This window comes from Cynocephalus volans, chromosome 15 (assembly GCF_027409185.1).
Source record: "Cynocephalus volans isolate mCynVol1 chromosome 15, mCynVol1.pri, whole genome shotgun sequence".
Lineage (NCBI taxonomy): Eukaryota > Metazoa > Chordata > Mammalia > Dermoptera > Cynocephalidae > Cynocephalus > Cynocephalus volans.
Window position 1 is genome coordinate 96300341 of NC_084474.1, and position 67299 is coordinate 96367639.

A 67299-nucleotide genomic window follows, 5' to 3' on the forward strand; every position below is an offset into this window, starting at 1 on the left:
ATATCTACAAAATACCTTCACAGCAACGTCTAGACTAGTGTCTGACCAAACACCTGGGCACCATAGCCTAGTGAATTATTAACATGTAAAATGTAAGCATCAAGAGATGGCCTCAACCTAAGGAGAGGCCTGCAGTGGGACAAGACCATGACAAGCTTATTTGCACAGGCTGGAGGAAAATCCAGCAAAGATACTCTATAAAATTAGAGAGGAAACTGAAGAGACCTTGGCCCTGGTCTCCAGGGGCTCTGGTCCCTGGGGCCAGAGTGGCTCAGCCAAGATTACAGTCCAGGGCATGGGGGGGCAGGCCCCCCATTGTGAGGTCTGGGTAGAATGCTCAGTGCTCAACTCGGACTGATCCCAGCCCTGGCTGATCTTCCCCTCCGGCCTCACCCTGCCCTCTACCAGGAGTCTGCCCTCTGGCTGACTTCACCATCACCTACCTGGCCCATGAAGAGGATTGACAGCGGACACCCGCAAAGCCAGTGAAGCTCATAAGGACACGGCCTTGCTAGACACCTAAGGTCAAGCCCATGGAGTTCTCTGTAGATGGCTCTAAGAGAAAGAAGCACATGAGGACTGAGTCCTGAGTTCTTAGAACCAGATGGGAAATGCAGTCTTGGATTCTTAAAGGACTAAAGTCAGAAAAATTCAAGGAGCTGGAGAATAGAAATCCAGATGCACAGGAGGCACCACTGGGGGATTTGGAATTGGGGAACCTGAATCACCAGAAATGGAAACTCCAAGCTGTAGGGAGGCAGGGGCTTGGATGAGGGAATTCCTAGGCCAGCAGTCAGAGGAAGTTTCTAGTATCTGGGGTCAGAAGAAATCGTGGGCCAGTGTCCAGGTATCCAAGACAGAGTGACCCCAGGAACAGGCATGTCCAAGAGCACAAGGAAGAGGCTCCCTGGCCAGGAAGGCAGAGTGGTGGGTTTTCATTCAACAGACACTCACCGGTTACCTACTTACACTATGCCAAGCCTTTGCTGGAGGCCGGGATCCCAGGGGAGTGGCACAATCCGTGTCCTTGCTGTAAAGCAAGTGGACAGAGAAAAGGAGCTAACTGCAGTGGAATCGGGGTAAGTCCTATGACACAGGACACATCTGCTGTGGGGGCCCAAAGGCAGTGATTAGCTTTCAGTGGGGGAAAGGAGGCTTTGCAGAGGAGGCACCTTGAGAGTGAAGTTGGCTGGACAGGGAAGGGGTCAGGACATTCCTGGCTGAGGCAGGGAGGCAGGGCCTGGGCATAGGCCTGGAGGCATGGAGAGTTGAGCCTGTTAGAGCAGAGAGGGCAAGGAGGAGGGCACAGCCTCTGACCTCACAATACCCAGGGCCGCTGGGCCAGCCTTGCAGACTCTGCATGCTCCTTTATCCCGGGCAAGGCCCGGGGCCCTGGGCAACCTCCAGGTGCAGTGCCCTCCTGTGGGCCGCACTCTTCCCACTACCCCAGGGCATGTCTCTACTCACCAATTACGAGGGGCTCCGGCATCAGATAGAGAGGCTGGTGCGGGAAAATGAGGAGCTAAAGAAGCTGGTGCGGCTCATTCGGGAGAACCACGAGCTCAAGGCAGCCATCAAGACTCAGGCGGGCGACCTCGGCATCACTGCGTTCAGCAGCGGGCTCAGCGAGGTGGCGGCAGGCTCTCCCCCGCACCAGGGTAACCGTAAGAGGCCTGGGTCAAAGAAGAGCAAGAGGGAGGGATGAGGCTGCCCACAGAGGAGAGATGCCACACGCTGAGGTCTTGGAAGGTCACGGGGGCAGCGTGTAGGCAGTCTCAAACTTGCGGGACACTGGCCCACAGCGGGGAGGAGCATGAGGACACAGGGCCATGAGGATGAAAGGGCAAAGTGAAGTCCCAATCCCATTCGCCTGATGGTAGGAGCCCTGCGCACATTCCTCCCCTCGACCGAATTTCCAAGCAGCTCGGTAGACTGAGAATTTCCCAGTTCAGGAATCCAAATGTGTTGCCCTACTGGGTCCACTACGTGGACCAGCCTCCCCACCCCTGCTCCCATTCCTCATCCTCAGCCTCCCCATCCCGCACCATTAGCACCTTCCCCATATTGTCCAGTTAGAGATGGCCAGCAGGCAATTGACAACCAAGTCTAGAAGCTGAGGAGAGAGACCTGGACTGAAGCTTGAGGTTTGGGAATTGCTAGTGTGTGATGGAAGCCCTGAGGCTGGAGAAGATTTAGAGTAGGGTGAGACAGTAGAATGGCAAAGACGTGGCAGGAAATGTTGAAGTGATCATCTGTGGGTTAGGCCTGGAGCACAGGGACTGAGACTCGGAGGGCACTCGGAGGCCAGGACAGCTGAGTGCAGTGACAGGAATGGAAAGCCGCAGGCAGAGAAGGGCTGGCATTGAAGATACCAGATGGAGAGTTCCTGGGGGCAGCAAGTTCCCAGGATACGGCCTTAGGAGTCCGTGGCTGACACGGTCAGTGGGGAAGGTCAGTAAGGGCAAAGCGCCGGCGGTTATTACATCCACTTCCCCTCCTGCAACGTCCTTCCTGTCCTGGGGACGGTTGTGTTCCTTCCTGTCCACATGTGCCCACAGCCCACCCACCCCTGCAGCCGCCTGCCCTCTACGACAGACCCTGCACTTTGCTCTGCCTGCCTGGCCCTCTCCTCTCCCCATCATCACGCCCAGCTGTCCCCAAGCCACCACCTCCTTGCACAGAACTCCAGGGAATTCAAGAACTCTAAATTCCAATCTGACTTCCAGGTTGTTACAAAGGTTCGCTTGTCAGGGTAAGAAAATGGAACGTACTTTAACATTTGGCTTAGGGACTGGCCCCTGGCTCACTGGGGAAAGTGTGGTGCTGACAACACCAAGGCCACAGGTTCGGATCCCTATATAGGGATGGCCGGGGTTGGCTCACTTGGGACAGCGTGGTGCTGACAACACCATGTCAAGGGTTAAGATCCCATTACCAGTCATCTTTTTAGAAAAAACAAAACAAAACAAAACAGCTGGCTTGAGTGATAACTTTTAGGCACTCTGACATATGATCTGTGGGCCTCCATCTGTGCTCCTGCCCGCCCCCCACAAATGTTACGGGTGAGCCTGGGGAAGGGAAGTGCAGTTTTAGATGAAGAAAATGAGTTGTGTTGTGAGCAAACTGACTTTGAGACGTCCACGTGACATCCACGTGGAGTGTCGAGGAAGCAGGGGGGATGCGGGTCTGAAGCTCAGAGGAGAGGTCAGTGCTGGAGAGAAAAGATTCAAGAGTTGTTGATAACTGAAGCCGTGAGAGGGGGCGAGACCATCTGGGAAGAGAGGTACCAGAAGAAGGCACTGAGAGACAAGCCCCGAGTGGGAACTGGAAGAGAAGCTGGCAAAGCGGCATCCATAGAGGGAAGGGAAATCTCCAAAGCGTAATGTCATAGGAGCCAAGAGACAGCTTCAAAAGTGACAGAGTCTCCACAGGGTAAAAACTGCTATGAGGTCAAGCAAGAAAAGCACTAAAAACATCCACAGCCTTTAGGGAACAATGACTTGGCACCCGTTACTTGGTTAGATTGATTTCACCACCACCCAGTACAGAAATATGGAAAAGGGTTACTTTCTAGGGTTGGAGAGGCTTTCTTCCACTTTCTGGAAAGGGAGGAGGAAGGGAAGTTTGAGCGTAAATACCAGGTGGTGGGAAGCTAAGGAAACCCCAGAACCATGGCCTCGATTTCTCTGTAAAAATGTCATTCTCTGAGAACAAGGGTGATGTGGGGAAGGTGAGGAATGTCTGAAATAGAGTGAAAATGGGGGAAGAAACTGAGAGGGGAACCTGGGAGGTCTGTCTGGCTGGATAGTGGGCCAAATGGCACTGGCCATCTGTGGGGTTTACAAAGGCAGCAGCCACCAACCTCCTGCCTTCTTCAGCAGCATTTAACTGGAAACTTTTTTCTTTTTTGGTGGCTGGCCAAAAGGGGATCAGAACCCTTGAACTTGGTGTTACCACACTGTGCTCTAACCAGCTGGGTTAACTGCCCAGCCCCCTCCAGCAGCATTTGGTGGCCTGGAGGCAGGCGTGGGGGGAGAAGGCAGGCAGGCTCAGCAAGAGTTAAAACCCACGAGACGGAAGCAGAGACCAGGAAGGCTGTGGGGTGGGGCGAGACTAGAGGCCAGTGTCCCAGAGAACCGGAAGAGGATTGAAGACCAGGTGGCCAGGAGCGATCTTCCGAGCAAGCCGGAAAGCACAACTGTTGGTCGGAGTGGGTAACGTGCGTGGCAGGAAGTCAGTAAAGCCCGGCCTTTGGCCAAATTAACTTCACTGGGAAGAAACAGGCACCAAGAGGTTCAGACTTTGGCCCCATGCACAGGGCACATGGGAGTGGAGCCAGGACAGGGTCCGGGCTGCAGGGCCTCCTGCTCCTGAGGGCTCAGAGCCCTGCACTGGATGCCTCTGGGACATGGGAGATGATGGGAGGCAGGAATGCTGGACTAGCGGAGGAGAGGAAATGAGGATGCAGCCCAGGGTGCAAGACACTGAAACAGTGACTGCACTGAAAACGGGCTCCCACCCGCACTGGTTACACCTGGCTCCCGAAAGCAGAGATCGGGTGACGAGTCAGGGTGGCACAGACTGTCAGGGAGGGACAGTGGCTAGCACAGGACAGGCGGCAGGGCAGTGGCTGCTCCTGCCACCTGTGCCCCTCCCCACTCCTCCCTCAGCTCCCGGCCCGCTGCCTGCTCTCCTCACCGTCTTCTCTGGGGGGCTGCAGACTGGAAGCAGCTTCCTCCGGCAGCGGCAGCCTTCCCCTCTTTGCAGCAAGTTCCTGCTCCACCGCGGCCTCCCTCCACCTCCCCACCAGGGTTTCCGCAAACCAGAGGCCTGTCCACGGCCCCAGCCTCCTTCCCCTCCCAGGGGCCTGTTCTCCCTCTGGCCTGGTCTCTCCGCCTCAGGACCCTCCGCCTCAGGACCTGCCCACCTCAGAACCTCTCCCCCTCAGGACCCTCCCCCCTCAGGACCTCTCCCCCCTCAGGACCCTCCCCCCTCAGGACCTCTCCCCCTCAGGACCCTCCCCCCTCAGGACCCTCCCCCTCAGGACCTCTCCCCCCTCAGGACCTCTCCCCCCTCAGGACCTCTCCCCCTCAGGACCCTCCCCCCTCGGGACCCTCCCCCCTCGGGACCCTCCCCCTCAGGACCTCTCCCCCCTCAGGACCCTCCCCCTCAGGACCTCTCCCCCTCAGGACCCTCCCCCCTCGGGACCCTCCCCCCTCGGGACCCTCCCCCCTCGGGACCCTCCCCCTCGGGACCCTCCCCTCTCAGGACCCTCCCCCCTCAGGACCTCTCCCCCCTCAGGACCCTCCCCCCTCAGGACCTCTCCCCCTCAGGACCTCTCCCCCTCAGGACCTCCCCCCCCAGGACCCTCCCCCCTCAGGACCTCTCCCCCTCAGGACCTCTCCCCCCCAGGACCCTCCCCCCTCAGGATACTCCCCCCTCAGGACCTCTCCCTCAGGACCCTCCCCCTCAGGACCTCTCCCCCCCCTCAGGACCTCTCCCTCAGGACCTCTCCCCCTCAGGACCTCCCCCCCCAGGACCCTCCCCCCTCAGGACCTCTCCCCCTCAGGACCTCTCCCCCCCAGGACCCTCCCCCCTCAGGACCTCTCCCTCAGGACCCTCCCCCTCAGGACCTCTCCCTCAGGACCTCTCCCCCTCAGGACCTCCCCCCCCAGGACCCTCCCCCCTCAGGACCCTCCCCCTCAGGACCTCTCCCCCCTCAGGACCCTCCCCCTCAGGACCCTCCCCCTCAGGACCTCTCCCCCCTCAGGACCCTCCCCCCTCAGGACCTTCCTCTCAGGACCCTCCCCCTCAGGACCTCTCCCTCAGGACCCTCCCCCTCAGGACCTTCCTCTCAGGACCTCTCCCTCAGGACCCTCCCCCTCAGGACCTCTCCCCCTCAGGACCCTCCCCCTCAGGACCTCTCCCTCAGGACCCTCCCCCTCAGGACCTTCCTCTCAGGACCCTCCCCCTCAGGACCTCTCCCCCTCAGGACCCTCCCCCCTCGGGACCCTCCCCCTCGGGACCCTCCCCCTCGGGACCCTCCCCTCTCAGGACCCTCCCCCCTCAGGACCTCTCCCCCCTCAGGACCCTCCCCCCTCAGGACCTCTCCCCCTCAGGACCTCTCCCCCTCAGGACCTCCCCCCCCAGGACCCTCCCCCCCAGGACCTCTCCCCCTCAGGACCTCTCCCCCCCAGGACCCTCCCCCCTCAGGACCTCTCCCTCAGGACCCTCCCCCTCAGGACCTCTCCCCCCCTCAGGACCTCTCCCCCCCTCAGGACCCTCCCCCTCAGGACCTCTCCCCCCTCAGGACCCTCCCCCTCAGGACCCTCCCCCTCAGGACCTCTCCCCCTCAGGACCTCTCCCCCCTCAGGACCCTCCCCCCTCAGGACCTTCCTCTCAGGACCCTCCCCCTCAGGACCTTCCTCTCAGGACCTCTCCCCCTCAGGACCCTCCCCCTCAGGACCTCTCCCTCAGGACCCTCCCCCTCAGGACCTTCCTCTCAGGACCCTCCCCCTCAGGACCTCTCCCCCTCAGGACCCTCCCCCTCAGGACCTCTCCCCCTCAGGACCCATCTCCACCCTCCCCTTCTCCCCCCACCCCACCTGTTGGGACCCTCGGCCTGAGCAGCCTTTACTCCCCAGCCTCCCTCTGGGGGTCCCTAACCTCCCGCCGCTGCGCAGGCCCCGCCCCAGGGCCCGCCCCTTCCGTCAGGCTTCCGGGGCTGGGGTCCCTCTAGCCCGCCGCTGCCGCCGCGTCGTCTCCCCGAGGTGCGTCCGGCCTGGTCTCTCGGGAGGCCACGTCCTTCCCCCGAGCGCGCCCGCCCGGCCTGGGAGGGGCGCCGTGGGGCGGCCGCACTGGCGACACTGAGGACGGGTCCAAGTGGAGCTCCTGGCCAGCGGGGTGTGGGACTGAGCGACGGGAGGCTGGCTTCGGAGCCTCGTCCCGGGCGGCGGGGAGGACGGGCACCCTGGCACCGTCTGGTCCACGCACTGGCCTGTGCTGCACACTCCGCGTGGTGGCGCGAAGCCGTGCCCCGGTCAGGGTCAGGGACTTCCCGGCTTCTGGGGCTGAGTGACAGTTCGCCGCACGGACGTGCCGCATTTGTGTGTCCATTCATTAGTGACGGACACTTGGGCTGTCATGAGTAATGCCGCCGTGAACTTTCGTGCACAGTCATGCGCCGCATAACCAGGAGATTTCGGGAAACGGTCTGCGCGTGTGGCCGTGGTTCGGAAGACCACAACGGCCGTACCGTCCAGGGTTGCATGAGTACCTCTGTGACGTTCCCACGACAAGGAAACCGCCCAAGGACACGCTTCTCAGAACTCACTCTCATCGCTGAGCGACGCACGACTGTGTGAGTTTTGTGCAGACGTGCATTTTCATTTCTCTTGGGTCTATATCTAGGGGTGGAATTGCTGGGTCATCTGGTAACTCATTAAGTAGAACCGTCTGAGGAACTGCCAGACCGTTTTCCCACGCGGCTGCACCATTTCACATCCCCGCCATCAATGCACGAGGGTTCGGATTTCTCCAGATCTTTGCCAGTACTTGTTCTCGTCTGACTTCTGTTCTGTTTTTGGCGGCTGGCCAGTAGATGGATCTGAACCCTTGACCTTGACCGTGGTATTATAACACCACGTTCTAACCAGCTGGCCCCTCATCTGACGTTTTGATTACATCCCAATGGGTGTAAAGTGGTGATGTATTGGGGATTTGATTTGCATTTCCCTGGTGACTAATCCTGTGGAGCCTCTTTCATGTGCTTCATTGAGAAGAAATGTCTATGCAGATACATGGCCCATTTTTCAATTGGGCCATTTGTCTTTTTATTGTTGAGTTGTAAGAGTCCTTTATATGTACCGGGATACAGCCCCTTATAAGACAGGTGATTTGCACGCGTACCCTCCCATTCTGTGGCTGTGTTTTTGCTTTCTTGATGGTTTCGTTTGTAGCACAAAAGTTTTAATTTTGATGCAGTCAAGTTTATCTACTGTTCTCTTGTTGCTCATTCTTTTGGTGTCATATCTAAGAATCCATTGCTAAATCCAAGGTCATGAAGATTTAGCCCTATCTCTTCTTCTACGAGTTTTGTGATTTTAGCTATTACAATTACGACTTTGATTCATTTTGATTTAACTTTTGTAGACAATGTAAGGTAGGGGCCAACTTCATTCTTTTGTAAATGAATACCCAGTTGTCCCAGCACCATTTGTTGAAAAGATTATTCTTTCCCCATTGAATAGTCTTGGCACTCTTGCCAAAAATCAGTTGACTGTAGGCACATAATGCATTTCTGGACTCCCGTGGATCTCTATGTCTGTCCTTACGCCAGTGCCACACAGATTACTATAGCTCTGTAGTAAGTTCTGAAATCCAGAAATGAGTCCTCCAACTTTTCTCTTTTTCAATATTGCTTTGGCCATTCTGGGTCCCTTGTAATTAATTCCATATGAATCTTAGGACCAGCCTGTCAGTTTTTACAAAGAAGCCAGCTGGGATTCTAACAGGAATTGCATTGACTCTGTAGGTTGATTTGGGAGTATTGCTATCTTTACAATATTAAGTCTTCCAACCCATGAACATAAGGTGATTTTCCATTTAATTAGATCTTTTATCTTTCAACAGTATTTGCAGTTTACAGAGTATAAATTTTGTATTTCTTTTGTTAAACTTATTACTAAATATTTTGCTCTTTTTGATGGTACTATAAATTAAATTGCTTTCTCAATTTCATTTTTGGATTCTTCGTTGCAAGTGTATAGAAATACAATTGATTTTTGTAGACCCTGATCAGTCTTGCACTGTTTGTATTCTAAGGGTGACACATTCTTTCAGATAGTAACATGGTATCTGATTGAATTTTGGGTATCCCCTATGACTGTCTCAGTGATCAGTTTATAAGGTCATTCTATGAAAACTTTATTCTGCAGTCATATTAAGCTCACAATGCTTGGGGGCACAAACTTGAGTTCTTTTGTACAAAAGTAGGCCTCAATTTCTGTCCTGACCACTTTATTTTAGAGTCAAGTTTCATCTTTGCTCATATACACACTCATTACATTCTAATTTATTTTAATTTTTTTATTGAAACATAATTGATTGTACATATTGGTGGGGTACAACATTGAATATCAATACCTGTGTGCATTATGTGATGCTCAAATCAGGATAATTAGTATATTCAACATTACACAATGTAATAATTTTTTGTGGCCCTTTACCAATTTCTTGTTAATCCCCCTTCCCCTACCCCTTTGCCACCTCTGGTGGCCTCAGTTCTGTTCTTTCCTTTTGAAAATTCAATGAATTATTGTGATTGTTCTTTCTTTCTTTTTTAATTTATTTGTTTATTTTTTAACTCCCACTTATGGGTGAGGGCATGCAGTATTTCTCTTTCAGTGCCTGGCTTATTTCACTTAACATAATTTTCTCCAAGATCATCCATGATGCTGTGAAGGGCAGAGTTTCATTTTTTTTTTTACAGCCAAGTATTATTCCATTGTGTAAATACACCACATTTTCCTTGTCCAGTCATCCATCAGTGGACATTTAGGTTAATTCCAACTCTTGGCTGTTGTAAATAGAGCTGTGATAAACATGGGAGTGCAGATGTCCATTTGAAATAATGATTTCCATTCCTTTCGGTATATACCCAGCAGTGGGATTGCTGGATCATATGGCAGTTCTATCTGTAGTTTGAGGAAACCCCATACTGTTTTCCATAATGGCTGCACTAATTTACAGTCCCACCAACAGTGGAGGAGGATTTGCTTTTCTCCACATCCTTGCCAGCATTTGTTTTTCTCTGTCTTTTTGATAATGGCCAATCTCAGTAGGGTAAGATGATATCTCAATGTGGTTTTGATTTGCCATTTCCCTGATGCTTAATGATCTTGAACATTTTTTCATGTGTCTGTTGGCCATTTTTGTATCTTCCTTTGAGAAATGCCTGTTCAGTTCCTTTGCCCATTTTTAAAATCAGGGTTTTTTTTACTGTTGAGTTGTTAAAATTCTTTGTATATTCTGAATAGTAACCTCTTGTCAGGTACATAGTTTGCAAATATTTTCTCCCATTCTGCAGTTTGTCTTTTTGCTCTGTTAATTGTTTCTTTTCCTGTGCAGAAGCTTTTTAGCTTGATATAATCCCATTTGTTTATTTTTTTCCTTTGTTGTCTGTGTTTTTAAGGTCCTGTTCATAAAGTGTTTGCCCAGTCCTACTTCCTAAAGTGTTTCCCCTATATTTTCTTTGAAGAATTTTATAGTTTCGGGACTTATATTTAAGTCTTTAATCCCATTTTGAATTTATTTTGGTATATAGTGAGAGATAGAGGTCTAGTTTCATTCTGTTTTTTTTTTTTTTTTTTTATACCGCTAAGGGGATCTCAACCCTTGGCTTGGTGTTGTCAGCACCATGCTCAGCCAGTGAGCAAACCAGCCATCCCTATATAGGATCCGAACCCGTGGCCTTGGTGTTATCAGCACCACACTCTACCGAGTGAGCCATGGGCCGGCCTTAGTTTCATTCTTCTTCATATGGAGGGCCAGTTTTCCCAGCACCATTTATTGAAGAGGCAGTCTTTTCCCCAATATATGTTCTTGTTGCTTTTGTCAAAGATCAGTTGTCTATAAGTGTGTGGTTTGATTTATGGGTAATCTATTATGTTCCATTGGTCCAAATGTCTATTTTTATGCCAGTACCATGATGTTTTAGTTACTATAGCTTTGTAATATAATTTGAAGTCAGGTAGTGTTATGCCTCTGGCTTTATTTTTATTGCTCAGGATTGCTTTGGCTATTTGGGGTCTGTTTTAGTCTGTTTTGTGTTGCTATAACAGAAATACCTGAGACTGGGTAATTTATAAAGGAAAGAGGTTTATTTGGCTTACAACTCTGGGACAGCTGCATCTGGTACGGGCCTCAGGCTGCTTCTACTCATGGCAGAAAGTGGCAGGCAGCCAGCGGGTATGAACAGATCACATGGTGAGAGGAAGCAAGAGAGAGGAAGCAAGAGAGAGAGAGAGAAGGTGCCAGGGTCTTTTTTAAGCAACAAGCTATCATGGGAACTAATAGAGTGAGAACTCACTCATTAATCCCCCCTCCCCCAGGGAGAGCATTAATCCATTCATGAGGGATCCGCCCCCATGACTCAATCAGTTTCCAACACTGCCACATTGGAGATCAAAATTCCACATGAGTTTTAGAGGGGACAACACATCCGAACTCCGTCAGGGTCTTTTGTTGTTCCATATGAATGTTAGGATTTTTTTTCTATTTCTGTGAAGAATGTCATTGGTATTTTTGTGGGGATTGCATTGAATCTGTAGATTGCTGTAGTAGATTATGTCCCCCCCAAAAAAACTCACTGAAGCTTGAATTGTGTCTCCCAAATTTCATGTATTAGAAACTTAGCCCCTACCATTAAGAGGGTGGGAAATCTTATTATGGTAGTTGAAAGGTGGAGCCTTGAAGAGGTGATTGGATTGTAGGACGGTGCAGTAGTGAATGGATTAAAAATAGTGGCCAGGGGTGTGGTTCTGGGGGCTTTAAAAGAAGAGGAAAGTCTCTTTCTTGCTCTCTCTGATCTCTCTGCTTCCACCATCTTGCAATGTGAGACCCCTGGGTCACTGTCACCATCACCAGATGGACTTTGGACTTCCCAGCCTCAGAAACTGTAAGCAATAAATTTCATTTTCTTTATAAATCACCCAGTTTCAAGTATTTTTTTTACAAGCAATGGAAATGGACTGATGCAATCACTTTGGGTAGTATGGACATTTTCACAATGTTGAAATTTTGGAATGGGATTCTGTGTGCATAAGGTTGTCTGCTAGCTCTCTTAGATTTTCTTTATTTTTTCCTTTTCCTTTCTTTTTCCTTTTTCTTTTCTTTTCTTTTTTTTTTTTTTGTCTACCTTGATGTTTCAAAAAGACCATCTTCAAGATCAGAAATTCTTTCTCCTGCTTGCTCTAACCTGCTACTTAAGCTCTCAGTTGTGGTTTTTATTTCCTTGAATGAATCCTTCAGCTCCAGGAGTTCTGCCACATTCTTTTTTAAGGTATTAATCTCTTTGTAAATTTCTTCCTTCAGATCCTGAATAGTTTTTCTCATTTTGTTGTATCATCTGAGTCTTCTTGCATCTCATTGAATTTCCTTAGGATTGTTGCTCTGAATTCCTTTTCAGTCACTTCAAGGGCTTCTTGCTCTGTAAGGCCTGGTACTTGAGAATTACTGTATTCCTTTGGTGGTGTCATATTTTCCTGATTTTTCATATTTCTGTTATCTCTACATTGATGTTTTGTCATTTATAGAGCAGTTGCTTCTCCTATTACCCTGGAGTGGGCTTTGACTACAGACACTTCCTCCTGTAGATGAGTTTTATATTGACGGTGGGTGGTTGTTGTAGTATTGGCTCCAGGTAGACACAGCAGTGTAGTCTCTGTGTGGGTGTTTCAGGCATATTCAACGTTGGAGTTGCATGCGAGTGCCTCCATGGCCCAGGCGCTGGGGTACTCAGTGATTCCTCGCTGAGGTTAGCACTCCGTGTTGGGTCAGCAAGGATGTGGGCAAGTTCTTGGCTTCTCAGGAGAAGCACATGGGTTCCTGTTGCTCTTTGGCTAGGATGGGTGACCCTGGGAGGGCTTGTTGGCACACTGGCTAACGTCCTGTGACCTTCATGGGTGCATTGGGGTATACTGGAGCTCCTCAGTTTCAATGGGTGACCCTGAGTGGGGTTTTGCTTTCTTATTTCCTAGGCAGAGGTTCCTCCTGGGACCTCGCTTCCCCCGGTTGGGGGATGGGTTGGTGGTGATTGGGAATTTTCTTCCTTGTTCTATTTTAGTGTCTTGGGTTTCTGTACTCTCAGGGTGTGGGTTCTGCATGTGTCTCTCCTCAGATCAAGGCAGTCTCGTGGGTGGCACACGTTCCTCCCACCCCTAGGTGTGCTGCCGCATGTGGCAGTGTAATTCCCCCTGTGGGTTGGGCCACTGGGTCGCAGGTCTGCACTCGCTCACCTCTTTCCATGGGCTCCACTGGTGACTTTCTTCTGTCTATGCCAACGAGTGGTCAGCGGGACACCTATAAGGTGGTGGTGGCTGCTCTGTGGCAGTGAGCCACTCTTATGGTGGCATTTTCAGTGGCAGTGGCTGTGGTGGACCACTCACATGGCACTGGTTTCTGCAGTGAGGTACCCAGGCACACTGCTGCCATCAGTCGAGCAGGCAGGGGGGCTTCTTGCTGCTGGGAGGTCTGTTGTTTCTGCCGTAGAAGAGATGACACTGACTTACTGCATGTAGTGTCTCCTGGTATCTCCATGGCCCCATGGCACACTGGGTATTTTTCTGGGACGCTTCTCTCTGGGTCTGAAAGTTTGAGATGAGCGGGCAGGAAAAGCACTCATTCATATTTACTGAGCACTTTCTGTGGCCCAAGCACTGGTCTAGGCACTGGGAAGACAGCCGTAAACAGGAGAAACCCTGCTCTCGTGGAGTTTTTGTTCTAATGAAGAGAGGTAGGACAAACCAGTAAGGAAAGAGTATCTCAGAGAGTGATAGCGCTAAGGGGGAAACAGTCTAGGAAAAGGGGAAAGGGAGGACTCGGTGGAGGAAGCTGGTGACTTAGGTGGAAAACCTCACTGGGGAGGTCACAATTGAAGGGGTGGTGCAAGTGTTCCAGGAAGAGAGAGCAGCCAATTTAAAGACAAGGGTGTGCCTGGAGCATTTGAGGAACAGCAAAAAAACCCAAGGGGTTGGAGCAGAGGGAGGGAGGGAGAGAAAAGGTGGAAGGGGGGATAAGGTCAGAGAGGTCACGGGCCAAATCATAGGGGACCTTGTATGACCCAGCACTTGTAATGAGATGGTGAGCTGGTAAGCATTTTAACTGGAGGGCTTTGGTTGATGTTCGAGGGACAAAGTTGCATCAGGGGACCAGCCAGGAGGCTTCTGCAACAGTCCAGGTGGGGTAACGGTGGTGCAGATCACGTCGGGCAGTGCTGTTGGTCCATGTGCTCGAATTCTGATCTATTGGATGCTAAGTGTGAGTGAAAGAGAAATGTTGAGTCTGAGTTCAGCGTCTTGGGCCTGAGCTACTGAAAGAGCAGGCAGGCCTGGTGACAGGGACAGTGTGCTGGGGCTGCAGAGGGGTTGAAGGAGTGCTAAGCTGCAGTCCCCATCAGAACCTGGGGAAGAAGTGGCCGTTGAGGGTGTGAGTCTGGGGTCCAGGGGAGAGGAGGTGAGCAAGGGTTTTGGTGGCGCTTGGGCCATCCCCAGTGGCCAGGCTGCATTAGCTTGCCAAGGAGGAGCAGATCCAAGGGGTAGCCTGGGCCACCCCCAGCAAGGCAGATGAGGTGGGGCCAACAGCCTTGGATGCTGGGAGGAAGCCAGGTGACCAAGGACCTAGACACCAAACCATGACAGGGATTCAACAAGGAGGAGAGACCACCCGCAAGTACAATGAGGCCTGAGAGCCGAGCACTGGAACTGGCAACACAGGGTCACTGGTCGGTTGATGAGAGCATCTTGGTGGAGGGGAGGGTGACAGTCTCGGCGAGGGGGGTGTCTGTGCCCTGCCCCTCCCTCTGGGCTTCAAGGGGACTCTGAAGCAGCCTTTGTCTTGTTAGCTTTGTCCATTATGCTGATTTTTTTCAATGAACCAACTTTTGGTTTCATTGATTTTCTCTACTTTTTTCTGTCTTCTCTTTCATTTATCTCCGTTCTAATCTTTATTATTTCCTCCCTTTTGCTAGCTTCGAGTTTAATTTTTTCTTCTTTTTCTAGTTCCTCAAGGTGTGCGGTTATTGGTTTAAGATCTTTCTTTTCTATTAATAGGCATTTGCAGCTATAAATTTCCCTCTGAGCGCGCCTTCACTGCATCCCATAAGTTTTGATATGTTGTGTTTTCCTTTTCATTTGTCTCCAAGAATTTTCTAATTTTTCTTGTGATTTCTTTGTCCCATTCATTATTTAAGAGTGTGTTGTTTAATTTCCACATACTTGTGAGTTTTCTAGATTTTCTTTTGTTATTGATTTCTACATTTATTTCATTGTGGTCAGAGACAAAACTTTATATGATTTTAATCTTCTTAAACTTATTGAGGGTGCTGGCCAGTTAGCTCAGTTGACTAGAACTCAGCCTTGTAAACACCAAGGTCAAGGGTTCAGATTCCCCTGCTGGCTAGCCACCAAAAAACAAACAAATGAAATAAATAAATTTATTGAGACTTTTTTGTGGCCTAATATATGGTCTCTCCTGGAGGATGCTGCATGAGCACTCGAGAAGAGTGCGTACTGTGCTGTTGTTGGACGGAGTGTTCTGTATCTGTCTGCTAGGTCTAGTGGGCTTGCTGGATGGCTCGAGTTCTCTATTTTTTTATTCGTCTCCTGTCTGGTTCTATTTGTTACTAAAAGTAGGGTATTGAAATCTCCAACTGTTATTGTAGAACTGTCTATTTCTCAATTCAATTCTGTCAATTTTTGCTTCATGTATTTTGAGGGTCTAAGTGCATAGAGGTTTATAACTATTATGTCTTCTTGCCATACTGTACCTTTTATTTATATATAGTGTCTTTCTGTGCTTTTTGTAAAAATTTTTTATTCAAAATCTATTAATGTTAGTATAGCCACCCCTTTCTCTTTTAGTTACTATTTGCATGAAATATCTTTTTCCATTCTTTCACTTTTATCCTATTTGTGTCTTTGGATCTAAAACAAACCTCTTGTAGACAGTATATATTTGGATCATGGGTTTTTGGGATTGTTGTTGTTGTTGTTGTTTTAATCCGTTCTGCAAATCTCTGTCTTTTGATTGGAGATTTTAATCCATTAGGAGACATTCCTGATAAGGAATGACTTATTTCTGCCATTTTCTTGTTTGTTATCTGTATGTCGCATGTCTTTTTTGTTTCTCAATTTTTCCATTTTTCTTCTTCTGTGTTTAGTTAACTTTTTCTAGTGTAGCATTTTGATCCCTTCTCATGCCTTTTTCTGTATACTTTTTAGTTATTTTCTTAGCGGTTACTCTGGGCATTACAATTAACATCTTGAATTTATAACAATCTAGTTTAGAAATTGATAGCGACTTAGCTTCAATAGTATGCAAAATATACATACAATATACAAATACTATATAGCTCTGTCCTCCCCTTTATGTGATTACTATCACAAGTGACGTCTTTATATAGTCAGCACCCATTATCATAGATTTAAAAGCTTTGTTTTTTAGACTCATTTTCTAAATCATGTAGGAAAAAAATGGGAATGACAAACCAAAAACACAATAATGTTGGCTTTTACATTTATATGTTTCCTTCCACCAAACCCACGGCTAGAATTTCCCCAAGAGCTATGGCAGGGGAGTCCCCATGAGGGAGTGCCCCAAACTGTCCCAAGATGGAGCCAGTCGGGATTCCAAAGAAGCCCTGAATGCCAGGGTGACCAGTCCCGAGCATTGACCAGGGGAACTTACATACAGAGTCCTGCAGCATCTCCTCATGATGGAACGTGAGAGAAAGGGGTGTTCTATCTAGGTATGTCCATAGCAAGGGTCAGGGTAGGAGGGTTTGAGGAATTTGGCTCAGGGCTGGGACCAGTTTCTTTCACTGTTTTGGGCAAGGACCTAGATACCTTCACTAGTGCCTGAGAATGCTCAAAGCCCCAGTTTTGGTTCAAGCCTGTAGGGAAAAACCTGCAGCTGACTGAGTCACAGAGCAGTCAAGGCATTTTGTGATTTTTGGTCAGGACACAGAAGCAAGGGGAACTGGGGGACCCTATAGTATATATAGTAAAGAATCCCTTTACTGGTATTCTTTATTTCTTCACATGGCTTCCAGTTACTTTTATTTATTAGCCTAGTTTCCTTTTTTTTTTTTTTTTTTTTTTAAAAGATGACCGGTAAGGGGATCTTAACCCTTGACTTGGTGTGGTCAGCACCACGCTCAGCCAGTGAGCGAACCGGCCATCCGTATATGGGATCCGAACCCGGGGCCTTGGTGTTATCAGCACCGCACTCTCCCGAGTGAGCCACGGGCCGGCCCCTAGTTTCCTTTTATTTCAGCCTGAAGGACTCCCTTCAGCATTTCTTGCCAGCCAGTCTACTAGCAATGAATCTCCTCAGCTTTTATTTATCTGGAAGTGTCCTAATTTTTCCTTCATCCTTGAAGGACAGTTTCATGGGATATAGAATTCTTGTTTGATAGGTTTTTCAGTGCTTTTTGTTTGTTTGTTTGTTTGTTTTCTTAAAGCACTTCAAATATGTCATGCCACTGCCTTCTGGCCTTCATAGTTTCTGATCAAAAATTTGCTTTTAGTCTTATAAAGGATTCCTTATACATGATGAGTCACTTCTTTCTTGCTGCTTTCAAGATTCTGTTTTTCAACAATTTGATTATAATGTGTCTCACTGTGGATCTCTTTGAGTTTATCCTACTTGGAGTTCATTGAGTTTCTTTGATATGTAGATTTATATCTCTCACTAGATTTGGAAGGTTTTCAGACATTATTTCTTCAAATTTTTTTGCTCCTTGCTATCTCTCCTGTCCTTCCAGGACTCACGTTATGTGTATACTGGAGTGTGATGGTGTCCCACAGTTCCCTTAGGCTCTGTTTATTTTTCCTTCTATTCCTCAGACTAGATCATCTCCATGGGCCTAGTTTCAAGTTTGCTGATTCTTTCTACTGCCTGTTCAAATCTGCTGTTGAATCTCTTTAATAAAATTTTCATTTCAGTTCTGGTATTTTTTAGCTCCAGAATTTCTATTTGAGTCCTTTTTATAATTTCTGTCTCTTAATTGCTATTCTCTATTTGGTGAGACATTGTTCTCCTAGTTTACTTTAGTTCTTTATCCCTGTTTCCTTTGGTTCAATGAGCATATTTAAGACAGTTGATTCAAAGTCTTCATCTAGTAACCCCAGTATATGTGCTTCCTCAGGGATAGTATCTATTAAATTTTTTTTTTTTTTTCTGTAAATGAGCCATATTTTCTTCTTTCTTTGAATGCTTTCTAATTTTTTGAAAACTGGACATTTAAAATATTATAATGTAGTGACTCTGAAAATAAAATTCTACAAATGAGATTACAAAACTGCTTTATAAAAGATTGCATTTTTGTCCATACTGCTCCCTCTGGCACCAGCAAGCCATACCAGGAGTGCAGACCACTGTCCTTATAGCCGTCTGAGCAGTGGGAGATGATAGGTGTCCACAGGGATGGGAACTTCCATGTTTCATGTGTGTGAACAGACACTTCCACAAGCACACACAATAAAGAATACAGTCTTTAGAAAAGTCACTAAGCAACAACTACAACTCATGACAAGCAGCAACAAATCCAAGGGAGGAGGAAGAATCTGATTTCCAGAGTTACCAAACTATAATATTTTAAATGTCTAGTTGTCAAAAAATCATCAAAACATTACAAGGCATGCCAGGATTTTTAAAAAGTTCAATTGCCACAATGTTTTCTTACCAAAATTTACTTGCAGGTTCTTTCTTCATGAAGCACTCCCCTGGCTATTGTAAGTTTCTTTTATTAGATCCTGGAGATCCAAAAAAGTTTATTATGATGGTTTTTGCCAGCCTGATAGTTTTTTGTTGGTGGTGTTGTTGCTGTTGTTGTTGTTGTTTTAAAAAGCTGACTGGTAAGGGGATCTTAACCCTTGACTTGGTGTTGTCAGCACCACACTCTCCCAGTGAGCTAACCGGCCATCCCTATCTAGGGATCCCAACCCGTGGCCTTGGTGTTCTCAGCACCACACTCTCCCAAGCGAGCCACAGGCCAGCCCCCTGCCAGCCTAATCTTGACATTGGTGGAGGAATGGAATTTTAGAGTTTTCTAATCCTCCATATTTGGTTACGTCCTGTCAGTTTTGAATCTAAAGGGAAAGATAACTGCCGTACACACAGCCTCACTCCATGGGCACTGGAAGTGGGCATGGCTGGTCCTGCAGGCTGGCTTGAGGGCCATGCAGGTGTCCTCAGTGACTCTGGGGTCTCCAGTGTCCCCCGTCTGGGGTTTGGTTTCAAGCTAAAGTTGGTTTTTCTCAGTCCATGCTGACACAGTCTGGGAATTACCACTAGCAGAGCACAGGGATTCAGGAGAGGTGATGACATCACTCGTCAGCACTAGCAGGCCGGCACCCTCTGGGGAGGAAGGAAGGAAGGAAAGAAGGGAGACTCAACGGGCTCCTGCTCTACCTGAAAGAGCCAAGGTTGAGTTCAAGTTAGGTGTGATGCAGCCAGACCACTTAGACATAAAACCTCTTATTTCCCAGGGTCTGACCTTCACTTCCATCAATCTGAGCTTCTGCTCCTCCCTTCCCTGCAGCTGGCGTTCTATTTACAGGACCCTGCCCAGTTGACGTGAGGCCCAGAGTTGGCCTTGGGGAGGCAGCCAGGGCAGACAGGAGGGCATCTGGGGAGGGGCATGTTGTCCAGGGGGTGCTGGAGGGTGGAGAAGTCAAAGATGTCACAGAAAGGGCTGGGACACACCATGGGCCTCCCATGACACATGCGCTGATGAGGGAAGCACAGACCTCCCCCCGTGGGTTCAGATTGGAGGTGTCCCACAGGGTTAAGCCCCTGGACCAGCACAGCCGCAAGGAGCCTGACTTTGTTTGCTGGTTGTGAGCAAAGCTGAGAGGCCTCTCTTGGTCTCAGGACAAAACCAAGTAAAAATGCATTCTCTCTTCTTTAGAAAACACTTTTTTCTTCATAAAAAAATTTTTTAAATACATGCTCATATTGTGAAAAATTTGGAAAATATATGGAAATATAAAAAAGAAAAGAAAATCCATGTTCATATACACTTCCCCACTGAGAGAGGAAATCGCCAGACACAAACTTTTTCAAACACAATGGAGGATGTAAACCTCAGTTTTAATACATATTTCTACACTTAATATTATAACATTAATATTTATTACAGATATTTTCATTGTGTTTTCATAATATCTTTGCAAATAACACTTTAAATAATTTCATATTAAGCTGCGTTTAAACATTTCGCGACTTGCTGAATGAGTTTTCTGTGGTTGGTTGTGCCGGTCTTGACCACCAATAACAAGCGGAACGGTTCTTTCCAAGGACGGCATCTGCCTCTTGCTCTCCACGGGCCCTGGGCTCAGGCAAGAACGCCGTCTCCTGCCCCAGGCCCACCTGGCCTCCCCAGGGGCTCTGCCGGAGTGTTCCTGTCTCTGATCTGAATTTGACCTTCTCTGGAGCCCACGTTCCCACTGCTAGTGCCCCCCGCCCATCCTCCCACCGAGTTCAGTAAGCTCTGCCCACTTCCTTCCCACACCACCCTCGTCCTGCCAGGAACAGCATCCAGCTGACTGCAGCCAGGTCGCCCCTCCGCGCGCAGAGCGTCGAGCTGGCTACTAGGCCAGCCTTGTCAACTACCCCACCCACACCCCGCACTGCCGCTCCTCTGTCCTGGGTGTGCACGGCTGCCGTTGCAGTGCCTCCTGGGAGTCCCCGTGGTTTTTGCTTGCTATGTTTTGGTGTCGTACTTGCTGTGAATTGGACCTTTGGTGGTCATAAGGTTACCTTCTTTGTCCTATTTAATGGTTTTACCTGGAATTCAACTTTGTCCAAAGTGCAGATTGGGCCGTTTTCCTCTGGGGAGGCGGGCAAGGTGCATCCAGACCTTCTCACCCTCTCGGCCCCAACTGGCCGGTCACTCCACAGTGGTCACGTCCTAAGAGCAGGCGCCCAGGCCATGTCCTGTCTCCTTGCCTTGCCTGGCTGCCTCACACGTTAGGACCACTGGTGTTCCCTCGGCTCCCCTGAGGGGCTGAGCAGGGACCATGACTCGTGACCATCCTCTTTCCCGCCACCCTGAAAATGCTGCCCAAGCGGTCCTTCCTCATATCCTCCAGACCTGGGGCTCTCCTCAAAGGAAACGGAGGCCAAGAAGGACAGACACCTCGACTCTGATCTCCACCCTCCACTGCGACACGTCCAGACTGCCCGTCCCGGTGCCCCTCCAGGCTCCTTGGCTTCCCTGCCCTGCCCTTGGTGCCTTCTCTTCCAAGTCTTTCCTCTCCGTGGGCTGCTTGCTTTGGCACACAAGCTTCATCACGTCTTGGATCCTAAAGCAAAACTTTCCAAAATGCTACAACAAGAAATCATAAAAGATGCATTGATTTGATTTTGTGATTTTGATTTATTTGTTTGGGAAAAAAACAAAACAAAACTTAGAACTTAGAACTTAACAAAGAAAGTGGCAGAACACCTTGCCCTACCTACCCTGTGCAGTGCCAGTATCGGCAGAGATTTAAGTAACAAGCCCAGAGACTTCTGGCAGAATGTCAGAATGCGTCCGAAGGATCCTAAAGAAGGGAGATTTGGCAGTGTGCATTAAGAATCTCTCAAATGTTCATTTCTGAGGGTCGGCCCGTGGCCCACTTGGGAGAGCGTGGTGCTGACAACACCAAGTCAAGGGTTAAGATCCCCTTACTGGTCATCTTTAAAAAATAAAAATAAAAATAAATAAATGAAATAAAATAAAATGTTCATTTCCAGGAAAAGAAAAATCAGTTATAAAGATTTATGTGGTCATGGGAACATTGGAAGCAATTTAAATACTCAACAATAGGCACAGGCTCAGTAAATAGGGGCATGTCCATAAGACGGAAGTCTCCGCAGCCACCACAAGTGCTGTTTCCAAAGAATTGCAACGTGGAAGCAGCCATGGTGTGGACTGGCAAGAAGAGGCAGGGCACGAGAGACATACGCGATCTCTACGGCCGCCACCGGCTTGTGCACGGCCTGTGAGTTAAGAACGGACTTTACATTTTTAAATGGCTAAAAGAAAATCCAAAGAATACTCCTTCGTGACATGTGAATAGTCTATGAAACTCAAAAATCAGTGTCCGTAAACAGTGTTTTATTGCCACGCGTCCTCGAGCACTCTACTCGGGATTGTCTTTGGCCACTTTCACTCTACAACGGCAGACAAGAGTCCCTGGAACAGAGGCCATGTGGCAGGCAAAGCTGGAAATACACACCACAGACCCTAAGAAAATGCTTGCCAACCACTGACCTATAGAAACGTGTAGACGGAGTCTTCAAGGCAACGTGGAGCTTTTCAGTAGTGACTAACCATGGCACGACTGGACTATCAGTGGGTTTTTATCTTTTTTTAACTTTTCTGTATTTCCATTCTTTCCCTATAATGAGAATGTACTGCCTTTATAACAAAACAAAGTGAAAGTTTTCAATTAAATTGTATAATCTCAAAAACCTTCCCTGCACTCCACCCCGCTCCAGCAGCTGGGCCTCAGAAGGGCTTCTCTCCACACAGGGGTCATTGGGAGAACTCTCCTCCAGAACCCAAGAGAACAGGCTCCCAGGCCCCCACTCAAGGGTCCAGAGGTCTAAAGAGATGAGTGTGGGACTCTCGGGGTGCATGGCCAGATCCAACCTGCCCTCTTGCGCCCACATTCCCCATGCAGGCGGCCACGCTCCACACCGAGCACTGCAGGGCAGAAGCTGTGCACAGGCACCGGCCAGGTGAGGTCCTGCCTTTTGTAGCTCTGACCCCTTCAGGGGCCCCTGCCTGCTGGGGCTCTTCTCTCCCCAGAAGGCCCAGGCCCAGGCCCACTCCTCCCCACTGGAGAACAGAGGTGACCTGGGAGTCCAGCCCTGGGAAACTCTTCTCCCCTGGGCGAGGGAGTCTGCAGCTCAGCACTGTGAGCACAACTGAGGAGAGGGCAGTGACTGTCACTGTGGCTTGTGGGGCAGATGGTCAGAGAAATGAGCCTGGGAGGATTGACTGGAGAGTCGGGGTTATAGATGAGGCCCTGGGGAGTGAGAGACAACAGGGCAGCCCTGCACCTAGGAGCGTCCACTGGCTGCCCTGCAGAACCCCCCTCAGAGGCAGACGAGCCAATGCTGTGGCCCACCTACGAAGTGAGGCTCAGGGCGGTCTGGTCAGACCAGTCAGCTCCCCAGAGGCAGACGGGCACGGCGACCAGGCCCTGCCAATGGGAGAGCCTGTGACTGCCATCCCCACTGCTCCTGGAGAGGCTCACCTGGGGTCTCTGTGCTTTCTCTGTGTCTCCCAGGTGTCTTCCTGCCCCCGTCCCCAGCAGCAGCCAACGAACCGGCCCTGGAAGAAGTGGGGATTGTGGCTCTGACACCCCTGGCTGACATGCTAAGCAGCCCACAGCCCAGCCCTGCACTGGGCTCCGTCGTGAGCCCCCTGACAGGCCCTCTCAACTCGCCGCTGTCAGGCCCAGAGCCTGGGACACAGAGCAGCCCACTCACCAGCCCCCTGACTGGGCCCCTGAGCAGCCACCTGTCCCTCGCGGGGGTGCCTCCTGGGGCCACACTGTCCAGCTCCCTGGGCCTGCCCTCCACCGGCCCCCTGACTCCAAGCAGCCCCCTGGCAGGCCCCCCGGCTGTGTCTCAGACTGGCCCCCTGCTCACCTCCACAGCTGCCCCTCTAGGTGTTTCTCAGAATGTTCTGGCCAATCCCATGAGCAGCCCGGTGCTGTCGGAGGCCCCGAGGGTGCGGCTGGCAGAGCCGCTCCACACAGGCCGCACGGGGCCCCATTCCTCAGCCGTGGTGGGGCCTGCTGCCACCTGCAAAGGTAATGGGTGCCGGGGTAGGGGCAGCAGGGTACCCTGGGGGCAGGGGCCCCCTTCCAGGCCAGTCCCTGGCCCCCTCCGGCCTAGCTCTGATCCCCGTCCCCTCATCTCTGCCCTCTCCCACATCACTAGTCCCACTCTCCACTGAGCTCTCCCGGCTGGCCCAGGACCCAGAGCCTCTCAGCATGACGTTCATGGGTGCGCCTCTGCAGACCTCCACCCCCCTGGGCACCACGGGCATGCCCGGTCCCACAACAGCCTTCTTCAACCCTTCGGATGCCCGGACCCAGCCCAGTGCCCCTCAGGGACAAACGGTCCCTGCCTCTGTCCCTGCCTCCTCAACTGCCTCCTCCCCGGCCACAGTCCTGGCCTCCACCCCCACTCCTGCCCCCCAAGCTGCCACCAACTACACCCCTTCGAGCAACACCCACACCGCCCAGCCCCCCTCCCGGGTGCAGCACTCCACCACCCGGACCTTGCCTGCCCCCCACTCCCCTCCACACAACCCCCAGTCCCCACCTCGCACCTCATCCTCCCCGGCTTCAGTCAATGACGCCCGGGGTCCACGCACCACGGAAATGCCTCGGAAAAGCAACCCGGAGTTGGAGCGGAAGCTGACCCACCGCAAGACTAGCAAGTTCCCCAACAACCCCCGAGGTGAGCGATGCTGCAGGGCTCAGCTCAAGCCTGCACGCCCCACCCAGGCCCTCTCCCCTGCTGCCGCCTGGGCCGCTGACCACGGCTCCAGTCTGTCCCCAACGGCCCAGCTGACGAGACCCCTGTCATCCTTAGAGTCGAAGCAGGTGGCCTGGGATAGACTGGTGGGGGAGATCGCCTTCCAGCTGGACCGCAGGATCCTGTCCAGCATCTTCCCCGAGCGCGTGCGCCTCTACGGCTTCACTGTCTCCAACATTCCGGAGAAGATCATCCAGGTGTGTGGCTGCGCATCTCCCACGCAGCAGCAGGCGGGCCTGTGGGGTGGGGTGCTGGCCCGCGAGTGGCGGTGGGCATTCCAGCCAGGCTGACGTGTCGCGATCCAAGGGGGCCCTGGGAAGGAGGGAGCACAGTGCTCAGTCCAGGTGGCCTGCCCCACGCTCCTCAGAGGAAGGCAGGGCGGGCTGTGTTCTGAGCACAGCCAAGCACTTGCCCCCTTTGCCACCACAATGGCCTCTGGGTGGGTGGCTCTGGTTCCCAGGGGCTAAGCCAGCAGCCTGAAGAGCACCGTGGCCCTCTCCAGACTGGGTGGCCAGTGCCTGCTCCCCTGCCCTGTGGGTGTCCTCAAAGGTCACTGGGAGCTAGAGAGAATGCAGGTCCCAGAGCCTCTGAGCCCTGGTGGCCTCGTTGCAGGGCCTCAGGCCCTCGGCCCATCCCAGTGCATCCCCAGGATGCTGTCCACTTAGGCTTCTCCTGTGTAGGGACACGAAGGACAACGCTTCTGCAAACATGGAGCACATTTCCTCACCACATGTCACAGGCTGCAGGAGGGAAGCAGGTGTGGGGGTCTGCACCCAGCTGGACACCACAGAGCAGCTTGTGCAGAAAGAGTAGCATGTGCCCCTCGCAGGCTGCTGGGTGCAGGGCGGGTGGGTGGCGTGTCCCAGCTAATCTGCCAATCAGGATTCTCTTGGGAAAACAGCCCTGCTATGTCCCTGGCCACTTTTCTCAGGTGGCTTTTATCTGTGGCTTGTACACCTTCTGTGAGCAGGCTGGGCAGGAACACCTTTTGGTTCCCTGGGTTGATTTGGGGTCCAGGCGTGGACTTGCCTTTTCCTTTGGTTAGGTTTTTGATGTGGTCAGTATTACCAACCTGTTCTTTATTGTTTGTACTTTTCACGTCTTGTTGAAGAAGTCCTTCACTATCATAAAGTCCTGAAAGTATTCTATGTTTTCCATATTCTAAATAATTCTATATTTTCTTCTAAGGCTTGAAAGTATTTGTTTTGTTTTGTTTTAATTTTGGTCTTTGATTCTCCCATAAATGACACTACGGATGGTGTAAGGTTGTGAAGTTCTTCTCCCAAGTATGAACAGCCCCCGTCCAGTACCAGAGGACAGCAGGACATGAGGGCTGCTGCAGCGGGATGGGCCGAGGGTAGCACAGTGAGAGCTCACAGCCGTGACTTGCAGGAGCAGGGCTCTGCTATGGCCCCTAGGCCTTAGGGACCAGGACACAGAGAGGACCAGGTGGACAGAGTGTTGGCAGTTTTGAGGGGCACAGCCAAGCCACGGGGACCCCATAGGAAGGAGGCTACTGGTATGGCCAACAGGCGAGCATCCCAGGGCTCAGAGCAAGGTGGAGCTTGGAGTGGAGGGGCACAGGGAGCTGTTCAGCACCTGCCTCAGTCCCTGTCCCAGACCCGCTCTGCATGGGCTCTCTGGTCTGCATGCTGCCCTCGTGGGAGGGGCACCGAGCCCAGGCATTCCTCGAGGCAGGCACCTTCTTTGATCCTTTCACATCGTCTCAGCTCTTCTTGGCCCTTTGCTTTTCAATAAGAATTTAGAATTGGTTTGTCAAGTTCCAGGAAAAACCTGGCTCAAACTTTGAGTAGTTTTGCGTTGATTTATAAATTAAGCTGCATTGATTTGTATATGACCCATCTTTACAATGTTGGTTATTCCTAAGCACCCTGTTGTTCCTGTTGCTTGTGTCAGCGGGGCCCTCTGGTCAAGTTTCTGGTTGACGACCTTTGACTGCTGTCCAGGAGCACCGTGGCTTTGTCATGAGTGCAGGCTGGCTGGGGCTATGTAAAACCCAGGAAATGACACTGTAGAAGCATGATGTTTATTTATGTCTCTAAAACGCCACACCTCGGGCTGGCCAGTTGGCTCAGCTGGTAGAGTGCAGTGTTGATAACACCAAGGCTGTGGGTTCAGATCCCTATACTGGTCATCCGCCAAAAAGAAAAAACAAAAAATATTGCATCTGATGGCTAGTTGGCAAAGACTACATTTACTTACAAGAAAAATCTAGTTGTCAACATACAAATTAGATATTCAACTGTGGGGCTGGCCCGTGGCTCACTCGGGAGAGTGCAGTGCTGATAACACCAAGGCCCCGGGTTCGGATCCCATATAGGGATGGCCGGTTTGCTCACTGGCTGAGCGTGGTGCTGACAACACCAAGCCAAGGGTTAAGATCCCCTTACCGGTCATCTTTTAAAAAAAAAAAAAAAAAAAAGATATTCAACTGTGAAAAGAGGCTTCCTATTTTTTGAAAATGCCCGATTACATGGAAGATGATAAAAATCACGGCCCCTTGACACAGGAGCTGGCTGTGCCAGTCCTCCCTTTCATGGCACTCCCTGCACTTGGCATGGGAGTTATTGCTTAGGCCACAGAATTTAACTGTCCTGGCACCAAGTGGCAATGCTTTAGGGAAGAGGCAGGAGAAGGAAAGGGCAGTGTATGGAAGATGGTATTTCTTCAGTGTTTGGGGAAGTCAGTGCCAGTGTGGTGCTTCCCAAGCCATGTTGGCAGGCTCTGGGGGGTCTCTGGCTCCCACCATGACACTCTCTAGTTATTTTACCCAAGAACCACCATCACCAGTTCCAGACCCACCGGTCCCTTCACCTTCCATCAGCAATGACCAGGTCTGTGGAGATCGTACACTTGCTGCCCAAGCCCCGAGACCCTTGTTCACCCAGGGAAGCTGGTGCATTGCAGCCACCTGCAGAGAAGTTGCCTTCTGGACCTGGGCTGATGCCCCCAGCTGGCCCTCGGTAAAGCCTGCTGCAGTGCAGGCTGACTGATGTCTGGTCACACTTTGGAATCACACAGATGCCCCCTGGTCTCAAGGCCACTTGCCTGGTGGGGCATCTGCTGCTCCTCATCTGCATCTAATCCCACTTTGCCCCCGCCTTTTATTTCCCTTCCTCAAAACATTTTATTTTCCTGCACATTGAACTCCAGTGTCAGGGGTTGCTAGAACCCTGAAATTCTGCCCAGACCTGCTAAACCTGGTCAAACCTGGTATTATCCAAACCAGGGTCACTAGCTTAATGAAGGCCATGCAGCTTATTAACTGAGCCCATCGTTCAATAAGGACTCACAGACTTTCCTCGCTGAACCTGCTGTCTTTTTTTTGCATGAGTTCACAGACAGTTATGCCATCTTTTAAGCCCAACAAAAGTTGTCCTGGTGTTCATGCCTGTCCCCTCTTCTACCCAGTCTTCTGCTCTCTGGGAGATGCTCTCAGCTCTGTTCCTCTCAGCACCCTGGTCCTAGGAGACCCTGAATCCAGCTGCATCAGTGTGAGGGGACGGAGGGCAGTGCCAGGATGCTGGGTGGTCCCTGTGACCAGATCCAGCTGAGTCCATGCTGACCTCTCAAGCTCTCTGGAGTCCCACTCACTGACCTGCTGAAGCTGTTTTTGATTTTTGTACGATTTGGTGTCCAGTCACCTTGTCAAACCCTCCTACTAGTTCTGATCGCCTATATTTCATCTTGGTTTTTCTTTGTAGAGAATGATATTGTCTACAAATAGAGAAGGTTGTAACTCTCTTCTAATTCTTAAAAATCATTTCTTTATTATATCATAGCTTACATTGGCTAGACTCTTGGGTAGAGTATTTAAAAGAAGCGGATAATACGGGCAACCCTATCTGCAATCTGCCTTGACTAGAAACACTTCTGGTCTCCCCGTTAAGTATGATGTCTGTTCCAGGCCATTTGACAGATCTTCTTTCTTGGGCACATCAGTCCACATTTGTGGTTGCAGACAACAGAATCCACACTGTTGTAAGCAGAAAAGGGTTTATTATGAAGGTTTAGGTGTGACAGAAGCATCGGGAAGGACGTACAATTGGGTTTGTTTGCTATACTGCCAGGAAAAAATGCCAACACACCAAGGGACTTTCCTAATGGACGTGCCACTGTCACCACTGCAGACACCCAGCTACCCCCGAAGAACCAGAGCCATAGCCGTCACACTCCCCCCAAAACCTGCTCCCCCTGCATGCACTACCTCCCCAGGTGCCCACTTCCACCTACCACCCATGTAGTCCAATTGGCAGAAACCCAGGTCTAGGGGCACCTTGGCTGCAGGGGAGTCTGGAAAAGCTGATGTTTAGCTTCCAGCCTCTTAGAGTTCAGGGAGGCAAGAGATGGTTCTAGAACAGAAGCAGGGTGAGCCAGTTTCAGTATCTGCCTCTTCGGGTTAATACATTTTCCTTCTAGCCATCATTTGTTGAGAGTTATTTTGGTGGTTGATGGTTGTGGTTTTTTTTAATCATGAACAAATATTTTTTTCTTTTTCTTCCTTTTTTTTAAAGATGACCAGTAAGGGGATCGTAACCCTTGACTTGGTGGTGTCAGCACCGCGCTCTCCCGAGTGAGCCACGGGCCGGCCCGCCAACACATATTTTTTCTAGAATGCCTTTTCTGTCCCTCTGAGATGTCCCGTGGGCTCCCCGCTTCCTCTGAGCACACTGAGATGCGTGACAGTTTCTGATGATAACCCAGCCCGTATCCCTGGTGCTTTCAATGCGCCGCGATGCTCGCTCTGCTGTTACGACTCTGCAGTTTTGCTCTTTTGTGGATAGGGGACCACGCCGAGCTGCTGGGACACAAACGCAGGCGCTTCCCTCGGCCAGGCGAGTCCCTCTCGGCGGCGCTCGGGCCACCCCTCCCGCGTGTCCTGGTCCCCGCAGCCGGCAACTCGGAGCTCCGCCTCCAAGGGGCGGGGCGCGCAGTCATCGTCTCATCCCATTGGCTGGAACTTAGTGACGCGCAGGCGGCACGAGGTGCGGGGCGCACGTGGTGCTCTGTGCCGGCTCCTGGGTGGAGGGGTCGGCTCTGCCCGGTTTTGTTTCGCTGATTCTCTCTGATGATGCTTTGGATTCTGTTTCCTAATTTCTGCTCTTCATTATTTCCTTTCTTCCGCATCCTTTAGGTTTGCTTTGTTATTTTTCTTTCTTGAGTTGAACACCTAAATCGTCTTATCTTTTTAAAGTGTATTTTTAATTTTTTCTCTTTTATCTCTTTTATGTTTTTTGTTTGTTTTTAAATAAATATATTTAGGGCAACGAAGTTCTCTTTAATTAGAGATATGGAACAACAGTACAACAGAACCACCAACCAGCTACAGTGGGTCCTGGCCAGGGGCAAAAGCAGGGTGGGGGTCCCAGCTGGCTGGCAAATGCTGCAGTGGTTTTACAACAGCCACTGTGGCCCACGTGCCTGCAGAGCTCCAGCCCGCCTCGCAACAGGGCTCTGGCTGCCTCCCACAGGGTTAGACAGGAGGGCATGCCGCTGTTTAGGTCTAAATATTTCACAAGCTGAATTAGATTTCCTCTCTAACCCATGGGTCAATTAGGATTAGTTTTCCGTTTCCATCCTCTGAGGGGTGTCAACCTAAATAGAAACTCAGACATGCTCTCCAGAACAAATGTGCGCATTTGAGAATACCCAGGGATTGCAATCCAGAATAGGCATGCTATGGCGGATCATAGGTATACCCAAGGGGGTCGGAACAAAGGGGAAGCTTTTACAGACAAAGAGAAGTCCATGTAAGCTCCTTTGAAACGAGGTTCGTGGGTCATAAGCTCATTGCAGGAGTTGGCCTTTGTCCATTGGTGGAGACAGCCATTGCCAGGTAAATGTGCTTGTGCAAACAGCTTATCTGGAACACTGCAGTCTTGAAGTTCTCACAATAGGGTATGTTACCAGTCTGCAGGTAGGAATGCGTTGTGATAAGTCCTGCTGCAGGCGTGTGTGCGTGAGGGCTGCTGCTTCGTGGCCTCCCAACTCAATTTTGTTAGTTTGACGTAAGTGACTCCATTTTGGTGCTGTCAACATGCTCAGGGTCTTTTGACTGCCTTTTTATTAAATTCTAATGCACTTGCCCTGTGTTCAGAGAACAAGGGCTATTAGACACTGATTCTGTGACATGTGCTACCATTTCCCTGATCGTTAGCATGTGGTCGATGGCATCAGTGTTCCAGGATGGAAAGACTGCATGGTGTACATGCACATGGTCTCTTGGAGGTGTGGATATGTGGTCACACCTGCTCTTTCCTGCACAACCCATCCAACGCCAGCTCCTACTGAACCTCCCTCTAAATACTTTCCCCCATCTACTCTCTTCTCTCATCCTCCGCTCCTACCCATAGTCCAAACCACTGCCGACTCTTACATGGTCCACAGCTACCTTCCCCGTGTTCAATTCACTCCTGACTAGTGTGAAGCCAAGTGCATACCAAACGGATACAGCCCCTGCTCTCAAGCAGCTCACCCTCTGCTGGGGAGGACTTCGATAAGCATTAAATACATACATGATAGAAGGTCAGCGGGTGATGCATGCCATGGGGTCAGGAGAGTTGGAGGGAGGAGAGCTGAGAGATGATGGCGTGCCCTTTTAGTCTCTCACCTGGCCTCATCCTGGCATGCTTCAACATCCAGGACGCCCCTGCCTCTCTCTTCCTTTAGGGTTAGCCAGAGTGCTATTTTGAAACACAACTCTGCTGCAGTGTGGGAGCCCCCTGACATTTCCTGTGGTGGAGGTTCAGGGCACCGTCTCCCCAAGGTGCTGGGCTCAGTGCTCACTGCAGTCATTTCCTATAATTCCCAAAATGGACCCTTTGGGTGGCACTGTGATTTCCTCCACGTCCCTTCCTTCACAGCAGGGAAACTGAGGCTCAGACCCAGTGTGGTGATGGAAGCAGCCACTGAACCTGGCTTTCCACAGCGCTCTCCCCACTGTGCTGGGTGTCACTGGTATCTTTCAAGGCACTCCCCTTGCGCAGGCTGCTCCTTTACCTGGAAGGCCGCAGGGTCAAGAGCAGCCTTCAGTCAGGGAGACAAGCATGTTCCAGGTGCTGATCAGGCAGTGAAGACACTGAGCACAGAGCTCTGAGAACACCTGCTGGAGGTCAGGGATCACTTTGACTGAGCTGGCCCTGAGCCTGGTGCTCTGCTCACACCACCAGCCAGGGAGCGGAGGCCAGGGAAGTCTTCCTGGTGGAGGCGATGCCTGAGAACCCTGTCTGGAGAAAAGTATTCCCAGCAAGTTGGAAACCAGCATGTCAGACATCTGGGGCACAGGAGGGTACAGCTAGAGGGGGTTGTGCAGAACCAGATCGGGGACCCTGCAGCTCAGCCCTGGCCCTGAGAGTTGGAGCAATGGGAACCACAGGAGGGGCTCAGGCAGGGAGAGAGCCCATCTGACTTGCACTTCAGATCCATGGCTCTGTGCATCTGTGCAAAGAAGGAGCAGGGGCTGAGCTGGAGGTAGGGGGCAGCTGCATCTGTGACAGGCTACATAATTTGCAGGGCCCAGTGCAAAATGAAAATACAGGGCCCTTGTTCAAAACTTACAAAGAACTTCAGGATGGTGAGAGCAGAGGCAGTGGCAGGTGGGGTGGGGAAGAAGGGCTGCCTTCCTGAAGAGATGCTGCAGAACACAGTCACTGCCTGGCTGGGGGGACACAGGCAATGAGGAAGTGAGTGGACACTGACCCAGATGCTGCCAGTCCCCAGGTCTGGGCACCAGGAGCTGGTGGGTGAGGAGGCAGGACCCTCAGTGCTGAGGTCAAGAATGTTTGGCTGGAGTGTCAGTTCAGCATTGGGGAAGAAAGAGAGTCCCACAAGGGGTGTGCCGAGGATGGAGCCCAGAGTAATGAAGGCCTCCAGAGGAGGCAGAGCAGAGAGCCAGGAGGAGGCCTGGCCCTGAGACTCCTGGGTCAGACAGCCCGGGGGCATTAGGAGCCAGCCCTTCTCTTTCCTTCCATCCCCCGTCCTCAGACCCTGGTGCCAGATGGAGCAGATGGTTAGGAATGGGGCCTCCCTCCTCCTCCCCTGTGGCTGAGGGCCCACTGGGGAGCTTTGGGGAGCCCCTGGTCCTGCCTGGGTTGAGCCTTGGGTACCTCTCTGTCAGGCTCAGCCCTCTGGGTTCGCCTACCCTACACCCCCTGGGCCTCTCTCCCAGGACCTCCTCCACGTACACCCCCTCTGATAGTGGCCCTCCCACAGCCATCCCCAGCATCCTGCACCAGCTTCATTTGCCACTCGGTCTTCCCCTTACCTGCCTGTGTGCTAGGAGGTGTGGGGAAGGCGGGTCCCCGATAGCTGCTTTCTCCACAGGCCTCCCTGAACCCCAGTGACCACAAGCTGGACGAGGAGCTGTGCCAGACACTCACTCAGCGCTACGTGAGCATCATGAACAGGCTGCAGAGCCTGGGCTACAATGGGCGGGTGCACCCGGCGCTGACCGAGCAGCTGGTGAATGCCTACGGCATCCTGCGTGAGCGGCCCGAGCTGGCCGCGTCCGAGGGTTGCTCCTACACCGTGGACTTTCTGCAGCAAGTGGTGGTGGAGACCGTGCATCCCAGTATGCTCAGTGATGCGCTGCTGCTGCTCTCGTGCCTCAACCAGCTGGCACACGACGATGGCAAGCCCATGTTCATCTGGTGAAGCCGCAGCTCACTTTGTCCCACATCCCTGTACACAGCCATTAAAGCTTCCCACGGGCGCTGGCCGCTGGGCCCGCACTCCTGGCTGGTGTTGCCTCCTCTGGGGGAGTTTGCCAGATTCCTGCACCGCACCCCTGCAGTTCTGCATACCCTAGAGGGCCACGCCCATCCCAGGGCCTCTGTGAGAGCCCCAAGACCGAGGCTCAGCTGGGGAGTGGGCCTGAAGGCCCCCAGGCTCCCCTCACCTGGTGGTGGGAGCAGCAGGAGCCCCTGAGACTTGGAGCAGGAAGGGCAGGAATTGGAAAGGAGTGGAGTGGTCAGGGAAGGGCCATGGCTCTGTGCCACCGGCAGCACCAGTGAGGGGCAGAGTTCTGACCTCAGTGCAGAGCAGAAAGCAGAGGGGGGAGGAGACAGAGAGGTGGGTGTGGGAGTCCCTCCCTCCATATTAGGCAGGGACTGAGGTGGGGTTGGGGCTTCTAGACCTGAGGGCAAGAGAGCAGTAGACAGAGGAGAGCCAGAAGAAAGCAACCCCACCCAAACCTGAGCATGTGGCAGCCTGGGGAAATGGCAGCCCCTTCCCAAGACACCCAAGGTCTGGGAGGAAGAGGCCCACTCCACAGTCCCGGAGACCTGGGGTGGGGGGTTCAGAGCTGGCAAGGGCAGACCCCACCTGCTGCAGGGGCCAAGGAGCACAGGCAGATGGGGAAGCCAGCCAGGGGAGGGGAAAGGTGGAATGGGGGCAGGATGGGATGCTGGGAGGTAACCTGCAGACCAGACCAGAAGGGTTTGTGGACAGCGCAGGAAGCTACGGGGTGCAGGCCAGGGTGGGTTGGGTGCGAGTGCCTGCTTGTGGTTGGGCAAGGAAGCCCAGGTCGCAGTGGGAGGAGTGGGTGGCAGGAACAAGGCCCCCACTGAGAAGGTCCCAGTGCACTTTCTAGCCAGAGAGAACGCAGGAGGGAACAGAGGGGTCACAGGGTTAGGGTTAGCACTCTGCAAGGAGTCGAGGGACAGAGGGTGTGTGGGGTATGCTGGGCCCCTCCTGCCAGGATGCCCAGGACTTTGGGGGATCGAGCCAGACCACTGAGCCTTTTGCTCAGCCACTGGGAAGGGCAGGGAAGGACTGTTGACCCAGCAGGCAACGTGTGTGGGGCCAGCCTGACCAGACGAAGCCCTTCCACCTCCCTCCGGGGCTTTTCCTTTTCTTTTGTGGCGGCCCTGGACCTTGGTGTTATCAGCATCACGCTGTAACCGGCTGAGCTAACCGGCCAGCTCTCCAGGGCTATTTAAGAGACACTCGTACCCGCTGACCGCGGGCGTGGGTGCTGTCTCACAGCCCGCCTTAGAGAGGTAGGCTCCTACGGGGAGCCAGGCGGCGCCTGGGACCTCCGGGCGTCACTGTCCCGGGAACCGACGGGGCGGCTGCGAGAGGCTCCGTGAATGAGTAGCGGGCTTCCATGTGGCTCGCGCGCTGCAGCCGAGCGGTCACGCAGGGCGGAACCAACGGTCCCTTTCCCCAGACTGGAAGCTCCTCGGGGTAGGGTCCCAGGGCCGCCGCCGCCACGGCGGGAGGCCTTTTGGGGAGCTCTGCGAGGCGCCGGGCGGGGTGGGGGTGGGGAGGGGGGCTGGTGAGGCTCCTAGTTCGTCCCTCAGCCGGTGTCGGGTCTTTGCGGTCCGGCGTCGGACACTGGGGCGCCGGGGAACCAGGCCCGCTCCGTGCCGAGCCGGAGGGTGGGGGTGAGGGGCGGGGCGCCGGCGGTACTCGGAGAACCGCCCCCCACTTGATGCCGGCTGCGCCCCAGATCCCGCCAGCGCCGGGGCGGGGCTCGCGGTCTCCCCCGCTGCCTCCAGGGGTGGACGGGGCGGGGCAAGGAGGATCTGCGGCAGGGCTGCGAGGTCAGAGTCCCTTTCGCGTTCCCTTTTGTTGCCCCCAAGGGCTGCCGAAGTTACGCGCGAATGAGGGGAGCGGCTTCCCCGAAATGCCCCTCTGTGCCTGCTCCTGAACCCCCAGACTCGCGGTGCACAGGGCCTTACCGGCTCTGCGCACAGGATTGGCTCCGTGGCCTTGGCCCCTGTGACTCCCCGGCAGCTCTCGCAGACGCACCTACGAGACGAGTCGCATTCTGGCTGCGAATGAGTGTCCTGGGCGGCCCGCGGCCAAGGAGCCCCGTGTGCCATGCAACACCCGCCCGACTGGCCCCCGGCGCCGGCTGCCCTGCGGCCCTCGGCCTTCCCACACCCCGTGCTGCATGTGCTACACGGCACGGCCCGCGTGCTGCTTTTCCCGGCCTACTGGGCCCTGGACCACCTGCTGGGCTGTTGTGCACCCACCGCGCGCCCGAGCAGCCTGGAGTGGCTGAGAGCGGCGCTGGGCGGCGGGGCGGCGCTGCTGCTGCTGGTGGTGGTCGGTCTGCCCCTGGCGCTGCCCGGCCTGCTGCTCTGGCTGCCGCTGCAGTCCTGGCGCCGCCCCTTCTGCTACCAGCCCCCTCCGCCCTGCTGGGCGCCGCCCGCGCCCTGGCGCGCGCCTGCTGAGTCCCTGCGCTCCTTCGTCTTTCTCACAGCCAATCTGTGCCTGTTCCCCGACGGGCTAGCGCGCTTCAGCAACCTGTCTCACAGCCAGCAGCGGGCCCAGGCCATTGGCACCGCGCTGCTAGCCGGCCTGCGGCCCTCGCCCTACAGGGCTACGGGCTGCAGCCAGCCCTGCAGCCAGCCGTGGCCCAGAGCGCCGCGAGGGGTGCTGATGGCCGCGGTGCCCGCGGATCTCGACTTCGTGTGCCTGCAGGAGGTGTTCGATCTGCGGGCGGCTCGTCGCTTGGTGCGCCGCCTTGCACCCAATCTGGGTCCGGTGCTGTACGACGTGGGCACGCTTGGTCTACAGCCCGGGCCGTACCTCAAGCTTCTGGGCAGCGGGCTGCTGCTGGCCTCGCGCTACCCGCTGCTGCGCGCCTCCTTCCGCTGCTTCCCCAACGCGCGCCGTGAGGAAGCACTGGCTTCCAAGGGACTACTGTCCGCACTGGTACAGGCTCACCAGACGCGGCGCGCCCTGGCCGGGGAGGAGGCGGAGTGTTGGGCGTAACGGGTAAGGGGAGCTGGGGCCGTCCGTGGTGTTGCAGGCGCAGCTGGGCAACCTGGACGGGCGCCGCATCGTGGGATTCCTGCACTGCACGCACTTGCACGCACCGAGTGGTGAGCCCTGCCGGTGGGGTCGTCGGAACGTGGCCAGGCAGCCTCGCTACTCTCCATGGCAGCAGCAGGTCCCTACCCTCGGCTGCACCTCCGCTCCCCCCTTCCCGGTGTTTGTTCACTGCCCCTGACACCGGTAGCCCTGAGGAGCGCCTGGGTGGGCACACAGATCAGGAACGGAGGAGATGCACCCGCACTCCGGGCTGAGCAGACCCCACGCCCCTTCGTCCTGCAGAAGACGGGCCCTTGCGCTGCAGTCAGCTGACGCTGCTGCTGGACTGGGCCGAGCAGTTTGAGGCCGAGAGCCGCCACACCGGCGAGGCGGTGGCCTTCAGCGTGCTGCTGGGCGACTTCAATTTCGACAACTGCTCGCTTGGTAAGGGGAGGCTGGGGCGGGGGGCCCCGGGCCCGGCCCCGCCCACCGAGCGCCGGCCTCTCTCGGCAGGCGACGCGCTGGAGCAGGAACACACGTTCTTCAGCCGCTTCCGGGACCCCTGCCGGCTGGGCGCGCGCCAGGAGCAGCCCTGGGCCCTGGGTACCGCGCCCGCGGCGGGGAGGGGACAGCAACCTCGGGAGGGCCGGTCGGCCGAGGCTCCCGCTGATACCGCCCTCCGCCCGGCCCCACAGGAACGATACTGAACACCTCCACGCTTCACCAGTCGGTGGCCAGGTCGCCCGAGATGCTGCAGAGGTGAGTGGCGACCGGGCGGCCAGGCACCGCCGTCCCCCGGCCTGGACGGGTTCCCCGACCGCGGTGACACCAGGCACTGCCCCTCCCCCAGGGCCCTGGAGAAGGAGAAAGGGCGCCGCCTCTACCTGGCAGGTCCGCCCAGGGGCGGCCTCTGGGCTAAGCCCTGGCGGGGCCGGCGCCTGGACTACGTCACGTACCGGGGGGTGCCCGAGGGCCCGCTGAGCCCGGTAAGTGCCAGAGCGCGGGGAGGCTGGGCTGCGGGCGCGGGCGCTACCCCTCAACCTGCCGCCCGTCCCCAGGAGGTGGAACAGGTGACGTTCAGCACCGCCCTGGCGGGGCTCACAGACCACCTGGCCGTGGGCCTTCAGCTCCGGGTGTCGGTGCTCCCGTCACCGAGGCGCGCAGACGACAGGGCGCAGCCGGCGCAAACAGACCCGGGCGGCCTCAGGGCTCTTTATTGAGACCCTCACACAGCCTCCTGGGCCCGGCGGTACTCGTAGACGCTGCCGCGCTCGGGGAAGGTCGGCGCTTGCTGGGGCGACCCCGGCGGCGGGGCGGGGTCCTCCGGGTCCCCGTAGCCCCCGCCGCCGGGGGTGTGGAGGCAGAACACGTCCTGTGGAGCAGAGCAGCGTGTTGGCCGCCGCGTGGTCCCCGCCCCAGCCGGGCAGCGCCCCTCTCCTGTCTGCCTGCACCCCCTCCTTTCCTTCGGGAGCCAAATTAAATCGGTCTCTGGTGACCTGAGCAACTCCGTTCACTCTCGGGGCGGGGGAGGACAGGCCAGACCGCACCCTTACCCCGGGGTACACGGGCACCGACGTCTTCCCGCCCAGATTCACCGTCCGGCCGTCTTTGCGGATCAGCAGGTTTAGGCCACGAGCGCCCGGCTCGCCCCCTGGCGGGGAGGCGAGGAAGAGACGGAAGTGGGTGGCGAGACGGTGCAGCGGGAGGGGGCGGGGGAAGGGGCAGGGAGGACGGGGGGAGGGGAGGGCCGGGCCAGGGAGAAGGGGGGAGGGGAGGGGCGGACGGGGGGAGGGGAGGGCCGGGCCAGGGAGAAGGGGAGGGGAGGGCAGGGCCAGGGAGAAGGGGGGAGGGGAGGGGAGGGCCAGGGAGAAGGGGAGGGGAGGGCCGGGCCAGGGAGAAGGGGGGAGGGGAGGGCCAGGGAGAAGGGGAGGGGCGGACCGGAGGGGGAGGCGGGAGGGGAAGGCCGGAGGGAGGGGTTGGGGAAGGGAGGGCCGGGCCGGGCCGTGGGGGCGGCGGGAAGGGCCGGGGGCGGGGTCCGCGCACCTCGCAGGCCGTACGGCTGGAAGGCGCGGCGCTCCGTCAGCACGGACAGCAGCGCCTCCTCGCGGAACAGCAGCTCGCGGACCACGCCGTCGCCGCCCCGGAAGCGGCCTCGGCCCCCCGAGCCGGGCCTCAGCTCGAAGCGGCGCAGGACTACCGGGTACCTGCGCGGGCCGGGGGCTCAGCGCGGCCCCAGGGCGCGCTCCCGCCCCGGCCCGCGTCCCCCGGCCCGCGCCGCTCACCGGCTCTCCAGGATCTCGGGGTCGGTGATGCGCGTGTTGGTCATGTGGCTGTGCACGCCGCTGCGCCCGTGCCAGCCGGGGCCCGCGCCCGCGCCGCCGGCCACCGTCTCGTAGTAGCCCATGTGGGCGTTGCCCAGGGTCACGTTGTTCATGCAACCCTGGCAGGGGCAAGCGGTCGCTGCCTCTCACCGCCCCCTACCGCCCGCCGCCCCACAGCCGCGCCACCCTGCCCCTCCGCACCTGGGAGGCTGCGCAGGCCCCGAAGGCCCCCAGGATGACGTCCACCACACGCTGCGACGTGAGCACGTTGCCACCCACCACGGCCGCCTCTGGGGACGGGTCCAGGATGGAGCCCCTGGGAATCACGACGCGCACCGGTGCCAGGCAGCCCTGTGCATGGGCAGGCAGCTCTCAGGAGCAACTCGTGGTGGGTCCCACTCTCAGGTTCCGGGAGGGACCCGTCCCCCAGCACCCCTGGGTTCAGGCCGTGGCTGGGCTGACTTTGCCCCCGGGCACATGCAGGATAACCTCGGGCTTCGGGTCGACCTGCTTATCTCCCGCACACAAACACCTAGGAACCTGATTGAGCGGGATGTCCCGTCCCACCAAACAGCGCAAGCAGTAGATGAGGGCCGACAGCGTTATGGCCCGCGGTGCGTTGAGGTTGCCAAACACCTCGGGCCCGGTGCCACTGAAGTCAAACACAGCGCTGCCCTGCGCACCAGAGGGGACGGGGGAGGACGTCAGCAGCCGCCCGGCGGCCATGCCCCAGGCGCCCCAGTGGGCACCTTCCCCTCGGCCAGACCTGACTCAGGTTGATCTGCACTCGGAGGCGGATGGGGGAACCGTCGTCCATGTGGTCCTCGGCAGACACCTCAAGGGGCAGTCCCCGGGCCTGCCGGGAAGTCCCAAAGGCCCGCAGCATGTCGCGCACTGCCAACTCAGCGTTTGCCTGGCAGGGAGAAGGTTCAGCAGCAGTCATGCCAACTTCAGCTGTCTGGGGTAGGCACAGCACTGCCCCGACGCTCCTGCCCCCAGGCCCACCTGAATATGACCCATGTAGGCCTGCACCACATCCAGGCTGTACTGCCCGATGAGCTCTCCCACCAACTGGATGCCCTTCTGGTTGGCTGCCACCTGGGCGCGCAGATCTGACAGGTTGTCGTGCAGGTTCCTGGTCCCGCTACAGCCAGGGATTTTGCCTGGTGCCCGCAGGGCCTCTGTCACCGCTGGATGGACAGGGTCACCACTAAGCCCCCTCCGAGCCCCAGGGCCACTTGGTGCCACTTCATACCCACTTCATACTCCGCTGGGCACTGGGGTCCCCCATGTTGGCCCTTCACTGGCTCCTCCCACATCCCCCGCTGACTCAGGTGCCCCAAAGACCCCCCAGCCTCCATCCTTCTGCTGAACCTTCTGCCTCCCACAGCCCAGCACCCCAGGGCACCCTAGCCCTGCACAGGCAGCTCTGCCAATGACCACATCCCTCAGCAAACTCACCTCCCTTCCTCACCACTCCTGCCTTCTCTGGGCCTCCTTTCCCTTGTCCTTCCCCCACCTGTCCTGCCCCCAGCCCTGCACTTGGAAATAGCATCAAGGCGCCCATCTGTGTCACACTCCCTCCCCCAATACACACACAGATTTCCCAGATCTGGCCGAGGTCTCCACCCCTTGGCAAGCAGTGCATGTTTGGTCCAGAGACCACTCCCCACCTTGGGAAAGCACCTTTCCCATCTGGTCTGGGTCACCATCTTCTCTGGGGTACCCTGGCCATTGGGCCCTTTGCCATCTGCCTGCACACATCTCCCCATTACCCACACCCCCTTCCCAAGCATTGTCCAAGGGAGCAGCCAAGCCTGGAACACCCTATTTGTGTCCTCAGCAACCAAGCAGCCTGTGGCTCTGTCACCCCCACTCTCCACCCTGCCACGTCCCCTCCCTTCACTCCAATATTCCTCCCTAGGTTTCCAAACCCATGACCTCAGAAGGCTGTTTTATTTCCCCCCAAAACCCCCACCCAGGCCCCACCACAGCCTCTGTCCCACCTGCCCTGCAGCTGTCCTGTGCCCCTCAGTGCCAGGGCCTCCACCCTCCAGCTGTCCAAACTTGACCCCTCGCCTCCGCACCAAAATCCCATCAGCAACCCACCTCGACCTCCAAAACAATTCCCCCCAACCTACACCCTGTGCAAGGCCCCCAGCATCCAGGGCAACTGCAGGTGCTGCCACACACCCCCGGCAGCCTCCGGGCCACTCACAAACCCCCATCCTCTCTGCACACGCAGGTGCACAGGCAGACCAGGGCAAGCCTAGCTGACCACCCAGGCCCAGAAAGCTCTCCAGGAGCCTACAGCCCCCAACCCTGTGTGAACTTCACACACCGCAAGTAGCTGCCCACCTTGAAAACCAGGCTCCCCTCCCTCCTGCACCTGCTTCTTGGGGTGTTCCTGGGCCCAGGCAGAATTTATATCAGCTCCTCTGATCATCTCTGACAGATGATCTGCTGCCGCCCCCCGGGGTCACCACCTGCCTCCCCCCAGCCTCGAGGCAGGCCTGAGCTGATGGGCTGCATCCCACTGTCCAGCCTGTCTCAGCCTGCTCAATCCCCACCTGGTCCAACTCCCACTCACCCTCCTCCTGGAAGACGCCCCCCTGGACGAGTTTGAAGGACAGAAAGACGGCCCCCTCCTGTTGCAGCGTGGTGGAGTGGGGAGGCATGGAGCCTGGCGTAATGCCACCAATGTCTGCGTGGTGCCCTCGGCTAGCCACATAGAACACAGGCCGGGTCTGACCCGGCCAAAACACCTAGGAGGATAGAGAGCAACGGTCAGTTGTGTCAGCCACCCCTGTCCCACAAAGACAGTCAGGCAGTGTCCCTCACCGGTGTGATGACAGTCAGGTCTGGAAGATGGCTGCCCCCTGAGCTGGGATGGTTGCTCAGCAGCACGTCGCCAGGATGGAGGTCAGCCCCCAAGTGCTGGATCTGAAACCAAGAGACAGGTGCAGAGTAGGGGAGCGGGGTACGGGGGCAAGGGCGGATAAGGGGGACAAGGGGAGGGGCCCATCGCACCTGGAACTGCACAGTCTCCTGCATGGCACCCAGGTGCACAGGGATGTGGGGGGCATTGGAGACCAGACCCCCATCAGGCCCGAAGAGGGCGCAGGAGAAGTCGAGACGCTCCTTGATGTTGGTGGATATGGCCGTGCGCTGCAGGATGCGGCCCATCTGCTCTGGAGGCACAGAGTGACCAGGCACCGGCTGGCTCCACCCATGCACCCACCCACAGCATGGCCCCTCTGGACAGAAGCAGGACCCACCACAGTCAGGCCCAAACCAGGACCTGGCAGCTTTTCTCGTGCCCTGGGGAAGACCAAGGTGGCGTTGCGCCCACCTGGGCATGGTGAGGCTGCAGCCAGGCATGTCTTGGCCTGTATGAGGAGCTCCACCTTCCTTCCCATCCCTGCCTGGAGCACCCAGCAAGAGGCTGGAGCCTCCCCCAACCCTCTTCCCTGCCTGACACAGCAAGAAACTGGTTCCCAGGCACAGACCCCTAGGCTCCCAACAAGCCCCTGGCCTGACTCTGCACAGATAGGCTCTCTGTGCTGGCCTCAGTGTCCTGCCTGTAGGAAGAGGTCAACCCCCAGATCACATAGCTGCTGGAAAGAGAAGGAAGGTGCCCATCCCAAGGCCAGGGCCACACTGTCTGCCCTGTCATCGGGGGGGGGGGTGTCCTGCTTCTGCCCCTCCAGGGCATGCTTTTCCTCCACACACCCCTGCCAACCCACCAAGTGAGACAAGAGCTGGTGCTGTCAACAACAGCGCCTACCTACCTCTGCCCAGGATGCAGAATCCCATTCCCTACGCTACAGGGAGCCAGGGCTGTGGGGGGATGACAACAGCCACTCACCAGCAATGCTCATGAAGCGGTGAGAGAAGATGGACAGCTGGATGGGGTCAAGCTGAGTACCCACTGTGCTGGGGGCCTCGGCCCCCACTGAGATGAGGATGTCGCCTGTCTCAGTCACCTCTGCCTGGCAACCTGGCTCCACCAGGATGGTGCTGGGGACAGGGAGCACAGAGGGGCTGCAAGGGGCCGGGCCAGACCTCTTCTTCCAACCAGAGACTCCACAGCCCCACACCAGGGGACACCGTAAAGATGGAATCCACAGAGTCCCTAAGGCCCCTGCAGCTTTAAGCCAGAGAATCCCCCACCAGGGGCCCCACCCCTGCACAGCCTCTACACTGCGCAGGCTTCAGCACACCTGTTGCAGTCGATGATGAGGCAGGGCCCCTGGAGCTTGTGCCCACAGCCCAGCTCTCCTAGCAGGTACACAGGAGTCTCCTGGTAGCCCCCCTCAAAGTAGCACTGGGTCATCTGTAGAAATTGGGGGGTTAGCAAGGCTACTAAGTCCAGCACCCTGCCTCAAGAGAGCTTGGTCTCCCCATCTGCACCTGTCTCCATGTCCCATGGGCGTGGGAGAACTGACACAGGCAGAGCCACCAACCTTGTCCACCCGGGGAGGTCCCGTCTGGGCTTTGGGGGTGTCCTCCAGGCGAAGACTGCTGTGGCCTGTGCCCCTCACCCGCACATCGTCCACGACCACTGGCCGCTCCGGGATGACAAAGCCAAACTCCCTCATGTACCTGCATACCCCAGGTCCCAAGGAAGTGATCAGGGTAAGGCAGCCAGCCTGGCAGGCCACCCGCCTGGGCTCCCTGGATGAGGAGCTCACGCACATCTCCATGAAGGCTGCCCCAAAGTCACCAGCACGGGGCGAGCGGGCTGTGGCCGGGTGCTGATGCGCAGACACCATCAGGGCACAGTCCGTGCCCTGGTAGCGCAGGTGCAGGAAGCTCTCAGTGCTGATCTGGGACCTGAAGCAGGCGTGTGGGAAGGGGTGCTCACACAGAGCCCCCTGGCCTGCCCCTCACCCCACCCAGCGCCCCTCCCTCCTCCGGCATTCAGAGTCTAGGAGCCCTTCCTGACCACTGCCCAGCAGGTCTGGGAGCCCACCTAGGGAAGCCCTGGGCCTGCAGGGCATCCACGCACTGCTCCTCCAGGTGGCTCAGCCTCTGGTCCAGCTGTGCGAAGGTCTCGGGCGTATAAGACAGGGCGCAGGGCTCCTGTGCCTCATGCACCACATCTGCCAGGGCCAGCCCCAGTGCCGACAGCAGCCCACTGTGCCTGCAGGGCCGGGCGGTGTGGCGATGAGGGGGACCCCTCCCAAAGTCAGCCCCCCAAGCCCAGGACACACGCATACCTGTTCGCCCATGCCCACCTGTGAATGTGCACGGTGTCCATGCCCAGGGCCCGGGCGATGGCGCAAGCATGCTGCCCACCAGCTCCCCCGAAGCAGGCCAGCACATGGGCCGAGGGGTCATGGCCTCGTGCCTGGGAGCCAGAAGGGGTCAGTGGCCTCTCCTACCCCACCCTGTCTGGACCCCCACTTCTTACCCCTTTTGGGTGAGCAGAGGTGTGGGGGTAGTGGGTGGGGCTGGAGGGTGGGACAGACAGGCGAGGGCGGGCAAGGGGCGTGTACCTGTGTGAGTGCACGGATGGGCCGGCACATGGCCTCGTTGGCCACGCGCACGAACCCCATGGCCACCTCCTCCAGGCTCAGCGGGGAGGCCGGGCAGGGCCCGTTGGTCAGGAAGCTGTTGACCTCAGTGGCCACAGCTCCCAGGGCCTTGCAGGAGGCCTCAGGGGACAGTGGCTGGTCCTCTCCTGGCCCAAAAATGCAGGGGAAGGAGGCAGGCAGCAGGCGACCCAGGACCAGATTCGCATCCGTCACTGTCACAGGGCCCCCTGGCAAGTGGGCATGGTGTGGTGGGTTGTGGGCTGGAGGCAGGGGCCAAGAGTGGGCAGCAGGGATGAGGCTGAAGGGGTGGGGTGAGCTGGGGCAGTGTGGGGAAGGCAAGACCTGGCAGGCAGACACTGGCTCTTACCTTTGCGGTAGCAGGCGGGGCCTGGATGGGCTCCTGCTGACTCAGGCCCAACCACGAAGAGGCCAGACCTTGGGAGAGGGATAATGGGATTGGAGGCAGGGAGGGAGGCAGGGCCAGGATCCTGGCCAAGGGCCAGGGGTAGCTGACCTGAAGAAGAGGCGGGAACCCCCACCAGCTGCCACTGTGTTGATGTCCAGCTGGGGAGCCTGGAGAGTGATTCCGGCTGTGCTGGCCTCAAAGACATGTTCAAATTTCCCAGCATAGCGGCTCACATCTGTGGATGTACCTGGTGGGGAACAGGGTGCTGAGGAGTCACTGAAAACCCAGTGCCTGCTTTGCACATCCCAGCAGCTGAGCCTCCCCAGACCCTAGCCTTCAACCTTCATACCTCCCATGTCAAAGCCGATGACAGGCTGGCCGCCCTCCATCCGGTAGGAGGTAGCCGAGTAGCCAACCACACCACCAGCAGGGCCTGAGAGCACAGCACGGGAGCCGCTGAAGGCACCCATGGGCGCCAGGCCACCATCGGAGCGCATGAACAACACTTGCACATCCTGTGAACAGCATCAGGTGGACAGTGAGGAACCAGCGCCTGGGACGGGGCTGAGACAAGTGGTCAAGGACCTCACCTTGAGCTGGCCCCGGAAGCCACGGCAGAAGCCCTGCACGTAACGCTGGATGGTGGGCGTGAGGTAAGCATCGGCGCAGGCCGTGTGGCCCCGAGGAACAATGCGCACCATGGGCATGGCCTCCGAGGACAGTGACACGTGCGTGAAGCCCAGCTCCCGGGCCAGCGTGCCCACCTGCTGCTCGTGCTGGGCCCACCTACGATGAGAACCCAGTGATGCTGAGTCTCCCACTCAGACCCACCACCCACTGTCTGTGACCCGCGGCCCTCATTCACGTGTACGAGTGCATGAGCACTACAGCCAAGCTGCGGATGCCTCGCGACAGGAGCCCCTCCAGCTTTCCACGCAGGGCCCCCAGGTCCACGGGCTTCTGCACGTGTAGCAGGTCCCCGGTGCGGCCTGCCGGAAAGCCATCATGGCCATCACAGACCACCAGGATCTGCCCACCCCAGATCCCACACCCAATGGCCGGCACCCGCACCTTTGACAGGTGTCCCAGTGCCTGGCTCTCCACGGTGCAGCACCACACGCTCGTCCACCTCCAGCACCTCCTCGTACAGCATCTCAGGCATGGGCACAGCCTGGGGGCAGGCAGAGGCTCAGAGGAGGCCCAGGCCTGAGGATCCTTGCCAGGGTCCTACGTGGGCAGGGCAGTGCAGGGGCAGGCATGTGTCCCAACAGGCCAGTCCACAGGCCCAAGAGACAAAGAAGGAGCAGCCCCAGCAAGGCCCACCCAGGGGGTGGCTCTCTGCCCCCAGGCATCTGAGTGCAGCCAGCTGCCCCACCCTGGAAAAGGCAGCTTCTTCCTGGAACCCAGCACTGGGGCATGGCTCCCACCCAGTCCTCATCCTGAACAGGGCTGGCTTGAGCTGCCCCATGCCAGGGTCCAGGACAGGGAATGGTGGCAGATAGGAACAGGGCACTAGGTGCCCCCTCAGAGGGCTGGGGGGATGCAGGGTCCCATTGGGAGTGCCCAGAACCTCCTCTGCCTGTCTGCTGGTAGCTTTGGGCCACCACCGATCCTTTCAAAAACTGCCCTTCCCACAGGCCATGGCATCCCTGGGGAGGTGTAAATGGCACCACCGGGCCCCTGGCTGGCATGGGGAGCTCACTAGGTCAAAGAGGTCCTCGCGGGCCTGGGTGCCGATGTGCAGCAGGTCCCGGAAGCCACGTGTCACCAGCAGTGCCACCCGCTCCCCCTGCCGCTCCAGCAGTGCATTGGTGGCCACCGTAGTACCCATGCGGATGCTGGCAATGCGACTGGTGTCCAGCGGCCGGTCCCGGGGCAACAGCATGCCCCCCTCCTGGCGACCACATGGTCAGCGTCAGACCGCTGGCCATGGGGTCCGTCCCCACCCCATCCCCCTACTCTCTGCCCTGGGCCACCTGCTCCAGGATGCGGCGGATGCCCTCCGTAGGTGCGTCTGCATAGTTGGCAGGGTCCTCTGACAACAATTTCAAGACCCGCACGTGTCCGCCTGGGCACTGGGCAAAGACATCTGTGAAGGTGCCTCCGCGGTCGATGGCAAAGTGAAAGCGCCCCTCTGGGCTGCCCATGACGGCGGGGCTGGGGTCCGGCAGCAGCTCCTCGGTCGGTAGCCCTGGGAGAACTGGACAGAGGCAGCGGGTCAGCGGGGAGGCCTGAGCAGGGTGAGAGTGGAGAGATGGGGTATTCCAGGTCTAGGGGTGCCCTGGGGGAGAGCCAGAGGTACAGGGCCCGGCTCAGAGGGCAGCCCGAGCAGAACCCGAGCTGGGCAGGCCGGACAGCCGGCCTGATGCCCCCACTACCCAGCGCCCCGGCGCTGGGGCGGAAACCCAGGGCCTCGGGCAGGCCTGTCGGGGGTGCAGGCGCGGCTGGATCCAGGAGCCCTCGGGCTGGGAGTTCTGGGGTCTTCCAGCAGGAAGAGGCGCAGGGCCGGGGTGGGCAGTGAGCGGGGCCCCACGGCCCACTTCACTCAACCTCTGGCCGAGGCCTTGTGGCCACCCGGACCGGGCGGAGGCTGAGCAACGACGGGGCGGGGCCCTGCGAGGAAAGGGGGGAAGGTGGCGGCGGAGGGGACAGGACGGGGCGCGTCCCCCCTTGCCGCTCGGCTCCGGGCGCACGATGTGCGCGGGCTGCGCCTCCCGCTGCCCGGCCCGGCCCACCTCACGGCGGCGTCGGTCCCAGCAGCCCGCAGCGCCTCCTCGCGCGACCTGAGCGAGCCCAAGGACGGCGGATGGCCGGGGGCGGGGCGGGGCGTGCCGGGGGCGGGGCGAGGGAGGAGCGGGCGGGGGCGGAGCGAGGCGTGCGGGGGGGCGTGCCGGGGGCGGGGCGGGGAGGAGCGGGAGGGGGCGGAGCGAGGCGTGCCGGGGGCGGGGCGGCGTGCCGGGGGCGGGGCGGGGGGAGCGGGTGGGGGCGGAGCGAGGCGTGCCGGGGGGCGGGGCGGAGCGAGGTGGTCCCGGCGCCGCGCCCGCCTTCGCCCTCCCGCTCCGGGTCCAAGGGCACCTTGGCTCCGCGGGCCGCCCGGCCTGCGCCGGCCCTGGGCTCACCGAGCGTGGGCGCCCTCGAAACCCACCCCCAGGGGTGCCCGGGGCCACGGGGCCGGCAGCCGAGGGTTCCCCGCTGGTTGGTGGCCTCTGGCAGCCTCGGTGTCCTCCTGCCTGTGATGCGGAACTAAAGGGCCGATGGGCACGAGAAGAGACTGGTTTAGAAGGAGGTGGACCCAGTGCCTGGCCCAAGTCAGCACAGGAAAGACGGACACACGAGATGCGATTGACTCAGACCAGTCTAAGGCTCCTCGGCCTCTGACCGCGGCCCGGGGCCCCCTCTGTAGGCTGCTCCTGTGCTGTAGCCTGGCCCCCTTCACTGGGTCTCCCTCCCTCCAGCCCTCCTTGGGCTGAGCGCGGTGGCCTCAGCTGCCCAGTAGGTAGGGACCAACCCAGAATCAGGCACACAGGACCCACTCCCTGTGGGTCAGCTGCTGGCCACGTCCAGATGACCGCCAATGAGTGGCAGGTGCCCACCGTGGTGCTGCCCCAGACCCCAAGCCGTTGACCTCCCTGCCGCCTTCCCTGTCCCACACACCATCACGCCACAGACAAGACGCAGGAGCCCCACTCCTGCCTGCTCTGAGCAGCCCATGGGAAGCAGCTCTGGTCGGCGGCCACACTCCAGCCCAGGGTCCACACCCACAGGTCCCCTGCGACCAGCACACTCGCTCCCCAGGCTCCGGGTGACCATCCTATCTTCTGATTCTCACCCAACCCCAGCGCAGCCCCTCCATCCTGACTCAGCCCAGGGTCCATCAGAGAAGAATCCCACCAACCCACCTGTGCCCACCAGCACCTGCTGCCCTGTACTTGCCCAAGTGCCAGTTGTGCCCAGACTGCAAACCCTCTCTCTGCCCGTGGGCATCACTCCTCCTGCTCCCGTCTCCCGTTTTCTCCCCAAGGGCTAGCGCCTCTCAGCTCCCAAACACATCCTCTAAGGTACCTGTCCCAAGGCACCCCCAGCAGCATCCTGGCTGCTCTGCCTCTCCCTGGGGACGTGCCCCCTTGAGATGTCCATCTCCACTCACCCCCCGGGCTCTCCTGACCCCCCTCCACAGAAGCTGCTCCAAGGCAACCAAGAAAGGCCCACCTCTGGGACCCGGGGCTTGTCCCCCAGCATCTCATGTCTTTATCCCTGTCTCTCAATGTCGGCGTGTCCCAGCAGTTCCCCTGTGTAGTTACATGCTCCCCTGAGTATGTCACACAGTCTCCCAGCAGTGACAAAAGACAGCGCCAGGCCTGAGGGACCTGCCCACTTGGGTCTTCCCTGGGACTCTGCATGGCCAGACACTTCCTGAAGCCTATTCCCTCGAGACCCCGGGTCCCCGCACAGTATGCTCATTCCAAGGACAGCCCCCCTCCAGCTCTCAGTCAAACCCTGAGCTGTCCTGAACCCCTCTTTCTCCATCCCATGCCCAGTCTGCCAGCTATGACCTTCAGAATATATATCCAGAGCCCAGCCATTTCCCACACACCATCCCACCCGTGGCCAAGCTTCTGTCCCTTCTCCCCACCAGTCCAGGGAGCGCCGAGAGCACAGGGCCAGAACTGCCTGCCCCTAGGCTCCCTCTGACCTGTTAGGCCCTCCTGGTCCTCTCCCCCCAACCCCAGCAGCACTAGTCTCATCGCTGTGCCTCGGGTACGCTCAACTTGCTGCGAGCTCAGGGCTTTTGCACGAGTTGTTCTGGCCTGGAAAGCCACCCTCCAGCCTCGTGGCTGCCTCACTTCACTCCAGCTCTGCGCAGATGTCACGTTCTCAGGGACATCGCCTTCTCCCTGCTGCGCTTCCTGAAGCTGCCCTGCAACCCTCGCTTTGCTATACACCCGTCTGTCGGCACCTGACTATCACAGCAGTGGGGGGTTCTGCCCGGCTTTTGGCTGTCTTGGCACAAGCTGAGTGAGGTCCTGCTGCCTCTGCAGAGAGCTCCGTAGCCCCACCGCCACTCACCCCTCTCAGCATCTTTGAACTTGATCGTTCTGCGCTTGGGCAGCCGGGGACTAGCAGCCACCTCAGACAGGAACCCAGAGCTACAGAAGCCCAGGCTGCTGCCCCGGTTCCTGAGCACCAGCTTCAGCTCCTGGTTCTCCTGGATGAGCTGCACGAGCCGTCGCAGTTCTTCGTTCTCCTGTGCCAGCCGCTGGATCTCCTGCCGCAGGCCCTCATAGCTGCTGAGGAGGGACATGCCTGGCAGCGGGGGTGGCTGCTGGCCAGCGGCCGGGGGGCTGGCCAGGGACAGCTGACCCTGCCATTGTGAGGTCAGCGGCTACCCCAGCCCCTGCACCTCTTCTGCATTCCAGGGCTTCAGGGCCAGGCCCCTGCCATCCTGACCACCTGTGGCAGGGCTTACCCCATCTCTGACCTCAGGACCCTTGAGGGCCAGATGACCAGTGGGTGCCTAGACCTGTCCCAGGCCTCTGGGTCCCTCCAGGAGGGCCCCTCCTGAAAGATGAAAATGTCTTTGTCCCAGCCTAGCCCAGGTGTGTCATGGGGGTAGGAGTACAAGATTCAAGCATTGCTGCCTGCCCATTTGGCTGCCCACTGGCCACCCGCTGCAGCCTCCTGTCCTGCCCGTGCCAGGACATAGGACTGGACAACTGGGTGTGGTACCTGAGCAGTCACAGTTGGCAAGGCATCTGAAGGGGTCAGAGAGGGTGGACATTTGAGCTGCCCTGTGGGAGCAGGTCGTTTCTTTCCCAGCCACAGCAGGTGGCAACCAGGGCAGGCCAGTGCATCAGCAGCGCTGTGGGATGGGGCTACAGGCAGAGTGATGGACCGGGCAGGGTGGTGCCCCCAAAAGGCAGGCTGGGACTGTGGCGGGGGCAGCAGGGCTGTGGCATTGTCACATGGAGGACACGGCAGGCAGGCAGGCAGGCGCCATGGATGAGGCACCACATTTGGGCCAAAGCTGAAGGAAGGGGGCAGGGCAGGCAGCGGGGAGGCCTTCCAGAGGCTGAACACCCGGCCTGAGGACAGAAAATTCCCCAGGGACAAGAGAGCCACCCCAAGGGTGACAGTGGGTTTGCATTTTAGATCATGTAAAGAACTTCTTTCTTTTATCCTGTTGTTCTCTGCAGTCGCTTTGATTTTGAGGCCTTTTCTTACCTTATGTTACTATTGCACATCATTGTTTCCTTTTTGCTTGCTTGTTTGATGGATGCAGTTTCCACTTGTAAATTTGTAGATTCTCCTGGGATTTCCATGTTCCCTCCCCTGGCTGCTTTAGTGGGGCACAGTGGCCCCTGGTGGGCAGTTCTCACCTGTGGAAAGGGGGGGCCACAGCTGGGAGCAGTGCTCCACAGGACTGGGTGGCAGCAACAGTCAACCACAGTGGAAATAATGACAATTTAAATCATTCCTATACCAAGGTCAAGGGTTCAGAGAGGGACAGCTGAGAAGACAAGGCCTACCGTCCTTCCAACGCCCATCCTAGAGCAGGGGCATCACTCTGGGAGAAGCAGGCCACCCCTCAAACCCAGTTCCCCAGGCCCCGCCCAGGGTAAGAGACAGGATGGAAGGAACGGCAGCGCACAGTGCCGCTCAGTGCTGGCTTTATTTGGAAGTTGAGTGTGGGTGCCTCATGCCTAAGGCACCATGGAAGACAATAGAAATTTTACTGGTGAGTAATTACAAAAAAGCTGACAGCTCTATGAAACTAATAGCAACCAATGAAGTGGCAGGCCAGCCAGAAGTTTAGCGGAAAATCATGCACAGGGCTGGCCAGTTAGTTCATCAGTTAGAGCATGGTGCCAATAACACCAACATGCAGGGTTTGATCCCTGTGTTGGCCAGACACCAAAAAAAAAAAGAAGAAAAAGGAAAGAAAAGATCAGGGACAGAGACAACTAACAAGGACCCTATCGATGTCACATCCACCCCTGGGTGACCAGAAAGCCAGGCACGGTCCTAGGCTCCTCCTCTCAGGGATGACCAGAGCAGCACTGGAGAGCCATAAGTCTCTGGATGTGCTGGTTTCCTACGGCTGTTCTAGCAAATTACAACAAACTTCGAGGCTTAAAACTACAGACGTTTATTCTCTTACAGTTCTGGAGTCCAGGATAAGTCTTACAGGGCTAAAGTCAAGGTATTCAGCAGGAATGATTTCTTCTGGAGCTTCTTTCTGGGGAGAATTCATTCCTTACCTCGTCCAGCTCCTGGTTACTGATGGAGCTTGTGGCCGCATCACTCCGACTTGTGCCTGTGGGCCACGTGGCTTTCTCTTCTGCTGAGTCAAAGCTCCCTCTGATTCCCTTTTATAAGGATGCTTGTGATTACACTGAAGGCCAGCCTGGATAATCCAGAATAATCTCTCCATCCCAAGAGACTTAATCACATCTGGAATGTCCCTTCTGCCAATAAGGTGACATTCCCAGGCTTCAGTGATTCAGAACTGGATATCTTTGGAGGTCATTGTTCAGCCCATCACACTGGCTGAACCTGAAACAGACTTGAAAGCTTCTGGCCACTCAGATCCATCAGAAGAAGGTGGGGGTGCACATCGGCTGGGCAGCTTAAGCACAACCTACGGGTGGCTGAGCACTGAACTATGCCGACCCAGGTGGGACCTGCAGGAAGTTCTTCAAGGTGAGAACTCGGGGGCGGGGCGGGGGACTGAGCAGGGACCTCAGAAGCTGCGCACTGTGGGGAAGTAGACGTCACACAACGGTGCCGGCAAGCCACCAGACTAATGAACGAAAAGACAGTGACAGCCACAAGACCCAGGGTAACTGGCTAATCATAATCCAGAGCCGCTGTTATATATTATCTAAAGTGTCCAGTTTCCCACAAAAAATGATGAGACAAGCAAAGAAACAGGATAGTGTGACTCATGTAGCAGAAGAAGAGCAGGCAGTAGTAACTGCCCTTGAAGGGGGCCAGACTTGTGCAAAGGCTCGTGAACAGCGTGGCCATGGTGGTGGCAAGGATGGTGGCTCTGCGTCACCCCCCTGCCACTGCTAAATGTCCAACCTGTAGCAGCAGAAACCAACGACCTCAGAACCCTTCCACCTGGAGGGGCAGTGGCTTGTTCTTGCCAGAACTGACACCTACTCTGGACATGACTTTGCCCTTCCTGCCTGGAGTTCCTCTGCCAGCACCTCTGTCCCAGGCTTCCTGAATGCCTTACCTCCCACTGGACAATGCTGCACATCAAGGAACCATCTTCGGGACTATGACATGTGGCAGTGAGCTCATGACCCTGGGACTCACCGGTCTTCCTAAATTCCCTGTCAGCCTAATGGAATGGTGACACAGTTTGTTGAAGGCCCTGTCACTCAGCCAGCAGAATGTCAGCCCCTTCTGAGGTGTGACACTGTCTGCTGGGATGCGTCTGTGCTGCCCTAGGGAATTGGGCTCCAGGGACAGCTTCATTGTGAAGTCACAAGGACCAGCTCCAGGCCCCTCACTCGCACAGCCCCTTCCAGTTTGGGGCCCAGCAAAGTATTCACACAGTCATGCCTCTAGCAAAATCTGCACAGGTGGAATATTTTAACCACAATCTGTTAAGACCGTCCCTTCCTCCCCTGTGGCATGTTGCTAGAAGGGGCATTGTGGGATCCGGCTCCAGGGACGTTGAGTCGGGGGTACATTTAGTTTGGATTTCATGGGAACAGTCACTTCCTGATATAGTTATATCATTGCTAGTTGTTCTGGTGTGGAAATGGCTTCCAGAAACACAGCTGCCTCCCTCTGCTGCATGTTACAACATGATGAACTGGTGAAACTGGCCAATGAGTGTCCTCATTCAAAGAGTATCTAAGATTAATCACAAACCAGAAAACCCAAAAGCATGAAATCTCATGGCTCATATGGGAAAGAAATTTGACAGAGGTTTCCTCAAATTTAATAGGAATCCTAAAAATGTACATGATATTACCCAAAGGAGCTGCTGCCTGAAAGCAACTTATACAAACTATAAATAAATAATAAAATAATAAATTCTGATCTAACATGTTAGAGGAGAGACTGAACTATTTTCTCTCTACATATTGGTGACATCACAGAAGTGCTGTTACCTAAGAGGGCATCAGAATATGCATCCTAGACCCGTGAGAGGAACGTGTTAGTTAATTGCATGTCAGGTAGTTAATATTATATTGGTTTTCTGTATTTTGTGATATTTGTGGTATCTGTCACCTTTTCAAATTTTTATTAATGTGTTGGGATTTCTTTTTATTCACTTAATTTTGGGTACATAATTTTGCCTTCTTTTTTTTTCTTTCTTTCTTTCTTTTTTTTTTTTTTTTGCTGGCCAGTACAGGGTCAAGCCCCAGAACTTGGTGTTGTCAGCACCACACTGTAACCAACTGAGCTAACTGGCCAGCTTGTCTTCTGTTTCTTAAAGAGGGCCCTGTGTAGAAAAAAAGCTAACAAAGCAGCCCTGATCCCGCTGCTCCTCAAGGGCAGGCCTGCCAAGCTGGCTGGCATCAGGAAACCCGGGTTTTAGAAGAATTTCCACCATTCCTTGACAAGAGTGGCTCCCTGGACCTGCACTGTTGGCACAAACAAATATGGCTTATGAGGAACACCTGCTTTCCCCCTGGGAGTCTGGAATTTGGATGCATGCCAGGCAGAGGGTGCCTATGTGACCGGCTGACCATAAAAACCCTGGGTGCTGAGTCTCTTAACGAGCTTTCCGGATAGACAGCATTTCATGCACGTGTCCCAACTTGTTGCTGGGAGAATTAAGTATGCCCTGTGTGCGTTCACTGGGAGAGGATTCTTGAAGCTTGCACCTGGGTTCCTTTGGACTTCACCCCATGAACCTTTTGCCTTTGCTGATTTTCATTTGTATCCTTTCTCTGTAATAAATCTTAGCCATGAGTACAACTCCATGCTGAGTTCAATGAGTCCTCCTCACAAATCATTGAATCCGGGAGTGGTCTTTGGGATCCCCAGCACAGCTCACAAATTTGTATAAGATTTAGGCCCCCAAAACCTGGATCCATCCATGTGTGTGCCCTACAGCTAGAATACAAGGGTCAGAGAGCCAGGGGTGTGAGGTAGAAGTGGCCCCATACTCTAAACCTGAGATGCTGTCAGGATGAAGGTCCTGGTTCCTGAGGTGTGGCAGGGGGACACAGCAAGGGTTCCAGTGATCTGGAAGAAGCAGCAACCACTGGCCCACTTTGGACTCCTTAGGGTGAAGAACATTATCCTGATTATCCTGAGTTGTTAAGTACAACGCTACACAACGGGGACAGGGGGCCTGCAGGATTCGTTGTGACATCTTAGTAATTCCACATGCAGTAAGGACTGTCAGTGGACAACTACAACCACCTCGACCCAATGAGAAGAGGGACAGTAAGAGCTCAGACTGCTGAGGGAAGAAGGACTGGGTCACCCCACCAGTAAACAGCTCAGTTCAACTGCAGAGCCCAGTGGTGGGGAATCAATCCAACCACCTTGGAGGGACGCTGTGACTGCTGGACTGGGGCCCCTGTAGTAGACCGTATTTTCCAGCCCTCCTGCTCTTCTTATAGTGTAGTGTTGACACTCCTATTGAGGAGTGGGGTCCATGTCTCCTCCCCTTAAGCATGGGCAGACATTAGTGACAGTCTGGCAGGAGTGACACTACGTGACTTCTGAGGGTAACTCATAAAAACACCATGCACATACACTTTGTTGTCTTCAGAGGCTCATCCTTGGAGCCCAGCAGCCATGCTGTGAGGATGCCCAGGCTGCACAGAGAAGCCATGTGCGGGTGTGCTGCCTGACAGCCCCACATGAGGTCCTGGCCAGCAGCCAGCATCAACCACCAAACATGTGAGGGAGGAAACCTCCAAGATGGCTCCAGCTCCAGCCGCCATCTGGCAGCAACCGCGGGCAAGATCCCAAGCGCAAAGGATCTGGCTGAGCCTAGGCAACCCCGAGAATTATCAGAAAAAATAATGAAATTTTTGTTATTTGAAGCCACTAAGATTACACAGCAAGAGATAAACAGACAACTCAACCCCTTTCTGGAAAGGGTGACGGAGTCTGCATTCTCAAAGGGAAAAAGGAGGCCCATTTGATTGCAGTGTGGGAGCTGGATGGAATGGGCGAGCACAAGAGCACCTGAGAGGGCCTGAGAGGTGCCAGGTGTGGGCCATGCTGGGACACGGGCCTAGTCACCTCCCTGATACCACCTCAATGACCCTTCGGTGCCTCCTCCTCTTCTCTGTCACTGTTGCAACTCACTTCGTTCAGCCTTCCACTTTCTCACCTGAAGCATGGGATGTGACTTCCTGATCCCTGGGGAGGAAATAAGCTCCTTGCTGGTGATACTGACCACTGGGAAACAGGTACATGGAGACAGGAGGTACCCGGGAGGAAAGTCTCCCTTATTTTTCCTTCCTGTAGACACATCCTCTGTTCCATTGGATGGGACTGACATGAGAGGCTGGAATATGCCAGGACCAGAAAATGCAAGAGTGACAACATGATGTCAGGAATACTGCAGGATGGGCCGACCCCGTGGCTCACTCGGGAGAGTGCGGCGCTAGAAGCGCAGCAACGCTCCCGCCGCGGGTTCGGATCCTATATAGGAATGGCCGGTGCGCTCACTGGCTGAGTGCCGGTCACGAAAAAGACAAAAAGAAAAAAAAAAGGAATACTGCAGGTTGGCAAAATTGTTTTGTTTTTTTTTTTAAAGATGACCGGTAAGGGGATCTTAACCCTTGACTTGGTGTTGTCAGCACCACGCTCACCCAGTGAGCGAACCGGCCGTCCCTATATAGGATCCGAACCCGTGGCCTTGGTGTTATCAGCACCGCACTCTCCCGAGTGAGCCACGGGCCGGCCCTATTTTTAAAAATCCTAACTTGGGGCTGGCCAGTTAGCTCAGTTGGTTAGAGGAAGGGGTTATAACACCGAGGTCAAGGGTTCATATCGCGGTACCCACCAGCCGCGCGCACACACACAATCACAAGTTATTCTTGGTGAGGAAGGAGGGAGAAGGACCTCATGGTCTTACCCTTCGAGCCTTCACCAAGAACCCCGCTCCTGGTGTTCCGTCCCCCAATATAAGCCCTTGGACACACAGCGACTGTCCGCCACGGGGCAGCGGTGGGAACCCATCCTGGTGCATCCACCCCATGGGTATCAAGCAGCTAACAGAATTACCGAGAGCTCGCAGGATTATCTGGAGGGATTCCACAAGAGTTTTTTGTGTTTTTTTTTTAGTGAAAACCTCAAAAAAGTATGCGTGAAATGACCCAATTTGTAAAGATAACCCAAGCTCCAAAAGCCTGTGTGGCCGCAGGTGTGCGACTGCACGCGCCTGTGTCCGACACGTAAGCAACCGGGTGAGTCCGTGAAACCACGGAGAGAACCGTGCGCCGGGCCAGGCAGACGGGCGGCCGGCCGCGGAGAGCGCCGCGCGGACGGGAAAGTCACCGCCGCTGCGCAGGGACGCGCCTGGGCGCACGTGCGGTAGGACTCGCGTCGGCTTTTAAACCAAGTGTGAAAACGAGAACAGAAGCCGTGCCCCGGGCCGCGAGGACGAACGCCCTGACCGACGCCCCGCACGCCACCCCGCGGGAGCCGGAAGTGGAGCCGGGCCGCCGGAAACCGGAGCTCCCCGGGAGGTCGAGTCGGGCGGGAACCATAGTTCTCCGGGGCCGGAAGTGGAGCCGGGCAGCCGGAAACCGTAACTCCGGGATGGCCGGGGCCGCCGGGAACCGTAGTTCTCCGTGACCGGAAGTGCAGCCGCACCGCCGGAAGCCGTAGTTCTCTGGGCGGCGGAGGGCGGGCGGGCTGCTGGCGCCATGGCGGGGCTGGAGCTCTTGTCGGACCAGGGCTACCGGGTGGACGGGCGGCGCGCCGGGGAGCTGCGCAAGATCCAGGCGCGGATGGGCGTGTTCGCGCAGGCCGACGGCTCGGCCTACATCGAGCAGGGCAACACCAAGGCACTGGCGGTGGTCTATGGGCCGCACGAGGCGAGTGCGCGCGGGAGGAGGAATCGCACAGCGGGAGCCGCGGGGCTGCCGGGCCGAGCGTAGGCGCGGGCGGGGGGCGACGGCCTGCGCGCCCCGTTCATGCAGCAGATGCTCAGGGCCGCACCCACTAGCAGTAAAGGCCCGGGTCCTCACAGTGCGCGGTACGGTGGTCCCTGCCTTTCTTATCGCCGGTGTCCCCGCGCCCTCCACTCTTCGGCGACTCCTCAACGTGCCAGGCAATCGCCCACTGCTCCCACATCTCTCAACCCTCTACTCCTGTTAAGCACAGGTCCTGCCCCCTTTCACAAGCAAACCACTCACAAGTCAAGTGTTGGTGGAAATGGAAGCCAGCTTTTATTCAGGAACATCGGGGACCTGGGGAGAGATGTTGGGCTAACCCACTTCTCCCGCAAACCTGAAGGAGAACGGCCAGACTAAAGCCATCTCAAAGATTCAGGTTTACTGAGGGCTTTTTAAAGAGGGGGCTGAGGAAATGGAAGATGGGAAATGCAGGAGGGAAGGAGACCTGAGCTTAGGGGGCTTCATGCAAGGAGCCAGGTGCAAGGTCTCCCCAAGGCTGGTTTCTGCTCCTGTCCATGCTGTTATCTCAGGGTCCTGCTGGAGGGATGGGATCAGCATAGCTTTACTGATGTCTTCTTTAGTTTCTGAAGGTCTGCTTAGTATATGTCTTTTTGCAAGCTTGCAGCCTCAGGCTGGCTTGGTAAAATTTACATTTATGTAAATAATGCCATCTTGCCCCATAACGAAGTTTCAAAATATCAAATAACCATGGGAAAAGAGGAAACCTAGAAAAATGCATGCCAAGGGAAAAAAACTGTGTTGCTTTGCTTCCCACAAATTTGTCCCCCTCTTTCCCTGGGTGATGGAGTCGCAAAGGATTACTCAAAGCCCATCTCTTTGGAGCAGTGAGAAGCCCTGACGTGGTTAATCTCCCAGAACCCTCAAGAAAGAGGCATTCTTTCCATTTGGGACATTAACAACGAATTGGGGTTCTCTTCCCGCATTTATTCTCCAGACCAGGAAGTTACAGGAAGAGAACACAGGTGGGGTTATAGTTTAACAATATAGGCTCGTAACATTCAGTAAAACAAGCAAAGTGATATTCCATAAGGCAATTTAAGTGATCCAACAAAAGCTTGATCTTAGCAAACATTCTTTCTCCCTACAGCAGCTTCCGAGTATCTTTACATATCAATTAGTAACTTGTCTGTCTTTGAACCAGCAACCTTACTGTGTTACAATTCTTCATCTTACAACAGAGACTATAGCCTGGGGAAATTTTACTGTTTTTTGCAAGGTCAACATTTTATATGCACTTTTAAGAAGTTAGACTACACCTGAAAGTACAAGAAACTAGGCCTTGTGAAATATATTTGCTTTATAGTATACTCCACAACTGTGTCCTTTTAAAAAATTTTAGAGCCCATGCGGTTTTAGGTCCCAAAATGACTTCAGTCCTGCTCACTCCAACACTCTGACATCACAGCCAGGATGACACCTCCGCACACCACCTTACCCACATTGACACATCCCTCACTATGATACACACTTCCTTGCCTTTCTGCACCTACCACCTTAAATGTCAGTTTTACTTAATCTTTCTCATCATTTTTTCCTCACTGGAACATCAGCTCCCTGAGGATGTGGACTTTAAGTAAAACCATCTGGTTTTACTGCTGTCTCCAATGCCGTAACAGTGCCTGGCCAGCACAGCCACCGAAAACATGTTTGCTGAGCTCATGAGTGTGGGAGCCCACTTTCCCAAGAAGAGGGAATCAGGACAGCTAAGGCCAGAGGGCCGAAAACAAGCACGGCACTTTCTGCGGAGCAGAAAGACGGCTGGTGGGGAGAGGGATAATTCCGAATTAAGTTGAGAAACAGTCTGCAGGGAAGTGAGGACTCAGGACTTTGTAGACCAGGGAAAGGATCTGGGATTTTCTTTCACGTAATAGGAAGCCTTTAGAAGGTAAGTAGAATGTGAGTGTGTAGGTGAGACAGAATCAGACTTGATGTTTGTAAATGCATTCTGGCCACAATGTGGAAAATGGGTTGGGAGAGAATGGGGCAAGGATGGAAACAAGGAGGCCAGTTAAGAGATGCATACCAGAGGTGATGGTGACTTGGAGACTGGCAAGTGGACCTCCCTCAGGCTTTGTTTTGGAGGTAAAATAGTCATCCCTGGCTGAAGTGGAGAGGGAGACTGAGCACAGCCACAGAAGACTGGGGAGTAGGAGCTGGGAGAAGTGGGCCTGACTCATGTGTCCTTCCTCCTCCAGATTCGGGGCTCTCGCGCTCGGGCCCTGCCTGACCGGGCCCTGGTGAATTGTCAGTATAGTTCAGCAACCTTCAGCACAGGCGAGCGCAAGCGGCGGCCACATGGGGACCGTAAGTCCTGTGAGATGGGTCTGCAACTACGCCAGACCTTCGAGGCAGCTATCCTCACACAGCTGCACCCTCGTTCCCAGATTGATATCTATGTGCAGGTGAGCTGGCTGCAACCTCAACCCTGGGAGGGAAGGGACTGGAGGGTGTGAGGGGGAATGGGGGTGCTAGAGGGTGGGGATGGCAGTGTGATGGACTGATGCCACTGGGGCTGGTCCCCACAGGTGCTGCAGGCAGATGGTGGAACCTATGCAGCTTGTGTGAACGCAGCCACGCTAGCAGTGTTGGATGCTGGAATACCCATGCGGGACTTTGTGTGTGCATGCTCAGCTGGCTTTGTGGATGGCACAGCCCTGGCAGACCTCAGCCACGTGGAGGAAGCAGCTGGGGGCCCCCAGTTGGCCCTGGCCCTGCTGCCAGCCTCAGGCCAGATAGCACTGCTTGAGATGGATTCCCGTTTACATGAGGACCACCTGGATCAGGTGCTAGAGGCCGCTGCCCAGGCTGCCCGAGATGTGCACACCTTGCTGGACCGTGTGGTTCGGCAGCATGTGCGAGAGGCCACTATCTCACTGGGAGACTGAGCACCCCAACACCCATGTCCACAATAAAGCTCCTCTGTTCACACATTCCTCACTGTACTTTGACTTCCCCACAGCACTTCCAGAGTGGCACGGAGCTCTGCAGAGCCTGGACTTGTGCTGGCTCCTGGGGATGACCAGAGACCCTCCTGCACATGTGTACTACATACCTCTTTGTAGCCTCAGGATGCAAACCCTTAAGAGAAAGATGGGCCGGGGGGGTGTCCCTGGGTGGAGAGAGCAGCACGTGCCAGGAAGGGTTTGAGGCAGCTGAGCAGTGAGGTGGGGCCTAACAGAACTAGCCAGGCCATTAGACTAAGGAGTCTGTTAATGCTCACCCAGTACATCCAGGGTTCTCAGGACAAGGGTTGAGGGAGAATTCAGCTGGCTATAGGTACTCACGAAAGATGCAGAGGACCTCATCCCATATCCTCTGGACTATGACTTGGACTAAATGCTCCCCTTCCTGCTAGGTGTCCCGTGGGCCTTTCCTGCTGCTTACCTTGAGCTCAAAAAGTACAACAGACACCTGTTGTCACCTGGAGTCTTCTCTCCTCAGCGCCGATCCTTCCCCCTGCCCCATCACTGCACCCTTCTCTTCAGCAAACTCCTCCTTCATCCACCTCCTGCTTTCAGACCTGCTTGAGTCCTGACCGCCAGCTCCTGCAGGTGGTGCTTCTCCCCTAATATCCCAGGGACTTCCTGGCCTAGACTGGAACACTACGCTTCCCGCTTTGTGCTGCACACGTCCCAGCTCCACGGAAGCCCATTCTGGCCAGCAGAACCATCCACATCTTCCCTGCAGTCATCTGACTGATAACCTCGGTGTGGGCACACGCTGACTCCGTTTGAGCGCCCACTGTCATTTTTGGCGACTGACATCTATACACACGATTCTTCCAACGCCTGAGCCTCTCGGTTCACAGTAGTCCCCTGACTTCGCACCCGTTCCACGATCATTCACAATCGCCCGTGGCATCCATACGCTGGCCGCCGCCGCCTCCGGCTTCCACCCACCGCTCATCACCTCTGACTCCTGCGAGCCTTCCACCGGCGCTTTCTCGCTGCCCCCGACAGCCTCGCCCATGGTCGGGCATTTTCACTGCTCTCCTCCGGTGTCGTGCACGGCCGGTCCGACCCTCCCGGAGGCCTCTCCCCGTCGGCTCTGAAACCGGGGCCTGGGACCGCGCCCGGAGCACCGTCAGCCAGCTTTGCTCAAGGGTCGCAATCTGCTCCTGGCACGCGCAGCGGCAGGGCGGGAGGGGCGCGGCCTCTGCTCTGAGCATGCGCGGTGGGGGGCGCGGCTTCTGCTCTGGGCATGGGCGGCGGCGGGGGGGCGCGGCCTCTGCTCTGGGCTTGCGCGGCGGGGGGGGCGCGGCCTCTGCTCCGGGCATGCGCGGCGGGCGCGCGAGGGTCGCCGGGACTGAAGTATGGGCGGGCTCGGGGCCCGGGTTTGACAGGAGCTGCGGGCGGCCGCTGTAGCTGGGGTCCCGGAGCCGCGCCGCCCCGCCATGGGCCTCCTGTCAGACCCGATGCGCCGGCGCGCGCTCGCCCGCCTCGTGCTGCGCCTCAATGCTCCGCTCTGGTGAGGACCGGGCCCGGGAAGGTGGGGACCCGAGGGCCGCGGGCTCGAGCTGCCGGCGGCCCCAGCTCACCGGGCCCGGGGCCTCGCCGGCTGCGCGTGCCCGTCCTCTCCCGCCCGCATCACTCAGGGTACCAGGCCCGGGGCTCAGCTTTCCCGTCCGGCGTCCGGGATGCCCAGACTCCGGGTCTAGGTCCCTCAGGCCGACCCCTGATGCGGGGCTTGAGGCCACGGGTCGGCGTCCCAGGTCCCGCTAACTCTGCGGCGCCCGCGCCATCCTCTCTCGCAGCGTGCTGAGCTACATGGCGGGCGTCGCCTGGTTCTTGGCGCTGGCTTTCCCGCCTTTGACCCAGCGCACGTACATGTCGGAAAATGCCATGGGCTCCACCATGGTGGAGGAGCAGTTTGCGGGCGGAGAGCGCGCCCGGGGGTTTGCCCGGGACTTCGCTGCCCACCGCAGGAAGTCGGGGTGAGCGGCAGAGCAGTGGGTATGGGGGAGCAGTGGTGGCCAAGGCCTGGCAGCTCTGCTCAGAGGCGCTCTCTATGTCTCCAGGGCTCTGCCCGTAGCCTGGCTGGAGCGAACCATGCGGTCAGTGGGGTTGGAGGTCTACACGCAGAGTTTTGCCCGGAAACTGCCCTTTCCAGATGAGGCCCACGAGCGCTATGTATTGGGGGAAGGGGGTGTGCCTGGGACCAAGCACCTTGGAGGGGTGGCATGGGGTCAGGTAGCTCAGTGGGAGGGATGATCTGGGGCCAGGGCAATCCATGGTGGGCATTACAGGGCCAGGGGAAAGGGGGTGGGGGAGCCTTCAGCCTTCTACCGTGAGATTACTGCTGAGGCTTCCCCACCATCCGCATACAGATGGTGTCAGGCACCAACGTGTACGGCATCTTACGAGCACCCCGTGCTGCCAGCACTGAATCCCTCGTGCTCGCTGTACCCTGTGGTTCCGATTCTACCAACAGCCAGGCTGTGGGGCTGCTGCTGTCACTCGCTGCCCACTTCCGAGGTGAGGCTCAGGGGCTGCTGGCCAGGGAGAGCTTGGTCATTGCCCCAGGCCCTGCTGATCCTGCTTCTGGCCTTCAGGGCAGATTTACTGGGCCAAAGATATCATCTTCCTGGTGACAGATCACGACCTTTTGGGCACCGAGGCTTGGCTCGAAGCCTATCATGACATCAATGTCACTGGTACGTGCTTTTGCCCTGCCCTGGTCCCTCCCTCAGAGTAACTGTCCTCACCAGCTGCCCTCCCCCATTGATGCTCATTCCCTTGCCCCTGCAGGCATGCAGTCGTCCCCCCTGCAAGGCAGGGCTGGGGCCATCCAGGCCGCTGTGGCCCTGGAGTTGAGTAGTGATGTGGTCACCAGCCTCGATGTGGCAGTCGAGGGGCTCAATGGACAGCTACCTAATCTCGACCTGCTCAATCTCTTCCAGACTTTCTGTCAGAAAGGGGGGCTGCTGTGCACACTGCAGGGCAAGGTGAGACCACCTTCCTGGGGGACACAGGGCCTGTGTTGGGGGGATTGTCTAAACCTGTCCCCACGCCTCCAAGCTGCAGCCCCAGGACTGGATGTCACTGGACGGGCCGCTGCAGAGCCTGCAGACACTGCTGCTCATGGTTCTGCGGCAGGCCTCCGGCCGCCCTCATGGCCCCCACGGCCTCTTCCTGCGCTACCGCGTGGAGGCCCTAACTCTGCGTGGCATCAATAGTTTCCACCAATACAAGTATGACCTGGTGGCAGTGGGCAAGTAAGTAGTATCTGGGTCCTTTTCCATGCTCTGGGGAGTGTCCAGGTGGGTGGAGCAGGGGATGGCCTGCAGAGTCTGGCTGGCCGTAACCCTACCCCACCCCTGACAGGGCTTTGGAGGGCATGTTTCGAAAGCTCAACCACCTCCTGGAGCGCCTGCACCAGTCCTTCTTCTTCTACCTTCTTCCTGCACTCTCCCGCTTCGTCTCCATTGGCCTCTACATGCCTGCCATCGGCTTCTTGCTTCTGGTCCTCGGTCTCAAGATATCCTCCACCCTTCTCTATCCACTTGTGGCCAGCCTCAGTCCCCTCAACTCTAGGCTGAGGAGAGTCCTCGTCCTGCTCGGGGTGGGGCGTGGGGGTGAGCCCTGGGTCACCCACCTGGCAAATCCCATCAGACCTCTCGTCAGGATCCTTAACTGGACCATGCTCTGGAACTGTGGATGCAGCTGCATGATGCCAGAATGGGACCTCAGGAGGCTGGGGGTCCCCTTGGACCCAGTGTTCCCCTTCCCCCAATACAGGTGATGCCACCCCTTCTGTTGTTGGGTTCTAGGGTCCTGAATGGTGCTTACTGCTGCCGTTTAGCATCAGCTATGGGGTGGTGGCGAGGGTCCTTTGGGCTCCTCTGGTCCCAGGGCCCATCTCCAAGTGCCCATACCCCCTGCAGGGTGTGGGGCTGCTCTCGCTGGTGGCACCCCTGCTCATCTCTCAGGCCGTGGGACTGGCCCTCTACATCCTGCCAGTGCTGGGCCAACATGTGGCCACCCAGCACTTCCCAGTGGCCGAAGCTGAGGCTGTGGTGCTGACGCTGCTGGCGATTTACGCAGCTGGCCTGGCCCTTCCTCACAATACCCACCGGTGAGATGCTGGGATGGGCAGGTGGGGATGGGGGGGCCTCCTTGACACATAGGCAGCCCTGGACTGCCTCTGAGTACCTTGCCTTGCAGGGTGGTAAGTGCGCATGTCCCAGACCGGGGCTGGATGGCACTGAAGCTGGTGGCCCTGATCTACCTAGCACTACAGCTGGGCTGCATCGCCCTTACCAACTTCTCGCTGGGCTTCCTGCTGGCTGCCACCATGGTGCCTGCTGCTGTGCTCACAGAGCCCCACGGGCCCCGGTATGTGCTGATCAGCCCCCCCCGCTTGCGCCCCCAGTGCCTGTGCCTCTTGCCACAGAGCCCTTCCCCATTCAACGCCCCTTTCCTCCTCCACTTGGTATCTATGCCCCCACCATGGAGTCTACTCTGATGGTGCCCCTCCACCCAGGCCGCTCTACGCTGCCCTGCTGGTGCTGACAAGCCCAGCAGCCACACTTCTGGGAAGCCTGTTCCTGTGGGGGGAGCTTCAGGAGGCACCTCTGTCGCTAGCCGAGGGCTGGCAGCTCTTCCTGGTGGCACTGGCCCAAGGCGTGCTGGAGCACCACACCTACGGAGCCCTGCTCTTCCCGCTGCTGGCCCTGGGCCTCTACCCCTGCTGGCTGCTCTTCTGGAACGTGCTCTTCTGGAAGTGAGGTCTGCCTGCCAGGGCATGCAGAGGGCAGGGACTCCACAAGCACCCATTCTGCCTCTTTCCTGGGAAATAAACAAGTGTATGTTTCAGCTGCTGTTTGGGCTCCTGGCCCACCGTCCATGTGGGATCCCAGGGCATGGGGGCAAGAGACCCCTGCCTTCAGGACTGGTGTTCCCGCATGCCTTCTCCCTGGAGGGGCTGCTGTGGTACAGAGATGGCATCCCTGCCAGCCAGGACATGGGTGGCAGGAGTGGGAGCCCAGCTGCATCAACCCTGGAAGGATGGCCCCCAGCCTTGGGGTCTGTCGAAGGGGCAATTGCAGACCCAGACCCTGCTCCAGCCCCAAGCACACTCTCAGCCCTGGAGGATACCGTCCAGGCTCAGAGGGCTCTGTGCACTGCTGTTCAGTGCTGCACCAGGCTTGGTTCTGGGAAGGAGGAAACACCATGGCCACGGCTCGGGGCCTGGCTGGAGCTGAGGCACTCAGACATCACACATTGCCATCTTCACTGCCTGGGCTGAGGGACAAAGGGCTGGAGCTGGAGCCCTACAGGGAGGCCCAGGGTATAGGGCGTGGGGTCCAGTCAAGGCCAGAATCTTAGTGTGATCCTGGGATGGAGCAGGGATGAGTTGAACCAGCCCAGGTGAGGTGCCCACAAGGCACAGAGAAGGCAGCACAGAGGAGCAGAGGCAGGATGGTGGAACCCATCCAGCACCCAGGAGCAGACAGGCCATGGGGTATGCAGCCCGAGGGGGAGGGCACAGATGGGCCAGTGCAAGGCACCAAGACCCCTGAAAGGAACCGGGAAGACCATTTTCCACTCTGAAGGAGAGAAGAGAGCAAAGCGTGGCCCTTTGGTGACATTAGGGCTGCCACATCAGAGACCTTGGTGCTGTGACTGAAGAGACCTCTGGTCATAGGAAGGCAAAAGTGCCTCGGCCAAGGGCCAGCCCATGGCTCACTTGGGAGAGCACGGTGCTGACAACACCAAGTCAGGGGTTAAGATCCCCTTACTGGTCGTCTAAAAAAAAAAAAAAAGATCCCTTTACCAGTCATATTTAAAAAATAAATAAGTGTCTTGGCGAGACACCCCAGGTACAGGGCCCAGTGTTGGGGAAGGAGACAGAATTGCCCTGCCTGGGGAAGCCAAAGGATCTGTTAGGACCAACTCAGAGGGCTAGTGTCCCTTCAGTAACAGTGCCCCTGAACGGCGTGTGGTTTGAGGTCCCAAGGAGTGTGCCCTCCCCCACATCCCACCCACAGGCTGCACTGCCCATCGGCAGCTCCCCTTGACACTGGGGGTCCCTGTTGCGGGGGGCAGGCTAGATGACTTGGCCCTACAGTGGGGGGATCAGCTATTGAGCTCCCCCAGGGTGAGCACCTAGAGACTTTCTCTCTGGGGTCTCTCTTCAGAGGAAACTGCTGATCCCTGTTGGGGAGCATATGCTCTCTGTCCAGCATTGTTGGGACTGGGACGGGGACACTATGACTAGCAGCCTTATTGTTAACTTCCTGTCTTTGGCCCACTCACCCGCAAGGCTGGAAACTGGTCACTTTCTCTGAAGCGGGGTGGAAACCTGAAGCCCCATCCCAGTCCAGCTGGCTTCACCCACCTCAGTGCCACTGGGAGCACCTCCCAGGCAGCAGGTGACTCTCCCCTGCTGAGTCCTGCAGGGATCCTTGCCCATACTTCCAGTTAGCTCCAAACAGCTTTGACCTTTGCTTCCATCTCTTTTTCCTTTCTTTTTTTTCCCTTTTTTTTTGGCAGCTGGCCAATGCAGGGATTGAACCCCAGACCTTGGTGTTATCAGCACCACACTCTAACCAGCCGAGCTAACTGGCCAGCCCTATGTTTCCATCTCATGAATTCCAAGACAGTATTAAACTGATGCATATTTTCATAAATCCTCATTGAAAATCCAGTTGTCACCCATCCAAGATGTGTACATCGAGACTAAACAAATGATATTCTGTTGTAATTATCTGACAAGGTGCTTAGCCTGCTCTGTACCCAATCTGTAAAATGGGGGCATCAATTGCACGTGTGCCGACCTGAGGAACT

General features: G+C 56.2%; 5 protein-coding genes across 7 annotated transcripts; 4 read left to right on the forward strand and 1 right to left on the reverse strand.

Moving 5' to 3' along the window:
- Positions 1-1453: 1453 nt before the first annotated feature.
- Positions 1454-32997, forward strand: SPATC1 (spermatogenesis and centriole associated 1). Its single transcript, XM_063080171.1, has 5 exons — positions 1454-1658; positions 23064-23591; positions 24136-24246; positions 24382-24521; positions 32668-32997. Exons 1-5 carry the CDS (start codon positions 1454-1456, stop codon positions 32995-32997), a joined length of 1314 nt encoding a protein of 437 aa, XP_062936241.1.
- A 2172-nt stretch (positions 32998-35169) lies between these two features.
- On the forward strand, positions 35170-37328 carry LOC134363749 (sphingomyelin phosphodiesterase 5-like). Its single transcript, XM_063079300.1, has 7 exons — positions 35170-36009; positions 36107-36179; positions 36412-36552; positions 36622-36711; positions 36804-36867; positions 36959-37094; positions 37167-37328. The coding sequence occupies exons 1-7, from the start codon at positions 35170-35172 to the stop codon at positions 37326-37328; spliced, it is 1506 nt and encodes a 501-aa protein (XP_062935370.1).
- Positions 37321-47170, reverse strand: OPLAH (5-oxoprolinase, ATP-hydrolysing). Of its 2 annotated transcripts, none has more exons than XM_063079435.1 (27): positions 47111-47170; positions 46352-46575; positions 46078-46269; positions 45447-45546; positions 45241-45364; positions 44966-45161; positions 44725-44890; positions 44484-44622; positions 44337-44404; positions 43931-44196; positions 43670-43782; positions 43405-43575; positions 43128-43265; positions 42896-43034; positions 42653-42765; positions 42298-42449; positions 41460-41620; positions 41271-41372; positions 41020-41194; positions 39435-39619; positions 39196-39342; positions 38970-39104; positions 38631-38780; positions 38391-38548; positions 38152-38312; positions 37662-37759; positions 37321-37480 (listed from the first exon to the last, which is right to left on the reverse strand). In XM_063079435.1, the coding sequence occupies exons 2-27, from the start codon at positions 46520-46522 to the stop codon at positions 37334-37336; spliced, it is 3867 nt and encodes a 1288-aa protein (XP_062935505.1). In that variant the 5' UTR covers positions 46523-46575; positions 47111-47170; the 3' UTR covers positions 37321-37333. The 2 variants fall into 2 exon arrangements, with proteins under 2 accessions (XP_062935505.1, XP_062935506.1); XM_063079436.1 differs by having other exon boundaries at positions 46926-47156.
- Positions 47171-57218: 10048 nt separating this feature from the next.
- EXOSC4 (exosome component 4) lies at positions 57219-60441 on the forward strand. The gene is made up of 3 exons (XM_063079958.1): positions 57219-57409; positions 59707-59913; positions 60037-60441. The coding sequence occupies exons 1-3, from the start codon at positions 57239-57241 to the stop codon at positions 60394-60396; spliced, it is 738 nt and encodes a 245-aa protein (XP_062936028.1). The 5' UTR covers positions 57219-57238; the 3' UTR covers positions 60397-60441.
- Positions 60442-61799: 1358 nt separating this feature from the next.
- Positions 61800-65325, forward strand: GPAA1 (glycosylphosphatidylinositol anchor attachment 1). 2 transcript variants are annotated; one of them, XM_063079713.1, is made up of 12 exons: positions 61800-61978; positions 62265-62444; positions 62529-62640; positions 62838-62985; positions 63063-63164; positions 63259-63455; positions 63529-63725; positions 63835-63988; positions 64153-64248; positions 64395-64585; positions 64675-64845; positions 64994-65325. In XM_063079713.1, the coding sequence occupies exons 1-12, from the start codon at positions 61905-61907 to the stop codon at positions 65235-65237; spliced, it is 1866 nt and encodes a 621-aa protein (XP_062935783.1). In that variant the 5' UTR covers positions 61800-61904; the 3' UTR covers positions 65238-65325. The 2 variants fall into 2 exon arrangements, with proteins under 2 accessions (XP_062935783.1, XP_062935784.1); XM_063079714.1 differs by having other exon boundaries at positions 63105-63164.
- Positions 65326-67299: the final 1974 nt, after the last annotated feature.

Excerpts from the sequence above, each read along its gene's own strand:
- SPATC1 (XM_063080171.1), top strand. The coding sequence starts at position 1,454 with ATGTCTCTACTCACCAATTACGAGGGGCTCCGGCATCAGATAGAGAGG. Across the intron at positions 23,592-24,135 it reads GCCTGCTGCCACCTGCAAAG|TCAATGACGCCCGGGGTCCA; the intron begins GTAATGGGTGCC and ends CCCCGGCTTCAG. Across the intron at positions 24,522-32,667 it reads TTCCGGAGAAGATCATCCAG|GCCTCCCTGAACCCCAGTGA; the intron begins GTGTGTGGCTGC and ends CTTTCTCCACAG.
- GPAA1 (XM_063079713.1), top strand. The coding sequence starts at position 61,905 with ATGGGCCTCCTGTCAGACCCGATGCGCCGGCGCGCGCTCGCCCGCCTC. Across the intron at positions 63,726-63,834 it reads GACCTGGTGGCAGTGGGCAA|GGCTTTGGAGGGCATGTTTC; the intron begins GTAAGTAGTATC and ends CACCCCTGACAG. Across the intron at positions 64,249-64,394 it reads TTCCCCTTCCCCCAATACAG|GGTGTGGGGCTGCTCTCGCT; the intron begins GTGATGCCACCC and ends TACCCCCTGCAG.
- EXOSC4 (XM_063079958.1), top strand. The coding sequence starts at position 57,239 with ATGGCGGGGCTGGAGCTCTTGTCGGACCAGGGCTACCGGGTGGACGGG. Across the intron at positions 57,410-59,706 it reads TGGTCTATGGGCCGCACGAG|ATTCGGGGCTCTCGCGCTCG; the intron begins GCGAGTGCGCGC and ends TTCCTCCTCCAG. Across the intron at positions 59,914-60,036 it reads AGATTGATATCTATGTGCAG|GTGCTGCAGGCAGATGGTGG; the intron begins GTGAGCTGGCTG and ends TGGTCCCCACAG.
- OPLAH (XM_063079435.1), bottom strand. The coding sequence starts at position 46,522 with ATGGGCAGCCCAGAGGGGCGCTTTCACTTTGCCATCGACCGCGGAGGC. Across the intron at positions 45,547-46,077 it reads GCGAGGACCTCTTTGACCTA|GCTGTGCCCATGCCTGAGAT; the intron begins GTGAGCTCCCCA and ends GCCTGCCCCCAG. Across the intron at positions 38,549-38,630 it reads GGGCCTGCGCAGCCTCCCAG|GGTTGCATGAACAACGTGAC; the intron begins GTGCGGAGGGGC and ends TGCCCCTGCCAG.
- LOC134363749 (XM_063079300.1), top strand. The coding sequence starts at position 35,170 with ATGCAACACCCGCCCGACTGGCCCCCGGCGCCGGCTGCCCTGCGGCCC. Across the intron at positions 36,553-36,621 it reads TTTCGACAACTGCTCGCTTG|GCGACGCGCTGGAGCAGGAA; the intron begins GTAAGGGGAGGC and ends CTCTCTCGGCAG. Across the intron at positions 36,712-36,803 it reads GGAGCAGCCCTGGGCCCTGG|GAACGATACTGAACACCTCC; the intron begins GTACCGCGCCCG and ends CCGGCCCCACAG.